Below are 72,089 nucleotides of genomic sequence, written 5' to 3'. Positions count from 1 at the left end.
GATTTGTTACGCTATACATAAATACCATCAAGCCAAATTCAAGAACAATAAATTTGGTACAGTCGAGTTCAGACAACAGACAACAGACAATAGGTGCAGGAGGAGGCCATTTGGCCCTTCGAGCCAGCACCGCCATTCATTGTGATCATGGCTGATCATCCACAATCAGTAACACGTGCCTTCTCCCCATACCCCTTGATTCCACTAGCCCCTAGAGCTCTATCTAACTCTCTTTTAAATTCATCCAGTAAATTGGCCTCCATTGCCTTCTGCGGCAGGGAATTCCACAAATTCACAACTCTCTGGGTGAAAAAGGTTTCTTCTCACCTCCGTTTTAAATGGCCTCCCCTTGATTCTTAGACTGTGTGGCCCCTGGTTCTGGACTCCCCCAACATTGGGAACATTTTTCCCGCATCTAGCTTGTCCAGTCCTTTTATAATTTTAAACGTCTCGATAAGATCCCCCTCTCATCCTTCTAAACTCCAGTGAATACAAGCCCAGTCTTTCCAATCTTTCCCCATATGACATGTTATGCTATACATAAACGCAATCAACACAAATTCAAGTACAATAATTTAGTACAGTCTAGTTTAGAGATACAATGTGGAAACAGGCTCTTTGGCCCATTGATTCCACGCCGACCAAGGATCGCCCGTACACTCGTTTAGTATTGTTTAGTTTGGAGATTCAGCGCGGAAACAGGCCTTTCGGCCCACCAAGTCTGCGCCGACCAGCGATCCCCGCACATTAGCATTATTCCATACACTGAGGACAATTTACAGTTTTTAGCGCAGTCAATTAACCTACCAGCCTGTACGTCTTTGGAGTGCGGGAGGAAACCGGAGCACCCGGAGAAAACCCACTTGATCACAGGGGGAACTTACAAACTCTGGACAGACGGCACCTGTGGTCAGGATTGTTGAACCCGGGTCTCTGGCGCTGTGAGGCTCAACTCTGCCACTGTGCTGCCCCACTGCAGGGGGGAGGGGAATGTAGAACGAGCGGGAGGATAAGGTGGGGACAAGGAGAATAGAGAGGGTGGATGGAAAAGGAAAAGGGGGGGACCCAGAGTAGGGAGGGGAGGTGGAGAAAGTGGAGGAGGGGAAAGGAACTGGGTCTTTTCTACAGGAACAGGTGGTGCAGCGGTAGAGTTGCTGCCTTACAGCGCCAGAGACCAGGGTTCAATCCTGGCTACGGGTGCTGTCTGTACAGAGTTTGCGTGTTCTTCCTTTGATGTGCATGGTTTTCTCCGGGTGCTCCGGTTTCCTTCAACGTACAAAGACGAACAGGTTTGTAGGTTAATCGGCTTCGGTAAAATTGCAAATTGTCTCCGTTGTATCCAGGATAGTGCTAGTGTGCGGAGTGATCGCTGATCGGCACGGACTCAGTGGTCCAAAGGGCAGGAGAATGGGGTTGAGAGGGAGAAATAGATCAGCCACGATTGAATGGTGGAGTAGACGATGGGCTGAATGTTCTCATTCTGCTCCTGTAACCTACGAAGGGTGTAAACATAGAAACATGGAAAAATAGCTGCAGCAGGAGGCCATTCGGCCCTAGGAGCCAGCACCGCCATTCAATCTGATAATGCCTGAGATCATCTAAAATCAGTACCCTGTTCCGGCTTTTTCCCCATATCCCCTGATTCCTTTATTCCTAAGAGCTAAATCTAACTCTCTCTTGAAAACATCCAGTGAATTGGCCTCCACTGCCTTCTGTGGCAGAGAATTCCACAGATTCACAATTCTCCGGGTTTGAAAAAGTTTTTCCTCATCTCAGTCCTAAATGGCTTATCCCTTATTCTTAAACTGTGTGACCCCTGGTTCTAGACGCCCCCAACATCGGAAACAATTTTCATAGAAAAATATGTGGAGGAGGAGGCCACGTGGCCCTTCGAGCCAGCACTGCCATCATGGCTGATCATCCACAATCATTAACCTGTGCCTGCCTTCTCCCCATATCCCTTGATTTGAAAATTGTTTCAGTTGAAAAAGGAGACAAAAAATTGTCACCGGGTTTGAAAAAGTTTTTCCTCATCTCAGTCCTAAATGGCCTCCCCTTTATTCTTAAACTGTGTGACCGCCTGGTTCTGGACTCCCCCAACGTGGGGAACATTTTTCCTGCATCTAGCCTGTCCAATCCCTTAAGAATGTTATCTGTTTCTATAAGATCCCCTCTCATCCTTCTAAATTCCAGTGAATACAAGCCCAGCCGACTTCGCCCCGTGACTGACTGCATCTTGTCTGCTTGTCAGCTCACCACAATGGAGTCATTAGGATCTGGGTTGGACTGAACATGAACAGAACAGCCCCCAGGTCTGTTCCATCTGTCAGCCTACATTACCCGGAAGAGAGAGAGGAGGAGGAGGAGGAGGAGAAGGCACGTGGCTCCCGTCTCATCTCAATTTATCCCATTAGCATCAACAGGCAATAAACGCAAACCTAATTTAGCAAACAAGGCTCCTTGAGTACTCTCATTAGCGAAGCCTTCACAAGCCAACCGCAGAGAGGATCAATCTGACCAAGGCAGTGTGTGATGGGGCGTCCTTGAATAAAAACATCATTTGCTGACTTGTTACAGTTGTTGATCCATCTTCGACCGTGGTGGGAAAATGATATATAAATGCAATTTACTAATGTGGGGAGTCATTGGATCTGTAATAACACCTTCCCTGACCTCAGAATGTTTCAACACGCTCCACAGCCATTCAAGTGCTTAAGTAGAATATGCTGTACTAATGTGCAGACAACATCTATATACTAAAACTCTTGTTTGTTTGTTTGTTCCTGGACTACAGCCAAAACGGTGCACGGTAGCACGACAAATATAGGCCCATCTTGCTCACCGTCGTCCCTTTGGTGCTCATGGAAGAAGTTTCATTGAAATCGGCGTTATATTTTTTTAATTATCCACATTTTAAAGTTTAAATCTTTCCTAGGGAGGGAAGGGGGTGGAGGAAGGGGGGAGGGAGGGGGAAGGAAAGGAGGGAGGGGAAGGGGTGTAGGGGAGGGGGAGGGAGCAGGGAGGGGGGAGAGGGAGAGTGGAGGAGAGGGTGCTGCACCAATGCAGGAGAGGTTAGGGCCCAACGAGTCCACGGTCTAGGACTATTGAAAACAGCAAAAGAACATAAACTAATTTAGTTTGCTTTAGGGATACAGCGTGGAAACAGGCCCTTCAGCCCACCGAGTCCGCACCAACCAACGATCCCCGCACATTAACACTATCCTACGCACACTAAGGACAATTTACTTTTTTTTTTAATACCAAGCCAATTAACCTACAAACCTGGAGGAAGGAACTGCAAATGCTGGTTTGAACTGATAGGCACAAAAAGTTGGAGTAACTCAGCGGCTCAGGCAGCATCACTGGAGAGAAGGCATGGGTGACGTTTGGGGTCAAATACAGGATGTCCCGGCTAATACGGGACAGTTGGCAACCCTACCTTTGGCCCAACTTTTCAGTTCAGTTTATTGTCATGTGTACCGAGGTACAATGAAAAGCTTTTGTTGCGTGCCAACCAGTCAGTGGAAAGACTGTACATGATTCACTGGAGTTTAAGGGCCGAATGGCCTCCTCCCGCACCTATTGTCTATTGTCAGTAAACTCTTAACGGGTTAATAGATTTCGGTAATGAAGTGGCGTCGCCCATTCCTCTCCTGGCGGGTGTGAGCCAACAGGACAGCGCGCTCACAGTCCGTCCTCCCCCCCCGCCAATGCGGTCTCCTGTGTACACGGCGCCAGACGCGGCAATAATCCACCCCGGACTCGTAAAACCAGACATGAAGGTGCCGGCCTCAGTTAAACCTTGAACACACATCGTACATTCAGGGATAAGGCACGGACAACGGCAACAGGGATAAAAGACTCTCGCAAGGAGAGGTCATAGGGTCACAAGTGATAGGAGCAGAATAGGGCGGTGCGGTGGCGCAGCGGTAGAGTTGCCGCCTCACAGCGAATGCAGCGCCGGAGACTCAGGTTCGATCCCGACTACGTGCGCCGTCTGTGCGGAGTTTGTACGTTCTCCCCGTGACTTGCGTGGGTTTTCTCCGAGATCTTCGGTTTCCTCCCGCACTCCAAAGACGTGCAGGTTTGTAGGTTAATTGGCTGGGCAAATGTAAAAATCGTCCCTAGTGGGGTGTAGGATAGTGTTAGTGTGAGGGGATCGCTGGGCGGCGCGGACCCGGTGGGCCGAAGGGCCTTGTTTCCACGCTGTATCTCTAAAAAATCTAAAATCTAAAATTAGGCCATTCGGCCCATCGAGTACCACTCCGCCATTCAATCACGGCTGGCTTATCTCTCCCTCCTTAACCCCATTCTCCTGCCTTCTCCCCGTAACCCCTGATGCCCCTGGTAATCAAGAATCTATCTATCTCTGCCGTTGACTTGGCCTCCATAGCCTTCTGTGGCAAAGAAATCCACAATTCACCGCCCTCTGACTGAAGAAATTCCTTCCTCATCTCCTCTGGAGATCAGATCGGCCAACAGCAACTGTGGGAGATTCCAGACTCGAGTTTCGAAGGATAAGAGGGGGTGGGGGGGCTCGTTCAAATGTGTACTTCAATGTACGGGTGTCAGGGGTTGTGGGGAGAAGGCAGGAGAATGGGGTTGAGAGGGAAAGATAGATCAGCCATGATTGAATGGAAGAGTAGACTTGATGGACCGAATGGCCTAATGCTGCTCCTATCACTTATGAAACTTATTGAATAGTGAAAGGCCTGGGCAATAGAGTGGATGTGGAGAGGATGTTTCCACTAGTGGGAGAGTCTAGGATTAGAGGGCACAGCCTTAGAATAAAAGGACGTACCTTTAGAAAGGAGACGAGGAGGAATTTCTTTAGTCAGACCGTTGTGACATCATCCATGTACCTGTCTAAATGTCTCTGAAATGTTGTTATTATACTTGCCTCAACTACCTCCTCTGGCAGTTGTTCCTTGTACCCACCATCCTCTGTGTAAAAATGTTTCTCCTCTGGTTTCTCTTAAATCTTTAATGTCTCACCTTAAAACTCCACCAATCAGCCAAAACATTATGACCACTGACAGGCGAAGTGAATAACATTGATTATCTTGTTACAATGGCGCCTGTCAAGGGGTGGGATATATTAGGCAGCAAGTGAACAGTCAGTTCTTGAAGTTGACGTGTTGGATGCAGGAGAAATGGGCAGGAGTAAAGACCTGAGCGACTTTGACAAGGGCCAAATTGTTAATGGCCAGACGACTGGGTCAGAGCATCTCTGAAACGGCAAGGCTTGTGGGGTGCTCCCGGTCAGCAGTGGTGAGTACCTACCGACAGTGGCCCGAGGAGGGACAAACCCACAAACCGGCAACAGACAGGGTGTTCGGCGCCCAAGGCTCATCGATGCGCGAGGGCAACGAAGGCTATCCCGTCTGGTCCGAACCAACAGAAGGTCGACTGTGGCACAAGTCACAGAAAATGTTAATGGTGGTCACGGGAGGAATGTGTCACAATACACAGTGCATCGCACCCTGCTGCGTATGGGGCTGCACACGGAGGACCTACAGCATATTAGGCAGGTGGTCATAATGTTTTGGCTGATCGGTGTATGTCCTCTAATTGTACAGTCTTTTACCCAGAGTATGAGAATCGAGAATTAGATTCACCCTATTCCCCTCAAGAATTTATGCACCTCACATCAGCCCTGCCCTTCAAGGAATAAAGTCCTGGCGCAACCTAAATAGTTTGGCGGCACGGTGGCGCAGCGGCAGAGTTGCTGCCTTACAGCACCAGAGACCCGGGTTGGATCCTGACTACGGGCGCTGTCCGTAAGGAGTTTGTACATACTCCCCATGACCTGCGTGGGTTTTCTCCAGGTGCTCCAGTTTCCTCTCACACTCCAAAGACGTACAGGTGTTTACGTTAATTGGCTTGGTAAAAATTGTCCCTAGTGTGTGTAGGATAGTATTAGGGCGCGAGGATCGCTGGTCGGTGCGGACTCGGTGGGCCGAAGGACTTGTTTCTGTGCTGTATCTGTCAACTAAACTACACTAAACTTCTCCCTATAGATCAGGCCCCCAAGTCCTAGCAATATCCTTGTAAACGTCAGGGGTTATGGGGAGAAGGCAGGAGAATGGGGTAAAGAGGGAGAGACAGATCAGCCATGATTGAATGGCGGAGTAGACTTGATGGGCCAAATGGCCTAATTCTGCTGTTATCACTTATGAACTTAAATCTACTCTGGCACCTACTAAAGCAGGGTGACCAGAACTGAATACCAAACTCCAAGTTATTGTACACAGTTTTGGTCTCCTAGTTTGAGAAAGGACATTCTTGCTATTGAGGGAGTGCAGCGTAGGTTCACCAGGTTAATTTCCGGGATGGCGGGACTGACATATGACGAAAGTTTGGGTCGACTAGGCTTATATTCACTGGAATTTAGGATGAGAAGGGATCTTATAGAAACATATAACATTATTAAGGGATTGGACAGGCTAGAGTTGTGAATTTGTGGAATTCTCTGCCACAGAAGGCAGTGGAGGCCAATTCACTGGATGGATTTAAATGATCTCTAGGGGCTAGCGGAATCAAGGGATATGGGGAGAAGGCAGGCACAGGTTACTGATTGTGGATGATCAGCCATGATCACAATAAATGGCAGTGCTGGCTCAAAGGGCCAAGTGGCCTCCTCCTACACATATTTTTCTATGAAAATTGTTCCCGATGTTGGGGGCGTCTAGAACCAGGAGTCACACAGTTTAAGAATAAGGGGTAAGCCATTTAGGACTGAGATGAGGAAAAACTTTTTCACCCAGAGAGGTGTGAATCTGTGGAATTCTCTGCCACAGAAGGCAGTGGAGGTGATTTCACTGCATGTTTTCAAGAGAGAGTTAGATTTAGCTGTTAGGGCTAACGGAATCAAGTGATATGGGGAGAAAGCAGGAACGAGGTGCTGGTTTTGGATGATCAGCCGTGATCATGTTGAATGGCGGTGCGTACAGGCTCGAAGGGCCGAATGGCCTCCTCCTGCACCTATTGTCTATGTTTCCATGTTTCTACGGGGGGCCTCACCAACGTCTTGCACATTACATGTCCCGCTGGTGTGGATAAGGGGTAGGGGGTTCGTTTCCACAGTTCAATCGCTGGTAGTTTTGATTTGTAAACTGTTAATTAAAGTGAAATTTATATGTAGCGGGGATGTGTCAGGTTTAGTACAAGGGTTATTGCTGCTCCCAGTCTCACAGGCGTTGCAAATTAATCCGAGCTCAGAAATTGAAGCTAATTCTTCATTCTGACGGGAGAGGTGAGAGGCTGAGATAATTTATACCCAGTCACTCCCCAAACAGGTTTCAATTAACAGCAACTCTCAACAGATTGGATTCATCTGGAGATGCCTGCCCTGGCAGTACACAACTTCAATGTCTTACGTGTACTGACCCAGGGGGGCTTGGTCTCACAATATCCCCTGTGTAACGAGACCGGGGAATGGTCCAGAGAAGGGGGTAGAGGCGGCATCTCAATGAAACGATGCACTATTTAGACCTCAGAGATACAGCGCGGAAACGGGCCCTTTGGCCCTCTAAGTCCACGCCGACCGGCACTATCCTGCACACACTAGGGACAATTTACACCAAGCCAATTAACCTACAAACCCGTACTTTGAGTTCGATAGAGCTCTAGGGGCTAGGACTGGACAAGCTAGATGCAGGAAAAATGTTCCCAATGTTGGGGGAGTCCAGAACCAGGGACATTTTTCCTGCATCAGGGGCCACACATAGTCTAAGAATAAAGGGGAGGCCATTTAAAACTGAGGTGAGAAAAAATGTTTTCACCCAGAGAGTTGTGAATTTGTGGAATTCTCTGCCGCAGAAGGCAGTGGAGGCCAATTCACTGGATGAATTTAAAAAAGAGAAGTTAGATAGAGCTCTAGGGGCTAGTGGAATCAAGGGATATGGGGAGAAGGCAGGCACGGGTTACTGGTTGTGGATGATCAGCCATGATCACAATGAATGGTGGTGCTAGCTCGAAGGGCCAAATGGCCTCCTGCACCTATTTTCGCTGTTTCTACGTGTTTGGAGTGTGGGAGGAGACCGGAGCACCCGCAGAAAACCCACACGATCACAGTGACAATTTACAATTTACAGAACCCAATTAAGTATAGCTTAGGTTAGCGACACAGTGCGGAAACAGGCCCTTCAGCCACCGAGTCCGTACTAACCAGCGATCGTCCGTACACTAGTTCTACATCATCTGAATTTCACATCCTACAGACAAGGGACAATTTGCAGAAGCCAATTAACCCACAAACCCGTACGTCTTTGGAGCGTGGGAGGAAACTGGAGCACCCGGAGAAACCCACGCAGGTCACAGGGAGAACGTACAAACTCCGTACGGACATCACCCGCAGTCAGGATCGAACCCGGGTCTCTGGCGCTGTGAGGCAGCAACTCTACCGCTGCGCCACCGTGCTGCCCTAAATTGTGCGCCACTCTTTGAAAAGAGAGAGCTAGATAGAGCTCTTAAGGATAGCGGAGTCAGGGGGTATGGGGAGAAGGCAGGAACGGGGTACTGATTGAGGATGATCAGCCATGATCACATTGATGGCGGTGCTGGCTCGAAGGGCCGAATGGCCTACTCCTGCACCTATTGTTTATTGTCTATTGAATGGGGTACTGATTGAGAATGATCAGCCATGATCACATTGAATGGCGGTGCTGGCTCGAAGGGCCGAATGGCCTCCTCCTGCACCTATTGTCTATTGTCTATTGAATGGGGTACTGATTGAGAATGATCAGCCATGATCACATTGAATGGCGGTGCTGGCTCGAAGGGCCGAATGGCCTCCTCCTGCAGCTATTGTCTATTGTCTAAAATAAAACACGAGTGATTTTAAACAGTTCTAGCAGACAAGACGTCAGTTCGAGGGATGGTGGATAAATATGGGAATATCAGATTTCACTGCAAACGTATAGAGTCATACAGCGTGGAAACAGGCCCATCGACCCAACTTGCCCACACTAGTCCCACCTGCCTGCGTTTGGTCCATATCAGACCAAACCTGTCCTATCCATGTACTTGTAGAAATGTTTCTTAAACGTTGCGATTGTCCCTGTCTCAACTACCTCCTCCGACATCTCGTTCCATACACTCTCCTGCGGTCCAAGAAATAAAGTCCTAGACTGCCCAACCTCTCCCCATAACTCAGGTCCTCGAGTCTTGGCAACGAGTCCTCCTCGTAAGTCTTCTCTGCACCCCTTCCAGCTTGACAACATCTTTCCTCTCTGTAGGAAGGAACTGCAAGTGCTGGTTTGCACTGAAGACAGACAAAAAAAATGCTGGAGTAACTCAGTGGGTCAGACAACATCTCTGGATAAAAGGAACAGGAAAGGAAACGTCACCTATTCTTTTTCTCCAGACATGCTGCCTGACTAGGGGAATGTCTAGGACTAGAGGTCCTAGCCTCAGAATTAAAGGACATTCTTTTAGGAAGGAGACGAGGAGGATGGTGAATCTGTGGAATTCTTTGCCACAGAAGGCTGTGGAGGCCAAGTCAGTGGATATTTTTAAGGCAGAGATAGATAGATTCTTGATTAGTACAGGTGTCAGAGGTTATGAGGAGAAGGCAGGAGAATGGGGTTAGGAGGGAAAGATAGATCAGCCATGATTGAATGGCGGAGTAGACTTGATGGGCCGAATGGCCTAATTCTGCTCCTATCTCTTGTGATCTTACGACCCGCTGAATTACTCAACCATTTTGCGTCTAACATCTTTCCTATAACAGGGAATAAGAGACCAGGGCAATTTTTTATTAATTGTATCTGAGCACTTTCAAACGGTCTGAATCTGGTCTCCAATTACTGAAGTGTTTATAGGACACCTGGTGGCTGTTTTATCCGTCTGTTACAGTGACACGCGATGAGGGAACACACTCTCCTTAATTACGATGGATTCATCAGTAGCCCTGACTGGAGGCTGTCACCAGCTTTGCCAGTGGCCCTGGTGAGTTCACGCAGTCAGGGACTGAACTAAATCGGCAGATTTTCAAAGGCCTAAGTACAGGGTGGCATGGTGTCACAGGGATAGAGTTGCTGCCTCACAGCGCCGGAGACCAGAACTCGATCCTGACTACTGGTGCTGTCTGTATGGAGTTTGTACGTTCTCCCCGTGACCTGCGTGGGTTTTCTCCGGGAAGCTCCAGTTTCCTCCCACACTCCAAAGACGTGCAGGTTCGTAGGTTGACACAAAATGCTGGAGTAACTCAGCGGGTCAGGCAGCATCTCTGGAGAGAAGGAATGGGTGACGTTTCAGACTGAAGAAGGGTCTCGACCCGAAACGTCACCCGCTCCTTCTCTCCAGAGATGCTGCCTGACCCGCTGAGTTACTCCAGCATTTTGGGACTACCTTCGATTAAAACCAGCATCTGCAGTTCTTTCCTACACAGGTTTGTGGGTTAATTGGCTTGGTAAAAATTGTAGATTGTTCCTAATGTGCGTAGGATGGTGTTAATGTGTGGGGATCGCTAGTCGGCGTGGACTCAGTGGGTCAAAGGGCCTGTTTCTGCTTTGTATCTCTAAACTAAACTAAACTAAACTAAATTAAACTACTTTTCCACACAGAGGGTGGTGGGTGTATGGAACAAGCTGCCAGAGGAGGCAGTTGAGGCTGGGACAATCCCATCGTTTAAGAAACAGTTGGACAGGTACATGGATAGGACAGGTTTGGAGGGTTATGGACTAAGTGCAGGCAAGTGGGACTAGGGTAGCTGGGACATTGTTGGCCGGTGTGGGTTAGTTGGGCCGAAGGGCCTGTTTCCACACTGTATCACTTTATGACTCTATAACTCTAAATTGAACTAAAGTAAACTAACAAGGACAAGGCATGGTGGCTCCTACCTGCGGTGTTTAGTGTAGAGACAAGGAGTACAAAGATAAGGCCTCTTTACAGGACAATAGACAATAGACAATAGGTGCAGGAGGAGGCCATTCGGCCCTTCGAGCCAGCACCGCCATTCAATGTGATCATGGCTGATCATTCTCAATCAGTACCCCATTCCTGCCTTCTCCCCATACCCCCTGACTCCGCTATCCTTAAGAGCTCTATCTAGCTCTCTCTTGAATGCCTCCACTGACTTCTGAGGCAGAGAATTCCACAGATTCACAACTCTCTGACTGAAAACGTTTTTCCTCATCTCCGTTCTAAATGGCCTACCCCTTATTCTTAAACTGTGGCCCCTGGTTCTGGACTCCCCCAACATTGGGAACATGTTTCCTGCCTCTAACGTGTCCAACCCCTTAATAATCCTATACGTTTTGATAAGGTCCCCTCTCATCCTTTTAAATTCCAGTGTATACAAGCCTAGTCGCTCCAGTCTGACTCCAGTCTGAAGAAGGGTCCCGACCCAAACCGTCACCTATCGCAACATGGTTTGGGAACAGCTCCATCCAAGACCGCAAGAAATTCCAGAGAGTTGTGGACGCGGTTGGGAGCTAAAACTAAAAAAACAAAAAAAACAAAAAAAACATAGTCAACGGAAACAGTCGGGCGGCACGGTGGCGCAGCGGTAGAGTTGCTGCCTTACAGCGAATGCAGCGCCGGAGACTCAGGTTCGATCCTGACTACGGGTGCTGTACTGTACGGAGTTTGTACGTTCTCCCCGTGACCTGCGTGGGTTTTCTCCGAGATCTTCGGTTTCCTCCCACACTTCAAAGACGTACAGGTTTGTAGGTTAATTGGCTGGGCAAATGTAAAAAAAAAAAAAATTGTCCCTAGTGGGTGTAGGATAGTGTTAATGTGCGGGGATCGCTGGGCGGCGCGGACCCAATGGGCCGAAGGGCCTGTTTCTGCGCTGTATCTCTAAATCTCTAAATCTAAAAATCTAAAAAACAAGATTACATCCCTGTTTTTGTACTCTAGTCCTCTTGAAATAAATGCTCCTGTTCCTTTTTGCCTGACAGTGTGCCAAGATGCACAGATTTACAAAGATTGGATTAGGCAGAAGAAGGTTCCCGACACATAAACGTTGCCTATCCATTCCTTCCACAGATGCTGCCCGGCCCACTGAGTTCCTCCAGCAACTTTGCATTCTCTGATTCCTAATCAGGACTCTTGCTCCATCTTGTGGCCAATCTCTGCAAAAAGCGATTGTGAAGAAAGTCAGAAACAAGGAACTCCTGATGTTGGTACATTATAAAAAAGTACTATACAATACAACACAATACAATATATCTTTATTGTCATTGTACAGGGGTACAACGAGATTGGGAATGCGCCTCCCATACGATGCAATAAATTAATTAGCTAATCAGTATAAATTTATACAACCCAGTGAAACAAAATTAGAAACAGTTTTAAAACAGAATAAAGTGCAAGTAGATCTTATCGAAACATATAAGATTATTAAGGGGTTGGACAAGTTAGAGGCAGGAAACATGCTCCCAATGTTGGGGGAGTCCAGAACAAGGGGCCATAGTTTAAGGATAAGGGGTAGGCCATTTAGAACTGAGATGAGGAAAAACGTTTTCAGTCAGAGAGTTGTGAATCTGTGGAATTCTCTGCCTCAGAAGGCAGTGGAGGCCAATTCTCTGAATGCATTCAAGAGAGAGCTAGATAGAGCTCTTAAGGATAGCGGAGTCAGGGGGTATGGGGAGAAGGCAGGATCGGGGTACTGCGTGGGTTTTCTCCGAGATCTTCGGTTTCCTCCCACACTTCAAAGACGTACAGGTTTGTAGGTTAATTGGCTGGGCAAATGTTAAAAAAAAAGAAATTGTCCCTAGTGGGTGTAGGATAGTGTTAATGTGCGGGGATCGCTGGGCGGCGCGGACCCAATGGGCCGAAGGGCCTGTTTCTGCGCTGTATCTCTAAATCTCTAAATCTAAAAAACAAGATTACATCCCTGTTTTTGTACTCTAGTCCTCTTGAAATAAATGCTCCTGTTCCTTTTTGCCTGACAGTGTGCCAAGATGCACAGATTTACAAAGATTGGATTAGGCAGAAGAAGGTTCCCGACACATAAACGTTGTCTGCCCATTCCTTCCACAGATGCTGCCCGGCCCACTGAGTTCCTCCAGCACTTTGCATTCTCTGATTCCTAATCAGGACTCTTGCTCCATCTTGTGGCCAATCTCTGCAAAAAGCGATTGAGAAGAAGGTTTGAAACAAGGAACTGCTGATGCTGGTACATTATAAAAAAGTACTATACAATACAACACAATACAATATATCTTTATTGTCATTGTACAGGCGTACAACGAGATTGGGAATGCGCCTCCCTTACGATGCAATAAATTAATTAGCTAATCAGTATAAATTTATACAACCCAGTGAAACAAAATTAGAAACAGTTTTAAAACAGTATAAAGTTCAAGTAGGTCTGTGCCGGTTCGCTGTGCGATGATGTGACCATCCGGCTCAGCAGGACCGGTTCCCAGCTATGGCCCTGGGGATGAAGCTGTTCCTGAGTCTGGAGGTGCGGGCGTAGAAGGCCTTGTATCGTCTGCCCGATGGTAGAATTTCGAACAGACTATTGCAGGGGTGTGAGGAGTCTTTGTGGATGCTGGTGGCTTTTCCGAGGCATCGTGTGTTGTAGATGCCCTCCAAGACTGGTAGCTGTGTTCCGATGGTCCTCTGAGCTCTGTGGACTACCCGCTGAAGAGCTCTCCTCTCTGCCTCAGTGCAGCTGAGATACCACACATGGATGCCATGTGTTAGGATGCTCTCTATGGTACAGCTGTAGAAGGTCGTCAGCAGCTGTTGGGGTAGACCAGACTTTTTCAGTGTTCTCAGGTAGAACAGTCATTGCTGTGCCTTCTTGACCAGCGCAGCAGTGTTATTGGACCATGTTAGGTCCTCCGTAATGTGAGTGCCCAGAAACTTGAAGCTGGACACTCTCTCCACACTGTCCCCATTGATAAAGATCTGGAGTAACACAGTGGGTCGGGCAGCATTTCTGGAGAACATGGATAGGTTATTTTTTGGTTTGGGACCCTCCTTCTGTTTGATTGCAGGGGGGTGAGAAAGCTGAAAGAGATGAGGGGCAGGGCAAATCATCAACATGGACATCAGAAAATAGGTGCAGGAGGAGGCCATTTGGCCCTTCGAGCCAGCACTTCCATTCATTGTTATCATGGCTGATCATTTACAATCAGCAACCCGTGCCTGCCTTCTCCCCATATCCCTTGATTCCGCTAGCCCCTAGAGCTCTATCTAACTCTCTCTTAAATCCATCCAGTGAATTGGCCTCCACTGCCCTCTGTGGCAGAGAATTCCACAAATTCACAACTCTCTGGGTGCAAAAGTTTTTTCTCACCTCAGTTTTGAATGGCCTCCCGTTTATTCTTAGATTGTGTGGCCCCTGGTTCTGGACTCGCCCAACATTGGAAACATTTTTCCTGCATCCCATCTTGTCCAGTCTTTCTATAATTTTATACGTTTCTATAAGACAGGCAGCTAATAGGATGGTAGACAACAAAGTGCTGGAGTAACTGAGCGGGTCAGATGGCATCTCTGGAGAAAAAGGATGGGTGACATTTGGTGTTGGGACCCAAGACGTGTCCTGACCAGAAACATCACATATAAGATTATTAAGGGGTTGGACACGTTAGAGGCAGGAAACATGTTCCCAATGTTGGGGGAGTCCAGAACCAGGGGCAACAGTTTAAGAATAAGGGAGAACGGAGGTGAGGAAAAACTTTTTCAGTCAGAGAGTTGTAAATCTGTGGAATTCTCTGCCTCAGAAGGCAGTGGAGGCCAATTCTCTGAATGCATTCAAGAGTGAGTTAGATAGAGCTCTTAAGGATAGCGGAGTCAGGGGGAGAAGGCAGGAACAGGGTACTGATTGAGAATGACCAGCCATGATCACATTGAATGGCGGTGCTGGCTCGAGGGCCGAATGGCCTACGCCTGCACCTATTGTTTATTGTCTATTGTCTATTATTTATTGTCACCCATCCTTTTTCTCCAGCGAAGCTGCCTGAACCGTTGAGTTACTCCAGCACTTTATGTCTATCTTTGGTATAAACCAGCGTCTGCTGTTCCATCCACACAGGTACCATTGATACTGGTGAGGTGGGCGGTGGGGGGGGGGGATGATAGCAGATCATTGAACTGAGAGGGAGAGATGAAAAGATAGAAGGTGTGAGACAAAAGGATTGATGAGTTGCGAATTGTGAAGCAAGAGGCAGGAGTGAAACACAGAAACATAGACAATAGGTGCAGGAGTAGGCCATTCGGCCCATTGAGCCAGCACCACCATTCAATATGTTCATGGCTAATCATTCAAAATCAGTACCCTTTTCCTGCTTTCTCCCCCAATCCTTTGATTCCGTTAGCCCTAAGATCCACTGTATATCTAACTCTCTCTTGAAAAAATCAAGTGAATTGGCCTCCACTGCATGCTTACTTTCAGTGACTGATGTACAAGGACACACAGATCTCGTTGCACCTCCGCTTTTCCTAATCTGACACCATTCAAATAATGTGTAGGAAAGAACTGCAGATGCTGGTTTAAATCGAAGGTAGACACAAAATGGTGGAGGAACTCAGCGGGACAGGCAGATACTCTGGAGAGAAGGAATGGGTAACGTTTCAGGTCACGACCCTTCTGCAGACATGAAACGTTACTCATTCTTTCTCTACATAGATGCTGCCTGTCCCGCTGAGTTATTCCAGCATTTTGTGTCTGTCTTCGGTGTAAACCAGCACCTGCAGTTCCTTCCTACATGTAATACCTTTTGTCCTGTATCTGTACACTGTGAATCGCTTGAATGTAATCATGTATAGTCTTTCGTTAGCTGGATAGCACATAAGAAAAAAGGCTTTTCACTGTACCTCAATACACATGACAATAGTAATAAATTAAACTAAACTAAACATAGCAACTTAGAAATATAGAAAATAGGTGCAGGAGGAGGCCATTCGGCCCTTTGAGCCAGCACCGCCATTCAATGTGATCATGGCTGATCATTCAAAATCAGTACCCAATTCCTGCTTTCTCCCCAAACCCCTTGGTTCCGTTAGCCCTAAGAGCTCTATCTAACTCTCTCTTGAAAACATCCAGTGAATTGACCTCCACTGCCTTCTGTGGCAGAGAATTCCACAGATTAACAATTCTCTGGGTGAAATTTGTTTTCCTCATCTCAGTCCTAAATGGCCTCCCCCTTAGTCTTAAACTGTGACCCCTTAGTCTTAAACCTTCTGCAGTTGTACAGGGCCCTAGTGAGACCGCACCTGGAGTACTGTGTGCAGTTTTGGTCTCCAAATTTGAGGAAGGATATTCTTGCTATTGCGGGCATAGGTTTACTAGGTTAATTCCCGGAATGGCGGGATTGTCGTATGTTGAAAGGCTGGAGCGATTGGGCTTGTATACACTGGAATTTAGAAGGATGAGGGGGGATCTTATTGAAACATATAAGATAATTAGGGGATTGGACACATTAGAGGCAGATAACATGTTCCCAATGTTGGGGGAGTCCAGAACAAGGGGCCACAGTTTAAGAATAAGGGGTAGGCCATTTAGAACGGAGATGAGGAAGAACTTTTTCAGTCAGAGAGTGGTGAAGGTGTGGAATTCTCTGCCTCAGAAGGCAGTGGAGGCCAGTTCGTTGGATGCTTTCAAGAGAGAGCTGGATAGAGCTCTTAAGGATAGCGGAGTGAGGGGGTATGGGGAGAAGGCAGGAACGGGGTACTGATTGAGAGTGATCAGCCATGATCGCATTGAATGGCGGTGCTGGCTTGAAGGGCTGAATGGCCTACTCCTGCACCTATTGTCTATTGTCTATTGTCTATTGTCTATTGACTGTCATATGTTGAAAGACTGGAGTGACTAGGCTTGTATACACTGGAATTTAGAAGGATGACTAAATTCCAGTGAATACAAGCCCAGTCGACCCATTCTTTCATCATATGTCAGTCCCGCCATCCCGTGAATTAACCTGTTGAACCTATGCTGCACTCCCTCAATAGCAAGGATGTTCTTCCTCAAATTAGGAGACCAAAACTGCACAAAACTGCAGCACGGTGGCATAGCGGTAGAGTTGCTGCCTTACAGCGAATGCAGTGCCAGAGACCCGGGTTTGATCCTGACTACGGGTGCTGTCTGTACGGTGTTTGTACGTTCTCCCCTTGACCTGCGTGGGTTTTCTCTAAGATCTTCGGTTTCCTCCCACACTCCAAAGACGTACAGGTATGTAGGTTAATTGGCTTGGTATATGTAAAAATTGTTCCTAGAAGGTGTAGGATAGTGTTAATATGAGGGGATCGCTGGTCGGCGCAGACCAGGTGGGCCGAAGGGCCTGTTTCCGCGCTGTATCTCTACACTAAAGAATACTCCAGGTGCGGTCTCACCAGAGCCCTGTACAACTGCAGTAGGCAGTACTAACCTTGGACCTGACCTTTCTGTCCTGGTCTCCTCACTGCCAGAGTGAGACCACACGTATTTAGACGATGGGTGTAGCAACTTCATGCCGATAATTATAGTTCAGAACAATAACCACGCCATCAAGACCAGATGTGCAACATTCTCAGACAAATGCATTAGTCTTATTCACTCCTTTTGCCCTCCAGCCTTACCAATTATTTTCTTTTAAGTGCTTTGCCAAATCCCTTATCGAAATTGGAGACACAAGAAAGTGCAGATGCTAGAATATTGTGCAGAATGCTAAGTGCTGGAGGAACTCAGCAGGTCGGGCAGTATCTATGGAGAACACGGATAGATTACTTTTCCAGGCGGTACATTCATCCGATTGATTGTAGGGGGAGGGGGGTAGGAAATTTGAGGGGCAAGACAAAGCTTGGCAGCAGGGCCGGATTAAGCCAGTGTGGGGCCTGTAGCTAGGGTTTGCCAACTTCCTCATTCCCAAATACGGAACAAGGTGACGACATCGCCCCGTGACCTCACCCAGCCAGCGGTCACGTGCTTCCGCTCCACCAGCGGCGGCCGCCCTGGCCGGGAGGCGGGTTGCTACGCAACCTCTGTTAAGCGGCGCCCGGACCTACACTGTCCGGAGGTTAGGGTTGCCAACTGTCCCATATTAGCCGGGACATCCTGTATTTTAGGCTAAATTGGTTTGTCCCTTACGGGACCGCCCTTGTCCCGTATAAGGCCCGGAGGCCGCTGAAGGCCCGGACGCCGTAGGCCCAGACAGTGTAGGTAGGAAAAAACTGCAGACGCTGGTTAAAATCTGTGCCTACCTTCCGGAGGTCGGATGGAACAGTGTAGGCCCAGGCGTCGCCTAACGGAGGTTGCGTGGCAACCAGCCTCCCGGCCCGCCATTGAAGGCACGGGAGCAGGTGGCCGCTGGCTGGGTGAGGTCACGTGGGGCTCGGGGCAGTGACGTCACCTTGTCCCGTATTTGGGAGTGCTATAGTTGGCAACCCCTAACGGACGTAGACACAAAATGCTAGAGTAACTCAGCGGGTCAGGCAGCATCTCGGGAGAGAGGGAACGGATGGATTTTCGGGTCAAGACCCTTCTTCAGGCTCATTTTATATATGTATATATATGTGTATATATATATTTATATCGCCCATCTTCTGCTGGACCTCCATGAGGCGGGCGGAGAGGAATTGGCCACGGCCGACGAGGGCGACAAAATTATCCACAAACGAGGACGAGGAAGGGGCGAGGATTCGGCTCCGAGGAATGGCGCTCGATCCAGGCTACGACTCCGTGAAGCAAGGCGGCGACGAGCCGGGCCCTCAATGCTCGGTGGAGGTGTGGATCCTGTTTGTGACCGGGGTCCACGAGGAAGCCACCGAGGAGGAAGGACATCCAGGACAAGTTTGCCGAGTACGGTGAGATCAAGAACCTGCACCTCAATCTGGACCGGCGCTACCGGCGCTACCGGCCGCCTCGAGGGCTGCGCTCCGGTGGAGTACGAGACCAAGGCCACGAGGAGGTGCAGGTGGCCATGGAGGGTTTGAACGGGCCGGAGCTGGCCGTGCAGCCCATCAGCATGGACTGGGGCTTCGTCAGGGCCCCCCCTAGGACCAATAGACAATGGACAATAGTTGCAGGAGGAGGCCATTCGGCCCTTCGAGCCAGCACCACCATTCAATATGATCATGGCTGATCATTCTCAATCAGTACCCCGTTCCTGCCTTCTCCCCATACCCCCTGACTCCGCTATCCTTAAGAGCTCTTTCTTGCTCTCTCTTGAATGAATCCAGAGAATTGGCCTCCACTGCCTTCTGAGGCACTGAATTCTCAATCAGTACCCCGTTCCTGCCCTCTCCCCATACCCCCTGACTCCGCTATCCTTAAGAGCTCTATCTAGCTCTCTCTTGAATGCATTCAGAGAATTGGCCTCCACTGCCTTCTGAGGCAGAGAGTTCCACATATTCACAAAAAAAAAAAAATCTTCGTCTCCGTTCTAAATGGCCTACCCCTTATTCTTAAACTGTGGCCCCTGGTTCTGAACTCCCCCAACATCGGGAACATGTTTCCTGCCTCTAACATGTCCAACCCCTTAATAATCTTGTATGTTTCGATAAGATCCCCTCTCATCCTTCTAAATTCCAGTGTATATAAGCCTGGCCGCTCCAGTCTTTCAACATACGACAGGGTACGAGACGCGCCCGCAGACCGCCGTTTAATCTCAGTCGGGACTGTCGTGGGGCTGTGGAGAGGGTTGGGGGGGGGGGAGGGTAAGATTGGCCTGTGCAAAACAAAACTCAGAAATAAAGTATTTTAGGTTTTTTTTAATCTTCAGTCTGAAGAAGCATTTATAGTGCGGGGCCCTCGAAAATGCGGGGCCCGTAGCAGATGCTACTTTTGCTACTACGTTAATCCCGCACTGCCTGGCAGATAATTGGTTGAAACAGGCAAGGGGGGGGGTCGATAGGCAGATGGCTGGACAAAGGCCAGAGATGAAATGACAGAAGGTGTGAGACAAAAGGATTGAAGAGTTGAACATTGTGAAGCTAGAGGAAGCAATGTAGGTGGAAGAGGAGGAGGAGGAGGGGAGAAATATGTACGAGACCAGGTGGGGCACAGGAAGCGAGGGGGGGTGGTATGTAGTTATATAAAATTGAGAGAATTCAATGTTCATACCGTTGGGTTGTAAGCTGCCCATACAGAATGTAGGTGCTGTTCCTCCAAGAGGTGGAGAGGCTGCAGGAGGAGCCGGAGCTGGCCGGACCTCCTTACGTGTGGGCCTCACTCTGGCAATGGAGGAGGCCCAGGACAGAAATGTCAGTGTGGGAATGGGAAGGGGTGTTAAAATGGTTAGCAACCGGGAGATCCAGCAAGCCTTGTGTCTGACCATTCTGTCCTGGACTTCTCCACTGCCAGAGCGAGACCAGAAACATTTCAAAGCATCTACAATGCCCAGGGCTGTCAAAACTGGATCTACAACATTCTGCATCAAATGCATCAGTCTCATTCCCTTCTTTTGCCCTGTAGCCTTGCAAATTCTTTTCTCTTCAGTGTTTTGCCAATTTCCTTGTAGAAATATCCTGCAGATGCTAGAATCATGAACAAAACACAAAGTGCTGGAGGAACTCAGCAGGTCAGGCAAAGGTAGGGTTGCTGCCTTACAGAGCCAGGGACCAGGGGTTCAATCATGGCTAAAGGTGCTGTCTGTACGGAGATTGTACTTTCTCCCCGTGACCTGCATGGGTTTTCTCCGGGTACCCTGGTATCCTCCCACACTCCGTAGTGTTGTATTGTATTGCGCACATATGCATTGCCCTAGTGTTGTATTGTATGCATTGTATAATACACATACTATTATGTGCATTGCCATAGTGTTGCGTTGGTGGCTCAGCCACCAAGCACGACATCCGGAGGCTGCAACGAATCGTTCGATCAGCTGAGAAGGTTGTTGGCCGCAACCTTCCCCCCATTGACGAACTGTACACTGCAAGGGCGAGGAAGCGAGCCGGCAAGATCATCTCTGACCCCTCTCAACCTGGCCACAAACTCTTTGAAGCACTTCCCACTGGAAGATAACTCCGGACTGTCAAAGCAGCCACAACCAGACATAAAAACAGCTTTTTTCCGCGAGTAGTTGACAATTAACAATAGGTGCAGGAGTAGGCCATTCGGCCCTTCGAGCCAGCACCACCATTCAATGTGATCATGGCTGATCATTCTCAATCAGTACCCCGTTCCTGCCTTCTCCCCATTTCCCTGACTCCGCTATCCTTAAGAGCTCTATTTAGATCTCTCTTGAATGCATTCAGAGAATTGGCTTCCACTAACTTCTGAGGCAGAGAATTCCACAGATTTACAACTCTCTGACTGAATTTTTTTTCCTCATCTCCGTTCTAAATGGCCTACCCCTTATTCTTAAACTGTGGCCCCTGGTTCTGGATTCCCCCAACATTGGGAACATGTTTCCTGCCTCTAATGTGTCCAACCCCATAATAATCTTATGTTTCGATAAGATCTCCTCTCATCCTTCTAAATTCCAGTGTAGACAAGCCTAGGACGTTTGGTTAAAGTTTCAAGCCCCACGCCTGTGGTTGCTAGCTGTGGATGGGTGAGCCATTTGTTCATCATTATTGTGTTCAGTTTTAGTTACCCAGCGATAGAAAATATAGCACTAAGCTAGAAAAATATGCGCAGAATGCTTACAAGTATGTTACCAGGACTTGAGGGACTGAGATCGGGAGCTCTACTCAATAACCAAAAGTCTGTAGTCTCTTTTTGCTCTGGTTTATTTCACTCACACGTTTAAACAGTAATGTTGTATTCTTAATGTTTTAATGTTTTATGCTTTATTCGTAATTGTTTACTGTATGTTCGTGTTGTTACTTGCGAGCGGAGTACCAAGGCACATTCCTTGTCTGTGTACATACTTGGCCCAAAAACTTATTAATTCATTAATTCATTCATTCATTGCATTTCTCTGCTGGGCGGGGGCTTCAATGTCGGGAGCCACGACCGCCCCGACGTGCAGCAACAGCGGCAGCAGCAGCGTGTTCGCCCGCCCCGGATCGGACTTATCATCGGCGGAGCCGGCCGTTTTCGGAGGCTGCGGGAGCGGCTGCGACGCGACGCGCCTTAGGCTCGGCCCGCTGTGGACCGTCCGGCGCGGCCTGCAACCACAACAGCCTGACTGCGGGCGAGGACAGCAGGAGAAGGGAAAGACATTGTGGCCTTCCATCACAGTGAGGAGAGGACTGGAGGAGACTCACTGTGATGGATGTTTCTTTGATGGATGTTTCTTTTTTTGTGTGTTTTTGGGGTTGGGTAATTTTAATGCCTATTTAATGCTTTTATTGTTGGACTGTGTTTTGGGGGTTTTGGGGTTGTGTAATTTGAATGCCTATTTAATGCTTTTATTGTTGGACTGTGGGTGACCGAATTTCGTCCAATATTGGATGACAAATAAAGCTATCTTGATCTTGATCTTGATTGCATTTGCACTGGATTGCATTGCATTTGCATTGCATTGCATTGAATTGCATTGCCATTGCATTGCATTTTCATTGCATTGTATTGCATTTGTATTGCATTGCAGTGCATTGCATTTGCATTACATTTGGGGGGTCGGTAGTGGTATGGCCCGACCCTTGGGAGCCGCCACAGCAATGCAATTGCATCGCATTTGCGATTGCATCGCTGTGGCGGCTCCCAAGGGTCGGGCCATACCACTACCGACCCCTCAGGCGCCGGTACACATACAACGTCAGCGGTGTCCCTGGAGCACCCGCTGGCCCGCGCTCCCGGGACCTGCCTCTCGCGAGATGTTGGGGGAGGGGAGGGGAGGGGGGGAAGGGAAGCGGCCGCCGCCGCCAATATCATCATCCGCGTCGTCGACGTCGGTCGATCGAAGCGAAGCGTCGCCGGGAAAGAGCCGCTGAGGTAAGTAAGTGAGCGAGTCCCCGCCGCTGCCGTTGGCGGCGTCAAACCGGGGGAACGACCGAGGGAAGCGGATAACGATTTTTTTTTTTTAAATGTGAGACGGTGGGGTTACATGACAAAGCTGAGTTTACCTGCCGGAGGGGTTGAGGGCCCCGAGAAACGCTGTCGCCTCGACAACGACGGCGATCGGACTACAACTCCCAGAGGGCACCGCGCTCAGCGCATGCGCATCCGTGTGCCGGCACCTGGAACACCATGCATGTGACGTGATGTGCAGCTTTAACCACAACGGTGCATCGGGTTGAAATGTGCAGGAGGGGGGGGGACTGACTGCAGGTTGAAATGTGCAGGAGGGGGGACTGACTGCAGGTTGAAATGTGCAGGAGGGGGGACTGACTGCAGGTTGAAATGTGCAGGAGGGGGGACTGACTGCAGGTTGAAATGTGCAGGAGGGGGGACTGACTGCAGGTTGAAATGTGCAGGAGGGGACTGACTGGAAATAACCTCCCACTCCACTGGAGTGACTTGTGTACGCCGGAGCACAGAAGGATAAGAGGGGTTCTCATTGAAACATGTAAGATTATTAAGGGATTGGACACGCTAGAGGCAGGAAACATGTTCCCAATGTTGGGGGAGTCCAGAACCAGGGGCCACAGTTTAAGAATAAGGGGTGGGCCATTTAGAACGGTGATGAGGAAAAACATTTTCTCTCAGAGAGTTGTAAATCTGTGGAATTCTCTGCCTCAGAAGGCAGTCGAGGCCAATTCTCTGGATACTTTCAAGAGAGAGCTAGATAGAGCTCTTAATGATAACGGAGTCAGGGGGTATGGGGAGAAGGCAGGAACGGGGTACTGATTGTGGATGATCAGCCATGATCACGGTGAATGGTGGTGCTGGCTCGAAGGGCTGAATGCCCTACTCCTGCACCTATTGTCTATTGACTGCAGGTTGAAATGTGCAGGAGGCAAGTGCAGGTTGAATGTGCAGGAGGGAACTGCAGGTGAAATTTGCAGGAGGGAACTGCAGATGCTAGTTTAAACCGAAGATAGACACATAGAAACGTAGAAAATAGGTGCAGGAGGAGGCCATTTGGCCCTTTGAGCCAGCACCGCCATTCGTTGTGATCATGGCTGATCATCCACAATCAGTAACCTGTGCCTGCCTTCTCCCCATATCCCTTAATTCCACTAGACCCTGGAGCTCTAACTCTTTTAAATTCATCCAGTGAATTGGCCTCCACTGCCTTCTGTGGCAGAGAATTCCGCAAATTCACAACTCCCCGAGTGAAAAGGTTTCTTCTCACCTCAGTTTTAAATGGCCTCCCCTTTATTCTTAGACTGTGTCCCCTGGTTCTGGACTCCACCAACATTGGGAACATTTTTCCTGCATCTAGCTTGTCTAGTCCTTTTTTAATTTTATACTTATTGGGTCGAGACCCTTCGAACTGCAGATGCTGGTTTACAGTGACGATAGACACAAAGTGTTGGAGTAACTCACCAGGACAGGCAGCATCTCTAGATCAAGAGTCTGAAGAAGGATCTTGACCTGAAACGTCATCTATTCCTATTCTCTAGAGATGCTGCCTGACCCACTGAGTTACTCCAACATTTTGTGTCTATAAACATAAATACAATGGTGCAACAGGTTAAGTGTTTCTCTGTTTACAAAAGATGGGTGTAACATGTAACCCCCCCACCCAATGATTTCTTGCATCTGCAAGGTTTTTAATCCATGAAAAAAATAAGGAAATACGCATGTGTAAGAAGGAACTGCAGATGCTGGTTTAAACCAAAGATAGACACAAAAAGCTGGAGTAACTCAGCAGGTCAGACAGCATCTCTGGAGTAAAGGAATAGATGACATTTCAGATCAAGACCCTTGTTCAGACTCCAGATCTCCAGAGATGCTGCCTGTCCCGCTGAGTCACTCCAGCATTTTGTGTCTACCATCAGTGTAAACCAGCAGCTGCAGTTCCTTCCGACACATTACCTGGTGCACAATTGTACTTACTGTTGCACATCCACGACATGTACATTGGTTCCAGGCGCCCGCGCATCTGTGCAAAATGCTGGACTAACTCAGCAGGTCAGGCAGCATCACTGGAGAAAAGGAATAAGTGATGTTTCGGCTCGGGACCCTTCTTCAGACTCGTCTGAAGACGTGGATATGCAATACAAAATACAACAGGACTGTGGATAGTTTGTGCAGGGAGTAACTACAGAAGCTGAAGACGGGTCTCGACCCAAAGCATCACGTATTCTTTTTCTCCGGAGATGCTGCCCGACCCGCTGAGAATACTCCAGCATTTTGTGTTTATCTTCGGTGTAAACCCGCATCTGCAGTTCATTCCTACACAAGACGTGAATATGCAATATAAAATGAAATGGTGCAACAGGTTAATTGTTTCTCTGCAAACGCTGCTCGTCTTGCTGAGTGTTTCTAACTTTCAATACTTATTTTTAAGATTTCCTGCTTCTGCAAGGTTTTTTCATCCATATAGAGTCATAGTCAAAGAGATTTACACCATGGAAACAGGCCCTTCGGCCCAACTTGCCCCCTCTGACCAACGTGTCCCATCTGCCTGCATTTGGCCAATATCCCTCTAAACCTTTTCTATCCATGTACCTGTCTTAAACATTGCGATTGTATCTGCCTCAACTACCTTCTCCAGCAGCTCGTTCCATACACCTACCACCCTTTGTGTGAAACAGTTACCCCTCAGGTTCCTGCTAAATCTTTCCCCCCTCACAAATCTGGTTCTTGATTCCCTTACTATGGGCAAGAGACTATGCGTCTATCCGATCTATTCGTCTCATAATTTTGTACACCTCTCCAAGATCACATCTCATCCTCCTGCACTCCAAGGAATAGACAATAGGTGCAGGAGTAGGCCATTCGGCCCTTCGAGCCAGTACCGCCATTCAATGTGATCATGGCTGAACATTCACAATCAGTACTCCGTTCCTGCCTTCTCCCCATACCCCCTGATTCCACTATCTTTAAGAGCGCTATCTAGCTCTTTCTTGAAAGCATCCAGAGAATTGGCCTCCACTGCCTTCTGAGGCAGAGAATTCCACAGATTTACAACTCTCTGACTGAAAAAGTAGTTTTTCCTCATCTCCGTTCTAAATGGCCTACCCATTATTCTTAAACTGTGGCCCCTGGTTCTGGACTCCCCCAACATTGGGAACATGTTTCCTGCCTCTAACGTGTCCAATCCCTTAATAATCTTATATGTTTCAATAAGATCCCCTCTCATCCTTCTAAATTCCAACATATACAAGCAAGCCTAGTCACTCCAGTCTTTCAACATACGACGTCTTGCCATTCCGGGAATGAACCTACACTACACGCCCTCAATAGCAAGAATATCCTTCCTCAAATTTGGAGACCAAAACTGCACACAGCAATCCAAGTGCGGTCTCACTAGGGCCCTGTACAACTGCAGAAGGACCTCTTCGCTCCTATACTCAACTCCTTTTGTCATAAAGGCCAACATGCCATTAGCTTTCTTCACTGCCTGCTGTACCTGCACGCTAGCTTTAAAGTGACTGATGAACAAAGACACCCAGATCTCTGTACTTCCCCATTTCTTAACTTGACACCATTCAGATCATAATCTGTCTTCCTGTTCTTATCACCACAGTGGATAACCTCTCATTTATCCACATTAAACTGCATCTGCCATGCATCTGCCCACTCACACAACCTGTCCAAGTCACCCTGCATCCTCATAGCATCCTCCTCACAGTTCACACTGCCACCCAGCTTTGTGTCATCTGCAAATTTGCTAATGTTACATTTAATCCCTTCATCTAAGTTATCTAGACAACCTGTTCAACCTGTCTCTAGCTCAGGCCCTCAAGTCCTGGCAACATCCTTGTAAAAACAAGTAGAAATAAGTAACTGCACTTTAACTCCCCCTCCCATTCCCAGTCTGACCTTTCTGTCATGGGCCTCCTCCAGTGCCATAGTGATGCCCGCCGGAAATTGGAGGAGCAGCACCTCATATTTCGCCTAGGCAGTTTGCAGCCCCGTGGTATGAACGTCGACTTCTCCAACTTCAGATAGCTCCTCTGTCCCTCCCTTCCCCTCCTCCTTCCCAGATCTCCCTCTATCTTCCTGTCTCCACCTATATCCTTCCTTTGTCCCGCCCCCCTGACATCAGTCTGAAGAAGGGTCTCGACCCGAAACGTCACCCATTCCTTCTCTCCCGAGATGCTGCCTGACCTGCTGAGTTACTCCAGCATTTTGTGAATAAATCGATAAGGAACTGCAGATGCTGGCTTACACAAAGGGACACAAAATGCTGGAGTAACTCAGTGGGTCTGGCAGCATCTCTAGAGAACATGGTCAGGGCCCTTCTTACGAAACATCACCTATCAATGTTCTCCAGATGTGCTACGTGATCCGCTGACTTACACCAGCATTTTGGGTATATTTTAAAATCCACATGTATTGTGCATGTGTAGATGTCTTCTTGCCCATTGGGGAAAGGGGAAGATCCACTTCAATGGTTGTTACAAAGAAGTGCAGATGCTGGAATCTAAAGCAAAACAAAGTGCTGGAGGAACTCGGCGGGTAAGGCAACATCTCTGGAGAACATGGTCAGATGATGTTTTGTGTCAGGATACTTCTCCAGACTGATAGTTAAAGCCCGATCTGACATCTGGAATTACCTGCCCTGACTGCCAAAGAACTTTCAATTACAGGATTGGACTCATAAGCCACCTGAGAGTTCATAAAAACTACGGAATGTAGACCATCATCCTCGAGGGATAGCCACGATGAGTTCAATGGCACCTTATTTTGACGTTCCTGAGTATAGTGGAATTCTTTGCTTTGCATACAATTTGGTAAAAATTTAACATGCTTTAGTAATTCATAGTACAAGAATGCAGCTTTTGTAGAATAGTAGACCACCAAGGCTGTGCACAAAGGATCGCCATGTTTCCAATGCCAGGTTATGCCCATCCAGTTTCTTCCAGTAAGAGTTGCAGGCCTGGGCTGACAATACTGGCAGTATTCTCCACCATTGTTCTGCACCTGTGCTACGACAGGCTGCGTCTGATCTGCGCGGTAGTCCAGTCTCGGTGTGGCCTCCAGAAGCGCCTGATCCAACCGATCCCCAGCCTGCTGCAGTGCCTCCAGCGGCCCACTTCACGGGCTCTTCATCTGCCTCCCTCTTACAATGTTATACTATCTACTCTCTACACTCCCATTGTGAATACAGGATCTTGACCCCAATTATCGCTGTGTGGCGGCTCCCAAGGGTCGGGCCATACTACTACCGACCCCTCGGCACGGGAATGGACCAGTCCCGGGAGGCGGTCCTGGACTCAGGTATATAAGGACAAGGTTTGGGCGCCAAGCCATTCCGGCAGACTAGACCCGTCTGAGACCCACGATACAATAAAATATACCTTCCCGAAATACCTGGCTCCTTGCCTTTATCGACGCGCTACATTGGTGACCTCGACGGTCCATTCATTAGGATGAACAGAAAAGCAGAATCCGACCGCCCGTCCGGCTCGCAGGCCGACCAGGCCCCAGCTGTCGACGCGGTAGGAATCAAGCTCCCGACCTTCTGGACCACCCGGGCTCGCGTTTGGTTTTACCAAGCGGAGGCCCAGTTCCAGCTGCAGGGCATCACAGTGGATAACACCCGGTTTTTCCACCTGGTGGGAGCCCTTGACCAGGACACGGCCGAAGAGGTAACGGAGTTCCTCCAGGACCCACCGGCCCACGATAAATATAAAGCCCTTAAGGAGCTGCTGCTCCAAACCTACGGGCTAACCCGAATGGAGCGGGCCGAAAGGCTCCTCCACATGCCAGGCCTCGGTGACCGGCGCCCATCTAGCCTCCTGAAGGAGATGGTCGCGCTGCTCGACGGGCACAGACCGTGCCTGATGTTTGAATATACGTACCTGCACCTGCTGCCGGCCGACATTCGCCTGCAGCTCACAGACGCCTCCTTTGAAGACACCCGGGCCCTCGGCAGGCGCGCGGACGTGCTGTGGGCGGCGCGCCGTGATGACGTCAGTGCGCTAAACGTCACTCGAGAAGCGCCCGATTTTCTCCGGTCGGGCGGGGGAGCTGTGGAAGGAGTGACAGCTACGTCCCGGAGGCCTGCGAGATCGCCCCCGGTGGCCATTGAGGGTCGTGCACCTGCAGTCCCACATCAGCAGGCTCCAGCCAGCACCAGCAAGAGGTACTGGTGTTATTACCACCAGCGCTGGGGTGCGGCAGCCCGACAATGCCGCCAGCCGTGCACGTTTCCGGGAAACGCCGGGGCCGGCTACCAATAGTCCCTGCGGCGGCCGGCCAGATTCACCGCCTCTTCGCCTGGGATCGGCGGTCCGGGAGCCGCTTCCTCGTGGATACCGGGGCGGAGCTGAGCGTCCTGCCCCCTTCGCCGCTGGACATTCGTTCTGGGAAGCAGGGGCCCATCCTCACCGCGGCAAATGGGAGCATTATTCAGACATATGGCGTCCGCACGGTCCACATCGTTTTCGGCGCCAGTCATTTTACGTGGCTGTTTACGATCGCCGACGTCTCCCAGCTGTTGCTCGGGGCCGACTTTCTGTGGGCTCATTCTCTCCTCGTGGACGTCAGGCAGCAGCGCTTGGTCCACTCCGCCACGATGGAGCCCATCGCGTTGCGGCTGAATGACCCCATTATACGCCCGCTGTCGTCCGTGGACTCCCATTTCGCTCGGGTGCTGGCGGACTTTCCGGATATTATGGCCCCGCAATTCCGGTCGTCGACCCCCAAGCATGGGGTGTACCATTATATCACAACTACCGGCCCACCCCTCCACGCACGAGCACGCCGACTCCCGCCTGAGAAACTACGCCTGGCACGACAGGAGTTCCGCACGATGGAGTCCTTGGGGATCGTCCGCCCTTCCAACAGCCCATGGGCATCTCCACTCCACATGGTCCCCAAGGCAAACGGGGGCTGGAGGCCTTGCGGGGATTATCGGCGGCTGAACGTCGCTACCGCCGAGGACCGATACCCCGTGCCCCACATCCAGGACTTCAACGCCCATTTGGCTGGGGCCACGATATTTTCAAAGGTGGATCTGGTGCGAGGTTACAACCAGATCCCGGTCCACCCGGAGGATGTACCCAAGACGGCAATCATCACGCCGTTCGGACTCTACGAGTTCGTACGGATGCCGTTCGGCCTCAAGAACGCCGCGCAGTCATTTCAGCGGTTAATGAACGGCGTGTGTCGCGGGCTGGATTTCCTATTTGTCTACCTTGACGACATGTTGGTAGCCAGCCGCTCGCGGCAGGAGCACTGTGCCCACCTCCGGCAGCTTTTCCAGCGGCTCAGCGAACACGGGTTGGCCATAAACCTCGCCAAGTGCCGCTTTGGCGTGGCCACAATCGACTTTCTCGGCCACCGTGTGTCCTCGCAAGGAGCGGTTCCCCTGCCGGACAAAGTAGACGCCATCCGCCGGTTTCCCCGTCCGTCCTCGGTGCGTGGCCTGCAGGAGTTCGTCGGCATGGTGGCATTTTATCACCGGTTCCTGCCATCCGCGGCCCACATCATGCGGCCGCTATACGAGCTGCTGGCGGGCAAGCGTAAGACCGTCGTGTGGACCGACGAGGCCGTAACAGCCTTTGACGGCGCGAAGGAGGCCCTGGCTCGGGCTGTGCTGCTTGTTCACCCACGGGAGGATGCCCCGACAGCCCTTACGGTGGACGCCTCAGAGTTGGCGGTTGGTGCCGTACTGGAGCAACTCACGGACGGGGGTTGGCGCCCCCTGGCCTTCTTCAGCCGGCACCTCGACAACGCCCGGAAGAAGTACAGCGCTTTCGACCGCGAGCTCCTCGCCCTGTACCTGGCCGTTCGTCACTTCCGCTATTTTCTGGAGGGCCGCCCGTTCACCGCTTACACGGACCACAAGCCGCTCACTTTCGCCCTGGCAAAGGTCTCCGACCCATGGTCCGCCCGACAGCAGCGCCAGTTGGCCTACATATCAGAATTCACCACCTCCATCCGCTTTATCGAGGGGAAGGAAAACCGGGTGGCCGACGCATTGTCTCGCCCCGCCATCAATGCCGTGTTAGAAGTGGCACCCGGCATTGATTATTCTGCCCTGGCGGAGGCCCAACTAACGGACGGGGAGATGCCCGCCTACCGGACTGCCATCTCTGGCCTCCGCCTTGAGGATGTTCCCCTCGGCCCCGGAGCGACGACGATACTTTGCGATGTGTCGGCAGGTCAGCCGCGCCCCATCGTCCCGGCCGCGTGGCGCAGGAAGGTGTTCGACGTGGTCCACGGGCTGGCTCACCCATCCATCCGGGCAACGATCTCATTGGTAGCTGCGCGGTTCATGAGGCATGGTCTGCGCAAGCAGGTTGGCCAATGGGCCCGCACCTGCATTCCGTGCCAGACGTCAAAAATTCAGCGCCACGTCCGGGCGCCACTCCAAGGGATCGGTCTACCCTGCCGCCGTTTCGACCACCTGCACGTGGACATTGTGGGCCCGCTCCCGCCGTCCCGGGGCATCACCCACCTCTTCACGGTGGTGGACCGCTTCACGCGGTGGCCGGAGGCCATACCACTGGCTGATACGTCTACAGCCACATGCGCTCGTGCGTTGGCCGCGCACTGGATTGCTCGCTTTGGTGTGCCGGTGGTCATTTCATCGGACCGGGGGCCACAGTTCACCTCCGAGCTGTGGTCGGCCATGGCCCACCTGTTGGGCGTGCGGCTGCACCACACCACGGCCTATCACCCGCAGGCAAACGGCTTGGTGGAGAGGTTCCACCGGCAGCTGAAGGCAGCGCTGAAGGCGCGACTCGCCGGCCCCGACTGGATGGACGAGCTACCATGGGTTTTGCTGGGCATCCGGACTGCCCCCAAGGAAGACCTGGCTTCATCCTCAGCGGAGCTCGTATACGGGTCACCGCTCACGGTGCCCGGGGAGTTCGTGCCCTCGTTGCCGGGGCGAGAGGAACCGCCCTCATCCACCCTACATCGCCTCCGAGAGCGAGTTGGCAAGCTCGCACCCGTGCCGACGTCCCGCCATGGGACATTCCGCCCTTACGTGCCATCGGCCCTCCAGGACTGCGCCTTTGTGTTCCTGCGCCGTGACGCCCACCAGGCGCCACTCCAGAGGCCGTATGAAGGCCCGTACCGGGTGCTGGAGCACGGACAGACAACCTTTGTTTTGGACATGGGGGGCCGGCCGGAGGCCGTGTCAATTGACCGCCTGAAGCCGGCCCACTTAGACATCGACCAACCGGTGCGGGTGGCCCAGCCTCGGCCACGAGGTCGCCCCCCTTTGCGGGTCCCACCGCCTGTCCCTCCAACTGTGCCTCCGCCGGCCCCTCTGTCGACCGATTACCGTACGCGGTCCGGTCGGGTTGTGCGACCACCAGTGCGTTTCGTGCCTCCGGATCTGGGGGGGGTACTGTGGCGGCTCCCAAGGGTCGGGCCATACTACTACCGACCCCTCGGCACGGGAATGGACCAGTCCCGGGAGGCGGTCCTGGACTCAGGTATATAAGGACAAGGTTTGGGCGCCAAGCCATTCCGGCAGACTAGACCCGTCTGAGACCCACGATACAATAAAATATACCTTCCCGAAATACCTGGCTCCTTGCCTTTATCGACGCGCTACAACTGACTCCTTTTCCCAATCTCCCCCCTCCCCAATAGATGCTGCCTAACTTGCTGAGTTCCACCAGCAGTTTGTTCAGGCTCAGGTTTTTTTTATTGTGTGTTGAGGTACAAATAGACAATAGGTGCAGGAGGAGGCCATTCGGCCCTTCGAGCCAGCACCGCCATTCAATGTGATCATGGCTGATCATTCTCAATCAGTACCCCGTTCCTGCCTTCTCCCCATACCCCCTGACTCCGCTATCCTTAAGAGCTCTATCTAGCTCTCTCTTGAATTCAGAAAAAGTTTTTCCTCATCTCAGTTCTAAATGGCCTACCCCTTATTCTTAAACTGTGGCCCCTTTTTCTGGACTCCCCCAACATTGGGAACATGTTTCCTGCCTCTAACGTGTCCAACCCCTTAATAATCTTATACGTTTCGATAAGATCCCCTCTCATCCTTCTAAATTCCAGTGTATACAAGCCTAGTCGCTCCAGTCTTTCATCATATGACAGTCCCGCCATTCCGGGAATTAACCTAGTAAACCCACGCTGCACGCCCTCAATAGCAAGAATATCCTTCCTCAAATTTGGAGACCAAAACTGCACACAGTACTCCAGGTGCGGTCTCACTAGGGCCCTGTACAACTGCAGAAGGACCTCTTTGCTCCTATACTCAACTCCCCTTGTAATGAAGGCCAACATTCCATTGGCTTTCTTCACTGTCTGCTGTACCTGCATGCTTCCTTTCAGTGACTGATGCACTAGGACACCCAGATCTCGTTGTACGTCCCCTTTTCCTAACTTGACACCATTCAGATAATACTCTGCCTTCCTATTATTACCACCAAAGTGGATAACCTCACACTTATTCACATTAAACTGCATCTGCCATGCATCCGCCCACTCACACAACCTGTCCAAGTCACCCTGCAACCTCATAGCATCTTCCTCACAGTTCACACTACCACCCAGCTTTGTATCATCTGCAAATTTGCTAATGGTACTTTTATTCCCTTCATCCAAGTCATTAATGTATATTGTAAATAGCTGCGGTCCCAGCACCGAGCCTTGCGGTACCCCACTAGTTACTGCCTGCCATTCTGAAAGGGACCCATTTATCCCCACTCTTTGCTTTCTGTCTATCAACCAATTTTCTATCCATGTCAGTACCCTACCTCCAATACTATGTGCTCTAATTTTGCCCACTAATCTATGTGGAACCTTGTCCAAGGCTTTCTGAGAGTCAAGGTACACCACATCCACAGGCTCTCCCCTGTCAATTTTCCTAGTTACATCCTCAAAGAATTCCAGAAGATTAGTCAAGCATGATTTCCCCTTCGTAAATCATGCTGACTCAGAACGATCCTGTTACTACTATCCAAATGCTCCGCAATTTCGTCTTTTATAATTGACTCCAGCATCTTCCCCACCACTGATGTCAGACTAACTGGTCTATAATTTCCCGTTTTCTCTCTCCCTCCTTTCTTAAAGCTACCCTCCAATCCACAGGAACTGATCCTGAATCTATAGAACATTGGAAAATGATCACTCTATAGAACATTGGAAAATAAAAGCTTTGTTTTGCGTGCTATCCAAACGGATCAGATAATGCCACACATAAATACAATCAAGTCAAAGTCAAGTACAATAGGTAGAGCAGAGAGGAAGATACAGAGTGCAGAATATAGTTCTCAACATTGTCAATACTTACTCTTTTAAATTTATTTTCTACTGTATAACAATGGTGTCAGATGATAGTAGATCCTTCTCTGGGAAAAGCCCTCAAAGAGTCGCCACGCTCTGGCGCCACTTCCATTCTCTTGTGTGTCTGGATCATGTTTGCTTGCTGGCAGTATTTCCACAGAGACTCCATGACAGTGCAGTCCCCATTGTCTGTCTCTTGACTTGAAACACAAATAGAATAGTGCCACACAGGAACAGGCACTTTGGTCCATGATGTTTGTGCTGAATATGAGGTCAAATTAAATTAATCCCATCTGTCTGCACGTGATGCATATCCTTCCATTCCCTGCATATCCATATGCCAAGCTCAAAGCCTCTTCAATGCCACCATTAAATCTGCCTCCACCACTATCGAAGCTGCCTCCACTATCGCTCCTGGTATACATCTTTTGTTATCCACGAGTTTTATCACCCTCTCACCTTGTATCAGCAGCACTGTGTAATTTCCTCCATCCTGTCAACCTTTTTCTCTCTGTCTGCCCCTTTTCTTAAAAACTTAAAACTTGTTTTATTATTGACGTCGCTGTTTTGAGGCATTCACTCCATTTTCTCAAAAAATGCTGTTGTCCAAACGTCTGCCTATCTAAAACCCACTCATCTTTATCCACCTATCACTCGCCGGGCTTTCTCTACTCCTCCTCTCTTCCAACTTTCTCCCCTCCCCAAACCCCCCCTTCACAATCCGTCTGAAGAAGGGTACCATCCCGAAACGTCGCCTATCCATGGGAGGTGTGATGTTGTCTGACCAGCTGAGCACTTTACAGCTTTTCTCATACCATTGTTCAGTAAGTTCATGCCTGACTGTTATAGCGCTGTACAACATGGAAATCGACCATTTGGCTCACATCATATTGGGCAACTCCCATTTGTCTGCTTTTGTCTATAGCCCTCTAACTCATTCCTGTCATATATCTGCAAAAATGTCTTTTAAAAGTCATAATTGTATCCCCTTCTAAAGATTCCTCTGGCAGCTCATTCCAGATATTGACTATCCTCTGATTTGGAAAAAGTTGCCCGAGGTCCCTCTTAAATCTCTCTCATCTCACCTTGAACCTATGCCCTCAAGGTTTAGAATCTTCTAAAAAAAAAAGACTGTGAGCGTTCACATTTCAAAGAAAGTGTACAAGAGGTCCAGTAAAATGTCCCAGCCTCTCGCTGTAACTGAGGTCCGCAAGTCCAGACAGCATCATCTGATCATCTACCTCAACTCCACATCCCACACTATCCCTGGGTTGCTTTTTTTAATAACTACAATCATTGTACAATTATATACAAATCAAAATCTTGAACATACGCATAAACATGAGCTGCACAATGGCGCAGCAGTAAAGTTGCTGTCTTGCAGCATCAGAGACCCGGGTTCAATCCACTACGAGTGCTGTCTGTACGGAGTTTGTACGTTCTCCCTGTGACTTTGTGGATTTTCACCGGGTGCTCTGGTTTCCTCCCACACTCCAAAGACATGTAAGTTTGTAGGTGAATTGGCTTCGGTAAAATTGCAAAATGTTCCTAGTGCTAGGGTGATCTCTGGTCAGCAAAGAGTCATTGGGCTAAAGGGCCATTTTCCAGTTTCTCTAAATCTACAGTCTAAACTGACCTTGCGTGGAAAATTCCAAAAGTGATAACTGACTGAGAAGCAAATTTCAACTTTTTGCAGTTGGTGGGGATTAGTGAACCTGCCAGGTGGGTTGGGTTGTGAAATGAACTATCTGCAGATTTTTTAATTTTTTACTCAACTTTAAAAATGATTCCTTCTCTTCTTTGGTTAGTGGCTAAAACGATGTCCCTTCAACCATGGGCCAAACCATCTGCATCTGCTCTCGTGGGATAATCACCATCGACAATAAGCGTTACTTCTTTATTCAAAATCTGGATGAAGGGTATGTGATCACTATTTTGTCTTGCCTCTTGCTTTGACGGAGTTAGTCTGCAATCCACGGAATATTTTAAATGTAAAATTATTTTAGTGATTAGAATAGAATTTCTTTATTGTCATTGTAGTGGTGCAGACAACAAAATTCAGGCGTACTGCCTGAAGAATGGGGCAGGGAGAGGAAGAAGTGACTGGGGTGCTCAAAAATACTGAGTTTGATGCAACTGAGTCAATCAAGGTTGTATTACAAGTGTTTGTCTTCGTATCAGGCAGAAAATTATTTATTAACCGCTGGTTGGGAAAAAAACACTGGTTGGGTCAAAATCCAGGTAAAAACAGTGACAGGATCTTTAGGTTTAGGTTTGTTATTGTTATGTGTACAGAGGTACACCGAAGGGCTTTGTTTTATGTGCTGGCCAATGAAATCAGATAAGGCGTATATGAATACAGTCAAACCAAACTCGAGTAACAATAGGTAGAGTTGTAGAGTGTGCAGAATATAGTTCTCAGCATTGTAACTCAACAGTTCCAGGGACAATGGCCAATGTTAACAATTGGTCAGAAGCCCAGCTTATGGAAGGGCCGTTCATAAGTTGGATCGCACAGAGGAAGAAGCAGTCCCTGACTATAGCAGTGCAAGTTTTCAAGCTTCTGTACCTTCTACCAGACAGGAGGGAGAGGAAGAAATGTTTGGGATGGGACGAGTCTTTGGGTATTTTGGCTGCTTTGCTGAGGCGGCATAAAGTGTAGAGGGAGTCAATGGTCATAAGGTCATGTGATAGTAGAATTAGGCCCATCAAGTCTACTCCGCCGTTCAATCATGGCTGATCTATCTCTCCCTCCTAACCCCATTCTCCTGCCTTCTCCCCATAACTTCTGACACATGTACTAATCAAGAATCTATCTATCTCTGCCTTAAAAATATCCACTGACTTGGCCTCCACGGCCTTCTGTGGCAAAGAATTCCACAGATTCACCACCCTCTGACTAAAGAAATTTATCCTCATTTCCTTCCGAAAAGAACATCCTTTAATTCTGAGGCTATGACCTCTAGTCCTAGACTCTCCCACTAGTGGAAACATCCTCTCCACATCAACTCTATCCAAGCCTTTCATTATTCTACATGTTTCAATGAGGTCCCCCCTCTTCTAAACACCAGCGAATACAGGCCCAATGCTGACAAACACTCATTATAAGTTAATCTACTCATTCCTGGGATCAATCTTGTAAACCTCCTCTGGACCCTCTCCAGAGCCAGATATGGTGCCCAAAATTGCTCACAATGCAGCCTAACCAGCGCCTTATAGAGCCTCAACATTACATCCCTGTTTTTGTATACAAGCCCTCTTGAATTAAATGCTAGCATGGAGTTAGCTTTCTTTACTACTGATCCGACTTGCAGATTAACCTTTAGGGAATCCTGCACCAGCACTCCCAAGTCCCTTTGCACCTCCAATCTCTGGATTCTTTTTGCATGTAGAAAATAGTCTACGCCTTTATTCCTACTACCCAAATGCGCGCCTCACACTTTGCTACATTATATTCCATCTGCCACTTCTCTGCCCACTCTCCCAACCTGTCCAAGTCCTTCTGCAGAAAGTAATGAGCGAAAGTCCTGCTTTCTCTACACTTCCTGCCCTTCCACCTATTCTCGTATCATCTGCATACTTGGCCACAATGCCTTCAATCCCCTCGTCCAAATCATTAATACACATTGATATATGGTGGGGAGTCTGTTGTGTGCGATGAATTCAGTTACTTGCACACTTTTCTGCAATCACACCTCATTACCACGCATTGCCTCAGCAAAATACCTAATACTGAGTCCTGTGAGGTGGGAGCGGGCATCCTTCAGCAGACAGCTTGAGTCACAAAAAGAACATTAACCATTTCTCTGCCATTGAGCCAGTTAGCGATGGAACTTGGCAGTATCCCATGGATGCGACGGATTTGTTTTAACTTATTCACCTGTTATGTGGTGGGGGGGGAGGGTTGGCTATAACTTTGTCAGTCATGTAGACCACATCAAATGCACAGCCCTGGTACCTGAGAATTTAGACAAGAAACAAATGTTATAAATACATGTGCTCCTCATCTTACGATGGGGTTGCGTTCTGAGAAACCCATCGGAAACCGAAAAAATCGTAAGTTGAAATGCATTTAATACACGTGATCACGTGGCCGGAAGCGAGCTGCCGTTTGTACCATCGCAAAGTCGAAATATCGCAAGTCAAAGAATCATAAGCCGGGGAGCACCTGTAAGAATTTTTGGAAGAATAGTGAAGCCAATAATTCTCCATTCTCCACACTCCTCCTACTAGAGATGTTGAGTTTTTCGTTTAAGCCATGGGAAAAGTGGTTGAAGATCAGACACTTGTGCTCTGGAAGGTTGGACCGTAAAGGCTGACACAGTGGTTGCTGTCTCTGTGTGTGGAGTTTGTACGTTCTCTTAGTGACTGCGTGGGTTTCGTCCCACATCCCAAAGATGTGTGGGGTTGCTAGTTGGAATTGGCCTCTGCAAAACTCTGTGAGGAATGTCTCAAAGAGAGGCATTTGCACACTTTTGTTTATTAATTTATGGGACGTGGGCATTACTGGTATCCACACCCTGCGTGTCTGTTCTGTTGCGTAGGATTTAAAGGCAAATAATGTTGCTTTGTAGTCTTGGAGTTTTGTTGTCCCTTTCTGCCCCAGGGGTTTCAGCTACGTGGATCTGGTGGAGAGCGTGCAGAGCGGCAAGTTCTACGCCTTGAAACGTATCATCTGCCATGACAAAGAGGACCGGAAGAACGCTCTTAACGAGGTGGAGATGCACCAACTGTTCAGCCATCCAAATATCCTGCCCCTGGAAGGGTACAGCATCTTGGACAAAAGTCCAAAGTGTGAAACTTGGCTGCTCCTGCCCTACATTCAGGTAGGTCCAGCTGTCCAGTTAGTTCATGTATTTATTGTCACATGTACAGAGATGCATTGGAATGCTTGTTCTGCGTGCTAGCCAGGGAAATAACACTCCGCATAAGTACTTTGGACCCTCCTCTGGAACAGCACGCTGTGAGTCGCCACATTCCGGCGCCCTCTTGCAACTTTTAAGTCTCCGAATAGTCCAATTTGGGCGCACGGTAAATACGCTATTTCGTATTTGCTTACTTTAAAGCCCAGTGTCCTGGCTGCACTGGATTGATGAAGTAGGGGTCACGATGCCATCAGCTCCTAGTCATTTAGCAGAGAATTCTAAGTGATAATGACTCTATATGGCCAGCGGGAAGCTGAGGGTTAGCTACATGAGTCATAGACTCTTACAGTGTGGAAACAGGCCCTTCGGCCCAACTTGCCCACAACTGCCAACATGTCCCATCCGTTGTTGTTCGTCCTTCGGGTTCGAAGATGACCATGACTTCACTTTCAGTTGGAGGATTGGTGACTGTGGGTCCGGAAGTGACTGGTGAGGCCAATCCGTGCCCGGAAGGCACGCCCACACGTAGGACACAAGTGGATGGGTGCTGCAATGGAAGTGGAAGTAGCCCGGGCCTTGCATTTCCTCTGGGCCTCTGCAGTGCGTCTGTTCTCCACTGCATGGGCTCCTGTGGTGAGCTTGCTATGCCAGGTTGGACAGTCCAGAGCAAGAGACTCCCAAGTGCTGAGGTTGATGTCCAAGTCTTTGAGGGACACTTTGAGGCACTAATCCCATCTACCTGTGTTTGGGCCATATCCCTCTAAACCTGACCTATCCATGTATCTGTCTAAATATTTCCTAAACGTTTCTCAATTCCCCTACTCCTGGGGAAGAGACTCTGTTTCTACCCGATCTATTCCCCTCATGATTTTTTAATGCACCTCTATAAGATCACCTCTCACCTTCCTGTGCTCTAAGGAACAGAGTCCTAGCCTGCTTATGAGTATGCATTGATGGTGTATACTATTGAATTATCACCTGCTCCATGTACCTTGGGTGATGGCATCAACACCTCTAGAGCTGAAGGTTGTGAGTTCAGTAATCCATTTGATGCATTAATTGAGACATCATCTTTTGAATAAAGCATGAAATTATGTCTCTTGTCTCTTCCCTTGTGGCTGTAAAGTATCCAACCATAGAATTCAAAGAAGTTCAGGAGAGTTATTCCTAGTTTCCTGCAGAAGTGAGGAACTACAGATGCTAGTTTACAAAAAAGGACACAAAGTGCTGAAGTAACTCAGTGGGTCAGGCAGCATGTCTGCAGAACATGGACAGGTGGTATTTCGGGTCGAGACCGTTCTACAAATGCCTTGACCCAAAACATCACCTATCTGTGTTCTCCAGAGAAGCTGCCTGACCCACTGAGTTACTTCAGCACTTTGTGTTCTCCCAGTTTCTGGCACAAGGTTTATCACTCAGTCACAGTGACTACACTTTTTTAAAATATTGGCTGTGAAAGGCACTGAAGAAATGTAGGTTTAATCTTTCACGACATATCAGAGAACTGGCATTGGAAATTGTTCCTGAAATATATCCAGACACTGGCAGTCCTGGTCTGCATGATTGGGCTGTAGATCTATTTCATATTTGCGGGATTTGAACATTTTATATCTCTGATTTTTATTTTTGTTTCCCCATGTAAATTTCCCCGGTGTGGGACGAATAAAGGAATATATTTATTATTGTTCTGATATTTGTGTAGTGACTGACCCAAACCACTTGGTGGAGCTATGCTGCTGTATTTGCACATAGTTCTCGACCAGGGTACTGTATAGAGGAATTAGAAATGCAAAATAAGATTGAAAAATAATCATCATTGATTTAAACTGCAAGAAACAACATTGTCAGCAAACTTACTGGAACAAGATGGGCTGCAATTCCTGACCCTACAATCAACTGCCTTGGCCCTTTGCGACTCAACAGCAGAGTATGCATGCCCAGTCTGGGAAAGATCAGCCCATGCTAAGAAGATTGATCCAGCCAACAATTCGACCTGCCGCCTTATCACTGGATGTCTTAGACCAACATCAACTAACAGCCTGTACATACTATCTGGCGTAGCGCCACCAGAGATTTGTCGCAGTGCAGCAAGCAGTAGAGAAGGCCATCGCCAGACCACCGATGTACGACATCCCCTGTTCGGCCATGAACCCGCAGAGAGTCGGCTCAAGTCCAGGAAAAGCTTCCTCAACGAGGTTGAACCAAATGCTGAAGGTACTAGAGTTGCATTATGGGAAGAGAGACTAGCCAATCTTCCATCAACGACATCCATGTCCATAAGTGCCAGAGAAGAACTTCCTCCTGGGGCCGAATCAAGCTGCGCTGAATGGAAATAGACAATAGACAATAGGTGCAGGAGTAGGCCATTTGGCCCTTCGAGCCAGCACCACCATTCAATGTGATCATGGCTGATCATTCTCAATCAGTACCCCGTTCCTGCCTTCTCCCCATACCCCCTGACTCCGCTATCCTTAATATAATAATAATAATAATAAACATTTATTTTTTATAGCGCTTTTCCAAATGCTCAAAGACGCTTTACAAAAACAGTCAAGACATAAAAACAAACAGACAAACTATCCTGACGGAGAAGCGGCGAACAAATAGCACCAGCGTCCTCTCACGTCAGGGTCCGGCAGTAGACAATAAAGAACACAAGACACACAATTACAATTTTTAACACAAACAGCCATCACAGTGATTGCTCCAAGCACACCCTCACTGTGATGGAAGGCAAAGAAAAGTCTTATCTCCTCCTCATTCTTCTCCCATGGTGCCACGAGGCGATCGAGGCTCCCGACTTTTGAAGCCCCCACCGGGCGATGGAAAGTCCCAGGGCCGAGCCGAGCAGGCCGATGAAGGTCCTGAGCCCCCATCGGGCGATGGAAAGTGCCGCGGCCAGGCCACGCAGGGCGATGAGGGGCCTGCGAGCGGGTCAATCAAACCTCGCGCTTCGGGGTGGTCGAAGCTGCTACGGCTGGAGCTCCCGAAAGCCGGTCGCCAGCCAGGGACCTGCGAACTCCCGATGTTGCGGTCTGCAGGGCCCACGGCCGAAGCCTCCGAGATGGTAAGTCCAGGCCCTGCGACCGGAGTCTTCAAGTTCGATCCCAGCTGGAGGCCGCCGACTCCACGGTGTTAGGCCGTAGCACGAACGGAGACACAACACAGTAAAGGTCGCATCTCCGTTGAGGAGGAGATTGGAAAAAAAGGTTTCCCCCACCCTCCCACCACCCCCCACATATACAGAGTTAAAAATAACTCAAAAGAAACATTTAAACGATGACAAAGACAAAAACAAAAAAAAGACAGAGAGACTGCCGGTGAGCCGCAGCTGCAGAACGCAGCCACGCCCCCTAGCTTAAGAGCTCTATCTAATTCTCTCTTGAATGCATTCAGAGAATTGGCCTCCACTGTCTTCTGAGGCAGAGAATTCCACAGATTTACAACTCTCTGACTGAAAAAGTTTTCCTCATCTCTGTTCTAAATGGCCTACCCCTTGTTCTTAAACTGTGGCCCCTGGTTCTGGACTCCCCCAACATTGGGAACATAAGAAATGCCTCAACAGACTGAGAGCTGGTACAGGTCGTTGTAAAGCCACTTTCAAGATGTGGGGTTATATAGACACTGAAGATGTCATCTGCATATGTGGCACTGAACCACAAACTATGGAGCACCTATTGGGATGTCCTCTATTGGAGAACGAATGCAAAGCTGAGGACCTCACAGAGAACAATGATATTGCTAAGAGTTGTGTTCACGTTTGGCTGAAACTCAATATCTAGCATGTGTGGACACGATAAGAAGAAGATTTAAACTAAACCAATTGTCTTTAGTTGTGTCACATACACTTTTCTGTGGCCATTTGCTCCATCCTTTCCCTGGTAATTCAAGTCAAGTATGTTAAGATAATTGTCAAATGCACAAGGATCGGAACAATGATATTCTTACTTGGGGAGAAGGAATCAGGCAGCATCTCGGGAGCATCTCGTTCTCTACTGCTTGCTGCCTGACCTGCTGAGTTACTCCAGCATTTTGTGAATAAATACCTTCGATTTGTACCAGCATCTGCAGTTATTTTCTTACACTCTTCTTACTTGGGGCAGCTTTACAGAATTTTAAACGTAAATGTACAATAAGCTGTTACTCTGGATATACGACATGGTTCAGTTTGGAGATATAGCACGGAAACAGGCCCACCGAGTCCATGCTGACCATCGATCACCAGTGCACACTACTTCTATGTTACTCCATTGTCTCATCCACTCCCTACACACTGGGGACAATTTACAGATGCCAAATAACCCACAAATCTGCACAGCTTTGTGGGGTGGGAGGAGACAGGAGGAAACCCACGTGGTCACATGGAGAGCATGCAAAGTCCACACAGGCAGCACCTGAGAACAGGATTGAACCCGGGTCTCTGGCGCCGTGAGGCAGTGGCTCTACCAGCATTGTTGGCCTATTTGATCATGGGATGAATGTCAGACCGTATAACATCCACCAGTTGCTAGTTTCTACCTCAATATTGTCAAAGCTCATCTGCAGCTGGAATCATCATTCATGCTTTTTATTATCTCCACTCTTCAACATCCCAAATCTCTCTGGCCATCCTTCCTCAGTACCACAAGGTCAACCACTTGGCCTGCCTGTGTTCTAAATAGTCTCAGTCACTCACATACCCACTATTGTACGTTGGCCTCCAGTGAAGCAAATCTTTAAATATAAGCATTGAGCCTTGTTTTTAATTCTTCCAAAGGCTTAATATCCTCCATGCTCCCACCTTTTGATCTCCAGCCTTATAATCCTCTTATCTATCAAATATCTGTATTGCTCAGTTTCAGATTTAATTTGTAAAAACAGTCCAGAAAGGGTGGATTATATATGGATGATGTTATTTGGATGAATAGAGTCAGACAGCATGGAAACGGCCTTCGACTTAACTTGCCCATGCTGACCAAGAACAAGGCCTTTTTGGACTTCCAAGGTCTCATTCAAGGGTTAAAGCCTTGTTCAAATGAAGGGATCTCCTGACAGCTGAACGCTTCACTGTGAAAGCCCTGCCCTGCTTTTACTTTCCAACATGCAACACCTCGTACTTACCTGTATTAAACACTATTGGCCATTCCTCAGCCCACTTGCCCAGCTGATGTTTGATATCCATTTTCACTATCTGCGATACCACTTACTTTGGTGTCATGATAAAATCAATAAATCCCATAATAAATAAAATCACAGCTTAGATTTATACTGTTTGTGATCATATCAACAGTGCAGCACAAAGCACTTCCTGTCCAATTAATTTATTTTGATGTATACAAGTGATAACTTGTAGAATGATTGAAAATATCCTTTGGTTGCTGTTGTAAACTCACTCTGGTATGGACTGTGCCACAACAGGCAGCTCACAGCTCAGTCTAATGTTTTGCTCTCAGTCTGAAGAAGGGTCTCGACCCAAAACGTCTCCCATTCTTTCTCTCCAGAGATGCTGCAGGACCCGCTGAGTTACTCCAGCATTTTGTGTCTACCTTCGATTTAAACCAGCATCTGCAGTACTTTCCTACACAAGGATATAACCATATAACCATATAACAATTACAGCACGGAAATAGGCCCGTTCGGCCCTACCAGTCCACGCCGACCACTTTCTCTGACCTAGTCTCATCTACCTGCTCTCAGACCATAACCCTCCAATCCCCTCCCATCCATATACCTATCCAATTTACTCTTAAATAATAAAATCGAGCCTGCCTCCACCACTTCCACCGGAAGCTCATTCCACACAGCCACCACCTTTGTTACGATGTTCTCAAAAGGCAGCCACAAATCTCCTCCAAACATCAATTCGTGATTTCTTATAATTGTTCTTTGAAGTTGTTTTTATATCTACCTGAGAGTGTGGTCAGGACCTTGGATCAATGCCTTATTCCATAGAGGAGATCTCCTGACAGCAGAATGCACCCTAGATTATGTGCTCAATTTGCTGGTGTGAAACTTAAATCCATGGCACTTGGACTGTGAAGCAAGAACGTTGCCAAGTGAACCGCAGCCAAGAAAGCTGCACTCAGGCATTCACTGAGATTGAAAGTTTAAAATCCAAGCATTGTTTTAATCTTTCCTCTTGTAGAATGGCTCACTTTGGAAAGTGCTTGAGAAGTTGAGAGATGCTAATAACTTCATGCCTGAAGAACAGATCCTGAACATCTTCCTGGGACTCTGCAAGGGACTGAAGACCATCCATGACAAGGGTTACGCGCACAGGTAAATCTTGTCCTTTAACTGTTTACGGTGAGAGGTTAAATATTCAGAGGGGACCCGAGGGACAGCCGCTTCATACAGAGGGTGATAAATCTATGGACTGAGCTTCCAGGGGAAGTGGTAGAGGTAAGTATAATTAAAGTTTAAAAGATATTTAGACAACAGATTCATGGATAGAATGATTTCGAGGGATGTGGACCAAACAAGACAAATGGGAAGGGGAAAATTGGACGAACATTACCTTATACAGGGCGGCGCAGCGATAGAGTTGCTGGCTTACAGCGAATGCAGCACCGGAGACCCGGGTTCGATCTTGACTACGGGTGCTGTCTGTACGGAGTTTGTACGTTCTCCCCGTGACCTGCGTGGGTTTTGTCCAAGATCTTCGGTTTCCTCCCACACTACAAAGGCTTGCTTGCAGGTATGTAGGTTAATTGACTTGGTAAACGTAAAAAGTGTCCCTAGTGGGTGTAGGATAGTGTTAATATGCGGGGATCGCTGGTCGGCACGAACCCGGTGGGCCAAAAGGGCCTGTTTCCGCGCTGTATCTCTAAACTCTATTTCCTACTAGTTCCACTGTTCGTATCCCTTTGTTATCGCCTCTTCCCCAGCTAATAATGGGTCATTACGGGCTCCAGGCTTCCTTGGTCATCTATTGTCAGCCCTGATTTGTTCTGGCCTTTTTTTTAATCTCCAGTCCCGTCCCCGACCCTTCTACAGTCTGAAGAAGGATCCTGACCCGAAAAATGTCACCCATCCTTTTTCTCCAGAGATGCTCTCTGACCCATTGAGTTGCTCCAGCACTTTGTGTCTATCTGCAGGCAAATGGGGCTACCTGAGGCAGCCAACTTGCTCAGCATGGACAAGGTAGGCCAAAGGCCTGATTCCGTGCTGCATAACTCTGTGACTATATAATTATTAGATGGGGATCATCGGGGGGATGTGAGTGAGTCATAACCTATCGGGTGCCACTGTCACATCTGGGTTGCATTCCTACTGAGATGATAACCTTTCTCTGGTGGATGTAAAATAAAATTTGAACAGGAGGAGGATGGGCGTTTTCCCCAGTTCCCTGGGCAACGCTGATCGCACAGTCAACCACATATTTTTTGGAAAGTAAATTTAATTCCATTCCTACAGCTTGGATAAAGCTGTGTGGAAATCGACTATCACCTTATAACAGAGAACTGTACAGCAAAGGACCGGGCCCTTTGGCACACGATGTTTGTGCCGAACATGATTAGTTTAGTTTAGAGATACAGCGCGGAAACAGGCCCTTTCAGCCCACCAGCTCCGTGCCGACCAGCGATCACCGCACATTAACACTGTCCTATACCCACTAAGGACAAATTTTACATTTACCAAGCCAATTAACCTGCATACCTGCACGCCTCTGGAGCGTGGGAGGAAACCGATGATCTCGGAGAAAACCCACGCAAGTGGGGAGAACGTACAAACTCTGTACAGACAGCACCTGTTGTCGGGATCGAACCCGGGTCCCTGGCTCTGCATTCGCTGTAAGGCAGCAACTCTACCACTACAAGACAAAGAGCTTATCAGCCTGTATGTGATCCATATCCCTCTATTCCCTGCACTACCATGTACCTATCTAAAAAACTCCTGAATACCACTATCGTATCTGCCTCCACCACCACCCATGGCAATGTGTTCCAGGCCCCTACAACTCCATATTTAAAAGAAACTTCCCCTGCACATCTCCATTAAACTTTCCCCCTCTCACCTTATAGCTATGCCCTCTAGTGAAATACGTTCTGACTGTCTACCCTATCTATGCCTCTCATCATTTTATATACTTCTATCGTCCAACTCCAAATCTCCAACGTTCCAGAGAAAACAATCCAAGTCATAAGGTCATAAGTGATGGGAGTAGAATTAGGCCATTCGGCCCATCAATACCAACCTCTACCATCAATACCAAAGTCTAGCCAACCTCACCCCGAGGCTGAAACCCTCTAATGCAGGCAGCATTCTCCTAAACCTGTGCATCCTCTCCACATCTTTCCTGAAATGGGGCGACCAAAACTGCAATATATGCGGCCTAACCAAATCACTACAGTGCCGCAATTATATTTAACATTGCATTCAGGTGGCACGGAGGTGCAGCCATTGATTTGTTGTCTTACAGCGCCAGAGAACTGGGTTTGATCCTGACCACGGGGGCTGTCTGTACGGAGTATGAACGTTTTCCCCGTGACCACGTGGGTTTTCTCCGGGTGCTCCGGTTTCCTCCCACACTCCAAAGACGTACATGTTTGTAGGTTAATTGGCTTGGTGGTAAATATAGATTTGGCCCTAGTGTGTTTAGGATAGTGTTAATGTGCAGGGATCGCTGGTCGGTGCGGACTTGGTGGGCCTAAGGGCCTGTTTCTGTGCTGTTTCTCTAAACTAAACTGAGTGGGTTTTCGGTTCGGTGGTTTGGTTTCCTCCCACACTCCAAAAATGTATAGGTTTGCGGGTTAATTTGGCTTGGGTAAATAAAAATTGTGGATTATCCCTAGTGTGTAGGATAGTGTCGTTTGTCAGGATCGCTGGATGGTGTGGACTCAGTGGGCCGAAGGGCCTGTTTCCGTGCTGTATCTTTAAATTTAAACTAAACTTAAAAACTTAAGCAGAGAGGGCATTTCAGATGTACTAAACAGATTGTAATGCATGAGGTCCTAAAATTGCAAAAGGGGAAGAAGGGTCATGACCCGAAACATCACCCATTCCTTCTCTCCAGAGATGCTGTCCGTCCCGCTGAGCTACTTCAGCTTTTTGTGTCAATCTTCAGTTTAAACCAGCGGCCTGCAACCACAACAACCTGACCGCGGGAGAGGACAGCAGGAGAAGGGAAAAGACATTGTGGCCTTCCATCACAGTGAGGAGAGGACTGGAGGAGACTCACTGTGATGGATGTTTTCTTGATGGATGTTTCTTTTGTGTGTTTTGGGGGTTGTGTAATTTTAATGCCTATTTTGATGCTTTTGTTGTTGGACTGTGGGTGACTGAATTTCGTCCAATTTGGATGACAATAAAGCTATCTTGAATCTTGAATCTGCAGCTCCTTCTTACACATCTAATCTTATATTGATCACCTCACCTCAGGGATGTGAAGCCCACCAACGTTCTCATCGATGACAATCAGCAGCCCATGCTAATGGATCTCGGATCGATGAATAAAGCAAAAATTGAAGTCAAAGGGTCACGGGAAGCCATGACAATCCAGGTAAGGGAACAGTGTTGTAGCAAATATTTTTTAATGATTTTGGCTGGTATCACAGGGTAATTGGTTGTTTTACATTGTACTGTAGAATCCAATTTTACTAAAAACAAATAGTTAACTATTAAAATCGTACAACACCAGAAGAGACTAGCATAGAACACAAAGTACTGGAGTAACAGTGGGTCAGGCAGCATCTTGTGGAGGATGTGAATAGGCAAAGTTGGAAGAAGACTCCCAACCTGAAACGCTGCTTATCCATGGTGTCAAGAAGCTAGCTGCCTGATCCTCTGAATTTCTCCAGCACTTTGTGTTCTACACAAGATTCCAGCATCTGGAGGTCATTGTGTCTCCATCAGAGGAGGCTAGTTGTCTCAGTTTATCTGTTCTGGTTCTTTGAAAGAGCCTGCAAATTAGTTCCGCCTCCCTGCTCTTTTTCCCCCATAGACATAAACCGTCTGCCGGAAATAGCGGGGGACCGGGGGTCTAATGAGATGGAGGAACTGAGGGAAATCCACGTTAGTCGGGAAGTGGTGTTAGGTAAATTAAATGGATTAAAGGCAGATAAATCCCCAGGGCCAGATAGGCTGCATCCCAGAGTGCTTAAGGAAGTAGCCTCAGAAATAGTGGATGCATTAGTGATAATTTTTCAAAACTCTTTAGATTCTGGAGTAGTTCCTGAGGACTGGAGGGTAGCTAATGTAACCCCACTTTTTAAAAAGGGAGGGAGAGAGAAAACGGGGAATTATAGACCAGTTAGTCTAACATCGGTAGTGGGGAAAATGCTAGAGTCAGTTATTAAAGATGTGATAGCATCACTTTTGGAAAGTGGTGAAATCATCGGACAAAGTCAGCATGGATTTACCAAAGGCAAATCATGTCTGACGAATCTTATAGAATTTTTCGAGGATGTAACTAGTAGAGTGGATAAGGGAGAACCAGTCGATGTGTTATATCTGGACTTTCAGAAGGCCTTCGACAAGGTCCCACATAGGAGATTGGTGTACAAACTTAAAGCACACGGTATTGAGGGTTCAGTGTTGAGGTGGATAGAAAATTGGTTGGCGGACAGGAAGCAAAGAGTAGGAATAAACGGGTCCTTTTCGGAATGGCAGACAGTGACTAGTGGGGTACCGCAAGGCTCAGTGCTGGGACCCCAGTTATTTACAGTGTATATTAATGATTTGGACGAGGGAATTGAATGCAACATCTCTAAGTTTGCGGATGACACGAAGCTGGGTGGCAGTGTTAGCTGCGAGGAGGATGCTAGGAGGCTGCAGAGTGACTTGGATAGATTAGGCAAGTGGGCAAATGCATGGCAGATGCAATGTAATGTGGATAAATGTGAGGTTATCCACTGGCGGCAAGAACAGGAAAGCAGAGTATTACCTGAATGGTGACCGATTGGGAGAAGGGGAGATGCAACGTGACCTGGGTGTCATGGTGCACCAGTCATTGAAAGCAAGCATGCAGGTGCAGCAGGCAGTGAAGAAAGCGAATGGTATGTTGGCATTCATAGCAAGAGGATTTGAATTTAGGAGCAGGGAGGTTCTGCTGCAGTTGTACAGGGCCTTGGTGAGACCGCACCTGGAGTATTGTGTGCAGTTTTGGTCTCCTAACCTGAGGAAAGACGTTCTTGCCTTAGAGGGAGTACAGAGAAGGTTCACCAGATTGATCCCTGGGATGGCGGGACTTTCATATGAGGAAAGACTGGATAGACTGGGCTTGTACTCGCTGGAATTTAGAAGACTGAGGGGGGATCTTATAGAAACATAAAATTCTTAAGGGGTTGGAGAGGCTAGATGCGGGAAGATTGTTCCCGATGTTGGGGGAGTTCAGAACCAGGGGTCACAGCTTAAGGATAAGGGGGAAGTCTTTTAGGACCGAGATGAGAAAACATTTCTTCACACAGAGAGTGGTGAGTCTGTGGAATTCTCTGCCACAGAAGGTAGTTGAGGCCAGTTCATTGGCTATATTTAAGAGGGAGTTAGATGTGGCCCTTGTGGCTAAAGGGATCAGGGGGTATGGAGAGAAGGCAGGTACAGGCTACTGAGCTGGATGATCAGCCATGATCATATTGAATGGCGGTGCAGGCTCGAAGGGCCGAATGGCCTACTCCTGCACCTATTTTCTATGTTTCTATGTATTCAATATGTTTCCTTTTCTCAGCACTTGTGCCCTATCTTAACTGGAGCAAAACAATAACATACCGTTCATTCATTTTTTTAATGTACTTTCATATCTCTCGTCTCCCTCTCCCCTGACTATCAGTCTGAAGAAAGGTCTCGATCCGAAATGTCACCTATTCCTTTTTTCCTGAGATGCTGCCTGATCCGCTGATTCATTCCAGCTTTTTGTGTCTTATCTTTGGTGTAAACCAGCATCTGCAGTTCCTCCCTACACAAAAGCAGAGCAATTTGTTTTCAAAACCATGAAGAATTTGCATTGGCTTAGCAGTATGCAAGAATTAAATTGCATCGCCTTCGAACAGCGGCTTCAGGTGTTTGTGGTTTCCTGTTCAATTATCAGCAGTCTGGACGGACCAAAGCCTGCACTGTGATACTAGGGCAACAGCACATTTCCATAACCCACAGTGACGAATCAAAACCTCTGAGATTTGAAGGCAGATGAGAACTCGGTCATCGGAGCTATTGTATATCTTAAAGGCCTGCAGCTCTAAAGCAGTGTTCGGAGAGCATCTGGGGACTAAACCTTGCTCTCAACTCTAGCAGAATTCTGCAAAATGTACGTGAAGTTGACAGATCTTTTTCATTTGATGGGAGGATAAGGAGAAGCATTTTGCTGTGAAGAACAAAGCAAGGTTCGCTTGGAAAATAACAGTGTAACCTGGACGGAGGCACTAAGGGGTCTAGGTAGAGAGATATTGAGAACCCACCACATCCATGCTGACCAACGATCACCCTGTGCACTAAAGCTAACACTAACAAAGGATGTGGGAGGAAACCAGCACACCCAGGGGACAACACTCAGTGAGCTCATGCAGATTCCACACAGACAGGTGTCAAGTGTTGCAAGACAGTGGCCCCACTGACCGTACCGCATGTGCTGTTTTTTTGAACAGCCTTGCTAAACTGTGTTGTGTGGCGCGTCGAAAAAGCTCGAAATAAAGGCGAGGAGCTGGGTATTTCGGGAGCGATGAGTTTAATACGTTCTCCAGACCAGTCGAGTCTGCCAGAGAGCGATCGCACCTAAAACCCCGTCCTTTCAGCAACACATTGGGGTGGCACAGTGGCAGAGTTGCTGCCTTACAACACCAGAGACCCTGGGTTCAATCCGAACTACCGCTGCTGTCTGTATGGAGTCTGGACATTCTCCATGACCGCGTGGGTTCTCTCCGGGTACTCCAGTTTCCTCCCACATTCCAAAGACGTGCAGGTTGGTGGGTTTATTGGCCCTCTGTCACTTGCCCCTAGTGTGTCAGTGAATCTTGGGGGCAATTATTGAGATTGTGAGAATGTGATTAGTATAATCGGTTTTGGGTGGTTGATGTGAACTCAGTGGACCTCAAAGAGCCTGTTTCCATGCTGAGCTACTTTATGATTCTGGAAGTTACTTTAAACTGTTATGATGTACAAGTACTGATCACCAGGGTGGCGCAGCGATAGAATTGCTGCTTTACAGCCTCGGAGACGCGAATTCGATCTTGACTACGTGTGCTGTCGATACAGAGTTTGCACGTTCTCCCAGTGGTCGCGTAGATCTTCTTCAGGCTCTCTGGTTTCCTCCCACATTCCAAATACTTGCAGGCTTGTAGGTTAATTGGCTTCTGTAAATTGTCCCGAGTGTGTGGGTGGGGTAGAACTAGTGTACGGGTGGTCACTGATCAGCACGGACATGGTGGGACGAAGGGCCTGTTTCCACGCTGTTTCTCTAAACATAAACATAATTCTAATCTCTATATAATAGAAGGATAGAAAGAACAAAGAAGGTGGTGCAGAAGGAATTTATAAGGAATCAGAAACACGCGTTTATCTCTTGTGGGCAGACAGGATGTTTCTATCCTGCATTAGAAAGGAAAGGGTGGGCTGAAGCCTGACACGATAGTGGCCTCAAACCTTTGGAATGAATTTGACAGGAATAAAACGTTGGGCATTTGATGGGCACCCTTATTAGTTTGAGGAAAACCCTTAATAGTCTGAGTCTCTTCCTATAAGCCATAGGAATAAAACGTTTGTAGAAGCAAGGAACTGCAGATGGTGGTTTACAAAAAAAAAAGACGCACAGTGCTGGAATAACTCAGTGGGTCAGGCAGCATCCCTGGAGAACGTGGATAGATAATGCTTCAGGTCGGGAGGGAACAGGGAGTCTGAGGAAGGGTCCCGACCCGAAACGTCACCTATCCATGATCTCCAGGGATGCTGCCTGACCAGCTGAGTTATTATGTGTCTTTTTTTCTAGGTTTTGTAATACCAAAATTAGGGCCTTTAGCACCAATTAGAGCGATTAACATAAATCTAGGAAAAATATTCTTCACCTAAGAGCACAAACTCCCTCCCTCGCATGATGGTTCTATTAATGATGCGTTTAACAGATGAGGGGGAAAAGAAGATTGAGATCTGTGACAGGGCATGATAAACAGGGTTGGGTATAAACACGAGACTACTTGATCAAGTACGCTGTTTTTTTGCGAACTAGTCCATTTAACTCAATGTTCAAGAGAGTCAAGTGTGTTTTATAGTCATGTCTCGAAACGGAACAATGAAATTCTTATTTGCATTAGCACAACAGATTTGTAAACATAGTACTCTGTAAAACCCATAATAAACAACAAAAAAAGTTATATACACACACACACACACACACACACACACACGCGTTTATATAGTTCGGAGGCTATTTGGAGGTTGTAGTGCCTAATGACCTGATGATTGTAGGGAAAAACCTACTCCTGAACCTGGACGTTACAGTTTTCAGGCTCCAGAGCTGCAGTGCAACAGAAGGATCTGGGAATAACTGTGCATTGTTCCCTGAAGGTGGAATCTGTAAGGGGTTTCTGCGCCGAGCTTTCGCCCGACCTAAGGTCCCCGTGCCTTGCTCTGATCCCTTGACCAGGCCGTGCACACTGGTTCCCTGTGAGTGGTTTGACCCACTCACCCCTTACGGTTCTAGACACTGGGCTTAGGTGCAGGAGCTCTTATAGTGCAGAAAAAATTTAACCAGACCAGATTTCAAAACCAGGGTTTAAATGAAAAGGCTTTTATTCAGCACTTGGGACTATTGTCCATGAATATATTTATACAGTTCTATAAGACATATCTATAATACACATACCGAATACATGAATACCTTTGATTTATTAATCACAAAACGCACAGTTCACAAGACATATACCCGAATACCCTTTTCGCTGAAAACTTAAAAACACACAGTTCCACGAGACATATATCCGAATACCTTCTTCGCTGAATTCTTGAAACACACAGTTCCACAAAACATATACACGAATACCCTTTTACTTATGAATTCTTAAACACAGTTGTGCAAGACACATACACGACTGTAAGATGGGGAACGTACGACGCATCGCAACCTTGACCAACACATATTTTAATACACACCCAACGTTTATTCACAACCACCCTCCCCTCTACACTAAACTATGTCCAGGATATGTAGGATTTGGAGTGCATGCTCACCATGGGGCTATTACTGGGGTTACTGGCTGTTCGTTTTGCAGTATTTCTTCTCGAGTTGCGTGCCTGTTCCTCTCTCTTGCATCCGTTCTTCTTTCCGACTTTCTTCTTGACTTCAGTTGACTTCGAACCCGGTTTTCTCTGCGCTTCTTGACTGTGTCCGTCTTAAACTTCTTGACTTGCCTGCATGCGTTCCCTGCAGGTTTTCTTCTCGAGTTGACTTAACTTTTTCACCCAAAAGTAGTGGCCAGTTATACTGTTTCTGACCCGTCCTATCTCCCGCCAGATCTTGGAATCTCTTTGTTCAAAAAGATATGTATGAGGTTTTCTTCTGATCTGCGCTTATGTTCGGGGATACCGGGGATGGCCAGACGGTGTAAATTGGGATTTCATTGTGAGGTGATGGGTGTTAACTGGTTTCCCATCACCTACCAGGTAGTTTTCTATGGGCTATTGTGCCCCCTCACTGAGATGAACTGTTTAGGTCGGCTTGGGGCATTGTGAGTATGCTGATGTCAGCGCCCCAGTGTCTGGACTCCGACCTGGTTTCGTAGGTTTCTGCATGGCCAATACCCATCCTTTGTTCTGGCCGTAGCTTTGCAGAAACCTAGAGACTGGGATGTAAGGTTTTTACCTTTTGTGGCTGGTCACGAGGTCCTGCGGCCATTTTAGGACCCACGGATTGTGACATCCTTTGTTAATCTGACCGCAGCCTTTCTCCGCTATCAGCCCCAGTCTCTTGTTTAAAATGTCCAAACTGCAGCTCTTTGGTATTGTGTTGCTTTCCAAATGAGGGAAAACTTCTCAAATCTTACAAATCTCATGTGGATAGGGTGATGAAGAAGGCGTTTGGTATGCTTGCCTTTATAAATCAGAGCATCGAATATAGAAGTTGGGATGTAATGTTAAAATTGTACAGGGCATTGGTGAGGCCGAATCTGGAGTATGGTGTGCAGTTCTGGTCGCCAAATTATAGGAAGGATGTCGACAAAATGGAGAGGGTACAGAGGAGATTTACTAGAATGTTGCCTGGGTTTCAGCACTTAAGCTACAGGGAGAGGTTGAACAGGTTGGGTCTTTACTCTTTGGAGCGTAGAAGGTTGAGGGGGGACTCCATATCATATCATATCATCATATCATATATATACAGCGCGGAAACAGGCCTTTTCGGCCCACCAAGTCCGCGCCGCCCAGCGATCCCCGCACATTAACACTATCCTACACCCACTAGGGACAATTTTTTACATTTACCCAGTCAATTAACCTACATACCTGTACGTCTTTGGAGTGTGGGAGGAAACCGAAGATCTCGGAGAAAACCCACGCAGGTCACGGGGAGAACGTACAAACTCCTTACAGTGCAGCACCCGTAGTCAGGATCGAACCTGAGTCTCCGGCGCTGCATTCGCTGTAAAGCAGCAACTCTACCGCTGCGCTACCGTGCCGCCCTTGATAGAGGTTTTGATAGAGGTTTTAAAAAATTTAAGAGGGACGGACAGAGTTGACGTGGGTAGGCTTTTCCCCTTGAGAGTGGGGAAGATTCCAACAAGGGGACATAACTTCAGAATTGAGGGACAAAAGTTTAGGGGTAACATGAGGGGTAACTTCTTTACTCAGAGGGTGGTGGCTGTATGGAATGGGCTTCCGGTGGAAGTGGTGAAGGCAGGCTCGATTTTATTATTTAAGAGTAAATTGGATAGGTATATGGATGAGAGGGGATTGGAGGGTTATGGTCTGAGAGCAGGTAGATGAGACTAGGTCAGAGAGAGTGGTCGGCGTGGACTGGTAGGGCCGAACGGGCCTGTTTCCGTGCTGTAGTTGTTATATGGTCATATGGTTATATGCCACCTTCACAATGGCAGGAGTGAAATGAGAGCGTGGCCAGGGTGGTGTGTTGACATTTAGTTGTTCTCTTCCAGGACTGGGCAGCACAGCGATGTACCATATCCTACCGAGCCCCTGAGCTCTTTACTGTGGAAAGTCACTGCATTATAGATGAGCGCACTGACATATGGGTATGTATTCAAATTGTTCCTACACATTGAACACCTTCACTTGTCAATCCAGTCACAGTAACTGTTCATTTTTGTGCCTGCTCTTTGCAAGAGCAACCCAACTCAGACTCAGGCACCCACCACCCTCTATGTAAAAAGAAACTTGTCCCTCACATCTCCACTAAACTTTCCCCTTCTCATCTTATAGCTATGCCCTCTGGTGTTGGATATTTCTACCCTATCTATGTCTCTCATTTTATAGTTGAGCTTATAGGACTTGGTATTACAATCCCTACTGTAATCAGCACCTTCTTAATCTCTTTAGTGAGGGTAGGGGTAAATACATCTATACATCTAAGGGTTATATACATCTATCAGGTCTCACCTCAACCTCTGGTCTTCCAGAGAAAACAATCCATGTCCATCCAACCCCTCCCTATAGCTAATACCTGCTAATTCAGGCAGCATTCTGGTAAACCTCCTCTGCACCCTCTCCAAATCTCCCACATCTTTGCTGTAATGGGGCGACCAGAACTGCACGCAATACTCCAAACGCGGCCTAACCAAAGTCCTATCGAGCTGCATCATGACTTCCTGACTCTTGTACTCAATGCCCCGAGCAATGAATGGGCGGGAGAAATTAATTTATAGAGAAATTAAAGGAAAATGAAAAGCAGAGACTTCACAGGTTTGCTTCAAGAGACTTTATTGCATGATATCATGGAGAGATGGCGGCAGTTAACTGCTCACCAGTTCTCTGATTCCACAGCAGAATTAGCTTAAGGATAGCGGAGTCAGGGGGTATGGGGAGAAGGCAGGAACGGGGTACTGATGGAGAATGATTGGCCATGATCACATTGAATGGCGGTGCTGGCTCGAAGGGCCGAATGGCCTCCTCCTGCACCTATTGTCTATTGTCTATTGACAGTTCTACTGTGCAGTAAACAACTTGTTTTTTGTTAGATGCTACTCTACGAAAATATTCTATCAACTACATGGGTACCAATTATTTCATTGGTCATAACATACTTTTTGTTTATGTTAATCTTATTCAACAACAAATGGTCAATACAAGTCAAACACAATACAAGGGCATCTTGACATTATTCTATCTCGTGTTTCAGGCGGTCCGCGCCACCATCCCCTCCCCGAGCAAATCACAAGCCCCACAAACCCCATTTCTATGCCACAAGCAGTAGGGGACAAGGGTGGTCTACCGTAACCTCTCGTAACGAAAACAAGCTCCGGTATCACTTCTGCTATATCATGTTTACATTTACCGTCCTCCCTTCAACACATTCCCAGACAAGAGGTACCACGTCTAATCTCACTTTGCCGATTCCAATGAACCTCTTCTGCACCTGGTCAACGAGAGATGCCAATTGTCACATCCAAGCACCCTTTCGTTACCTTGTTCAATTCCAATCAAAATTAAGTAAGGAAGGATATTAATTTTTCTTCCACAGAAGGCAAGAATACCATATGCTTTCTTTACCACCCGATCTACTTGTGTTGCTATCTTTAGTGAGCTATGAACTATGGACTATTTGGAGAGAAATCGCAGAAAGGTACCATTTGGGCCTTTCATTCAATCCCTTTGAAAGCTCTGATTGACACTATTTTCATCACCCTTGTTGAGCAACATTTCCAGATCATAACTCACATTTCACTCACTACAATGACGTTTGGCCATCATTTTGAATCAATGTCATCCGATCCTCAAAGCATCTGCTCATGGGAACAGCTGTTGCATTTTAAATTTTTTCTGACCCTCTCCATTATTTTCGTATCTTTCGTTGTGTGGTAACCAGAATTGAGCATCAATGTTCTAGTTGTAGCCTGAACATTCAAGCTAATTGGCCTCTGTGCACCGATTCTAAATACAAAGGTCAGTATCCGATATTCGTTACCAATTGCTCTCTCAACATTATGTCTTAAAACTTCCAAAGATGTGTATGTAAATATATTTAGTTCCCTATCTGAACACTCTTTAGAATTGTACTGTTCAGCTTATATAATTCTTCGAATTCTTGATCCACATCCTTGTAAGTTACTGTATTTCAAGTAACTGTAATTCGCTACCCTGTAATTTTTAAATGCAATGTGCTTCAGCCTCTATCCCCTTGTGGGCAATGAATTCCAAAACCCACCACTCTGACTAAATATATTTCTCAGTAACTTTTCCCACTTAGACAAGACATAGGAGCAGAATTAGGCCATTCAGTCCATTGAGTTTACTCTGCCATTCAATCATGGCCGATCTATTTTCCCATTCTCCTGCCGTCTCCCCATGTAGGGGTTTAGTTCCCTTTGCTCCACTTCGGGCCCAACTGCCCGAGTGATTCTCTCCCTTGTCGGTGGGTCAAACGGCCACCCCGGCCACCACTCCACTCGAGCGGTTCCCAAGAGAGAATACAAAAGGGAGAGTGGGCGTTTCGAGGCGCCCGGATTCCCCTGGGTTCTAGACCTCGGAATTATGGTGGGATATGATAAAAGGTTAACTTGACCAGAGCGTTCTGATGAGAGAAAACAGAAACCCAGACGGACTCAAAGCGAGTCTAAAATTTACAGGCTTTATTAAACAAATGGAAAATCGAATCTCACCAATACTACATAATACGTGACTAAACTTATGCTTTAAACTAAGACTATGGAAAGAAAATTATCGGGCATGTCGTAAAAAAACTTACTTTACACAATTTAATTACAAATACACCCCCCCCGCTCCTTCTTCTCTCAACCTCTATCCTATTTCGGGAACTTCACCAGGTCATCTGGGGTACTTACAGCTAGATCGATGCAGGGTCAGGAGCCGTCCAACAGAGCAGCCGGAAACCAAGAAGGGGCCTCTTCTCTTGCTTGCCTGCTCCCTTTTTCTACCCGAGAGTTTCTCCCTTGAAAACTCCCAGGTGATCCCCTGGACAAAAGGGTCTTTCGATGATTGCCAGTTTATCTAGCATGAACAATAGGCTTCCAATGATAATGGGTTTTTGCTGATGTCACGATGCATCGGCCTAATCGTTATTCCATCACCTGGATGGGCTCCCATTGTCCCGATGGATGGGCCATTTACGATGGTGATTGTCTTACTGCTGGGCTATTCACACCCCCCCCCCCCCCCCCTGCTGGGCTCGGTTCCTTCCTTTGTCTTTCCAATGTAATCTCGTTATCTCTGTCCCGGCCTTTCCTGTTCTCACCACTCGCATAGTCATGTGGCTGCCCAGGCCCACAGACAGGCCCATAGTCATGTGGCTGCCCAGGCCCATAGTCATGTGGCTGCCCAGGCCCACAGACAGGCCCATAGTCATGTGGCTGCCCAGGCCCACAGACAGGCCCATAGTCATGTGGCTGCCCAGGCCCACAGACAGGCCCATAGTCATGTGGCTGCCCAGGCCCACAGACAGGCCCATAGTCATGTGGCTGCCCAGGCCCACAGACAGGCCCATAGTCATGTGGCTGCCCAGGCCCACAGACAGGCTTTGAACTTGTTCTTCCTTTGTGATCCCTTGGGGTTTTTTTTGTTGTGTTTTTGCAGCCAGCATGTCCGTTTTTAAAAATGTCCAGGTCCTTCTCCCCGAGTTCTTCCATAATCTTGGAGGATTTGCCCCAATAACTTACACCCATAACCTTTGACGCCCTTACTAATCAAGAACCTGTCAATCTCCACATTAAAAATACCCAATGACTTGGCTGCCAAATGAATTCCGCAGATTCACCACCCTCTGGCTAAAGACATTCCTCCTCATCTCCATTTTGATGGTTTTAGCCCCATTCACTAATCTTAGAAGTGAACTCTCAAGTCAAGTCAAGTTTATTTGTCACATACATATACAAGATGTGCAGTGAAATGAAAGTGGCAACGCCTGCGGATTGTGCTAAACTACAAAACAGAATAGAAAAAAAAATTAACACAAAAAAAAAATTAATACAGTAAATTAAATTAGTCCCTGGTGATAAGAGAGTTAACAGTCCTGATGGCCTGTGGGAAGAAACTCCGTCTCGTCCTCTCTGTTTTCACAGCGTGGCAGCGGAGGCGTTTGCCTGATCGTAGCAGCTGGAACAGTCCGTTGCTGGGGTGGTAGGGGTCCCCCATAATGTTGCTGGCTCTGGATCTGCACCTCCTGATGTATAGGTCCTGCAGGGGGGCGAGCGTAGTTCCCATAGTGCGTTCAGCCTCACAAAAGAAATGTCTCTTGTTCACAATTACATTTCCTTTATATTTAAGTTATATTTTGCAGCCTCTTCATCCACTCCAAGATCATTCTATAATTTGTGTGTATTCTGAAGCTGTTAAATTTACTATCCCTGATTAGAATGAAGGTGTTATAATTCCCCGGCTCTCGTACCTGGAGACTGCGCTGCTGTAGGTGGCAGCTGTTGGTTTTATGCACACTAGTTGGAAATCTGGCCTGTTGCTTTTAATTTTGCAAATGTAGTCCTCTTATCATGAAACTTTGCCGCAGTTTCAGTCAAGTGGCATGGTGGTGCAGCGGTAGAGTTGCTGCCTTACAGTGCCAGGGACCCGGATTTGATCCTGACTATAGGTGCTGCCTGTACAGAGTTTGTTCGCTCTCCCTGTGACTGCGTAGGTTTTCTCCGGTTTCCTCCCACGTTTCAAAGACGTACAGGTTTGCAGGTTTATTTGGCTTTGGTAAAATTGTAAATTGTCCCTAGAGTGTAGGATAAGTGGTCGTGTGCAGGGTTCACTGGTCGGTGTGGATCAAAGGGCCTGTTTCTGCCCTGTATCTCTAAACCAAACTAAAAAAAGTGCTGATGAGTGACTCAATGGGTCAGCCAGTATCTCTAGAGGACATGGATAGGTGACGTTTCAGGTCGGGACCTTTCTGCAGACTTCGGACTTTTGTAAACCTGCATCTGCAGTTCCTTGTGTCTTCAGTCAGGTTCCGTGTGCTATTGCTCACGGGGACTGGTGTTTGAATAGAAACTGGGTGTTTAGATTATGTTTGATGTGCGGGTTCTCCCCAGCTTGCGAACGCTTGACTTATGTACAGCCCGTACATTGGAACCAATGTTAGGGAGGCCGGCAGGATGGATTTGTCATCTACTTCGGGGCTGCAGGAATCTGCAGGTGTCGGGGAGGTTATGGGGAGAAGGCAGGAGAATGGGGTGAGAGGGAAGAATAGGTCAGCCATGATCGAATGGCGGAGTAGACTTGATGGGCCAAATGGCCTAATTCTGCCCCCATCACTTATCTTCTGGGATCTCGGTTGGCGGCTGCATTTCCAATCTGAACTACCTGGGTCACAAATGATTCTTGGGAACAGAACCCTGTTGTAATCTGGAGTAGATGCAGGAAAAATGATCCCAATGTTGGGGGACTCCAGAACCAGGGGCCACAGTCTACGAATAAAGGGGAGGCCATTTAAAACTGAGGTGAGAAGAAACGTTTTCACCCAGAGAGCTGTGAATTTGTGGAATTCTCTGCCACAGAAGGCAGTGGAGGCCAATTCACTGGATGAATTTAAAAGAGAGTTAGGTGGAGCTCTAGGGGCTAGTGGAATCAAGGGATATGGGGAGAAGGCAGGCAAGGGTTACTGATTGTGGATGATCAGCCATGATCACAGTGAATGGCAGTGCTGGCTCGAAGGGCTAAATGGCCTCCTCCTGCACCTATTTTCTATGTTTCTATGTAAGACCAGTAGAGTGGTTGCAATGTGTTCTGATACCAGAACTGCTTCACTGTGAACTCAGTGTCACACTAGTTCCTGAGCTGAAGGAATACTGAACCTAAGCAGGCTCGGGGTTTCAAATTGCATGCACGGATGCATCCAACCCTCACTGATAGCCAAAAGTCCAGGCCAGGATTTATTTTTGTAAAGTCTATGAAAGGCAGAAGGTTATATATCCCTTCCACAGTATCAAGTGCAAAATATCAGTGTATTTAAAGTAAAGTCTGATCTCCATTCTCTCCCCTTAGTGAATACGTCTCCCACGATCTAGTGGCTCTCCAAAATAACTAGCGTTATCAAAATGTTTGCGCGATCTTTTTCCATCTTCATCTTTCATTGTAATATAGAACAGGAATAGGCCCTTCGGCCCATGACATCTCTGCAAAACATGATGCCAAATTAAACTAATCCCTTCAGTCTGCACGTGATCCATATCTCTCCATTCCCAACATATCAATGTATCTATTTAAAAGCCTCTTAAATAATATCTGCTTCCACCACCCCTGGCACCCACCACTCTCTGTGTAAATTACTTGTCCTGCACAGCTCCATTAAGCTTTCCCCCTCACTCCTTTCGTGATATTCTCTATTGTTAAGACATTTCCACCTTGGGAAACGGGTTGTGCCTGCCCTATCTATGCCTCTCATAATTTTATATGTTTCTATCAGTTCTCTTCAGCTTCCTATGCTCCAGAGAAAACAATCCAAATTAGTCCAATTTCCCTTAACAGCTAATATCCTCAAATCCACTCAGCATCCTGGTCAACCTCTTCTGCACCTTCTCCAGATCCGCCGCATCTTTCCTGTAATAAGGTGCCCAGAACACCATGATAAAACTCCATATGCGGCCTAACGGAGATTTATATAGCATCAGGTGCCAAGCCCCTGTTAGTGATTGAGCTGTTGATGACGCCCAAGTTTGATTCATTTCCAGTCCCTGGGATGTGTGCTGTACGCAATGATGTTCTTGGAAGGACCGTACGATGGCATCTTCCAGAAAGGGGATTGTGTCGCTTTGGCTGTGCAGAACCCAATAACCATTCCAGAAAACTGCAGGTAACTGAAGCTGCAATCTCTCTCACTCTTTCAATGCTTGTGAAGGGGGAAGATTGTTCATCTTAAACAGTTTGGAAGTGACAAACTTTGAATCGGCCTTCTCTCTTGTGTACCATCCATCTGCCCTGAATGCTGGTCATAGAGTCATAGAATCATACAGCGTGGAAACAGGCCCTTCTGCCCAACTTGCCCTCACTGGTCAACATGTCCCAGCTACACTAGTCCCACCTGCCTGCATTTGGCCCATATCCCGCTAAACCTGTCCTAACCATGTACCTGTCTAATTGTTTCTTAAACGTTGATATAGTCTCTGTCTCCACTACCTCCTCTGACAGCTTGTTCCATACACCCACCACCCTCTGTGTGGAAAAAGTTACCCCTCCGATTCCTATTAAATCTTTTCCCCTTCACCTTAAACCTATGTCCTCTGATCCTCGATTCCCCTACTGCAAGAGACTCTGTGCGTCTACCCGATCTATTCCTCTCATGATTTTATACATCTCCATAAGATTACCCCTCATCCTCCTGCGCTCCAAGGAATAGAGTCCCAGTCGACTCAACCTCTCCCGATAGCTCAGACCTCTCGAGTCCTGGCAACATCCTCGTAAATCTTCTCTGTCGCCTTTCCAGCTTGAAATCTTCTCTGTTCACTTTCTAGCTTGAACTGATGACGTGGACTAACAGGTGTCAGGATTCATGGCGATTTATTTGCAAATGTTCACCTTCCTGGAAGCTTGGGATATTGGGTATCAAGCTCGTGGCGTATAACGTGAGCTGGGCAGATTGAGACAGCAATCCCCACGGCCTGACACTTCAAAAGCCAATTAATAATTCACGTTATCGGAATAATGTTTTTTTAATTCCCGTCTCTGCCATTCCAAGGTTGTCACTTGCATTTCATTGGATATTATGGGAAGAGTATCTGTGCAGTAAATGCAGAATAAACGTGATAAGTTCTTTTGCCGACTTGGGTTGGTGTGTAAAGACAGACTTGATGTCAGTTTAAAGCGGAGGCAAAAATATTACAGTCACCCCATATCCGCTGATGATTCATCTCTCAGGTATTGAACTTGCTGAACTCCAGAAACTGGAGTGTGAAAATGGTCTGACGCTCTAAGGGAACAGCACAGGATCTCAGGGCTGCTGGAGGGGCCTCTATCAGGGGCTGAGGAGTTCAGGCGCGACTCCTTTGCTGCTGAAGTGGATGCGAAAGTTTCTACCACCATCGTCTCAAAGAATAGCACAAAGGAGAGGCAAATATCTTGACCGGTCTTTGTACAAAGCAGGCGATATTTTTAAAACACTAATGTTTTCAAAAATGTATTAATTGGCAGCACGTGGAGATTAGGATAGTACTCGTTGTCCTCTGAACTGGCTTAAAATGCCAATTTGAGAGCATTTGTAGTCAACAAGTTCGGTGACTCTGCGTAAGGATAAGGATAGACACAAAATGCTGGAGTAACTCAGCGGGACAGGCAGCATCTCAGGAGAGAAGGAATGGGTGACGTTTCGGGTCGGGACCCTTCTTCAGACGACCCGAGTCGACCCGAAACGTCACCCATTCCTTCTCTCCAGAGATGCTGCCTGTCCCGCTGAGTTACTCCAGCATTTTATGTCTATCTTCGATCATACCCCCTGATCCCTTTAGCCACAAGGGCCACATCTGACTCCCTCTTAAATATAGCCAGTGAACTGCATCTGCAGTTCCTTCCTACACAGTCAGGGTAAGGATTGCAGGTTTCCTTTCCTAAAGATATTAGGATTACAAATTTTACAAAGGTTTAAAGAGATTTGGTTAACAAAAAAATAATTGCAATGTTTAAGAAACATTTGGACGGGTACATGGATAGGATTGGTTTAGAGGTCAAACGTTGCAAGTGGACTAGTGTAGATGGGACATGTTGGTTGGTGTGGGCAGGTGGGACTAGTGTAGATGGGACATGTTGGTTGGTGTGGGCAGGTGGGACTAGTGTAGATGGGACATGTTGGTTGGTGTGGGTACGTTGGGTGAGGAACCTGTTCCCAGGCTCTGACGCTCAATATCAAAATGTTTTATTAGTTTGTTTGTTTCTTTGTGCTAAGACAAGTCAATGCAAAAGTGACTATCCAGTCCTGCAAATTAATCCATTGCTTAAAACAAAATAAATGTTCTGCATTTGGGATGAGCTGACAGAGGTCTTTAAAGTTGTTAACGTGGCAGGTTTTTTGTGTATGTTCTAATTTGCGTCCCTAAGGAGAAGCTTCCGTGTCCAATGAGAGTGGTTAGAATTAACCAATCTGTACCTTTTTGTTCCCACTTCCAAGAGTTAGCCTGACTGTCAGAAGATGAACAGGAACAACATGTCCTTTTAGAGTCGTAGTGTTTTACAGCGTGGAAACAGACCCTTCGGCTCAACTTGCCCACGCCGGCCAACATGTCCCATCTACCATAGTCCCACTTGCCTGCGTTTGCCCCATATCCCTCTAAACCTGTCCTGTCCATGTACGTGTCTAAATGTTTCATAAACGTTGTGATAGTACCTGCAACTACCTTCTCTGGCAGCTCATTCCATACACCCACCACCCTTCGTGTGAAAAAGTTACCCCTCAGATTCCAAATCTTTCCCCCCCCCCCCCCCCCCCCCCCGGCACCTTAAACCTATGTCCCCTGGTTCTCGATTCCCCGTACTCTGGGCAAGGGACTCACTGCGTCTTCCCGATCCCATGATTTTATAGACCTTAATAAGCCCACCCCTCATCCTCTTCCATTTTATTCTATAGAGATTCAGTAAGATGTTGAAGAAAGGAATAGGAGATGTTTGGTAGGAGCAACAGGATAGAAGAATGGTGCAGTGCAGTGTAAACACAGATAAACTCATTGAGCTATATGGCCTGTTTCTATGCTGCAAAAAGAGTCGTACAGCGTAAAAGCAGGCCCTTCACCCCAACTTGCCTACACCGATCTCCATGCCCCATCTACACTAGTCCCATCTGCCCACATTGGGCCTATATCCTGAACCTTTCCTATCCAAGTACCTGTCTAAATATTTCTTAATAATTCAATGTTGAGGATGTTTTTGTGTATGTCAGCACATTGAATTTGCCTCTGAATCTTGTTCTTGTCCAGGTACACACAGTCCCTGCAACATCTGCTCACCTCTATGATGGTTGTTAACCTCCAAGAGAGACCTAACATTTCCTGGGTGTTGAACCAGACTGAGCAACTGCAGCCCGCGGGATCTGTCCAGGAGACCAAAATTATCTGATCTTGGCCGTGCAAACCTGGAGGGGCTCCATCTGCTGCAGGAGGCGCTCTGAATTTATCATCTATCAGACTTGCACCATTTCCACACGGGGGTAAAGCGCAGAACAGCCTACCTTCAGCTTATCTGTCAGCCGGGCAGGACCCTGTGAGTTCCCACACCATCTTCCACTCAACGTCTTTTCGATTTTCGATGGGGAATCGAGTGGATGAAATCGCACATTCTTCTCCACTTTCCTTCAGGAATCGGCTGCTTATTTTGTTCCGTCACTTCCTCTCGTCTCTTCATCGTAGCCGCTAAATCGCTCGGTAGCTGCTATGATTCCTCGCAAATGTTATGCGCACGGCGTCTTGGTAGAGAAATGGCCTCGTCGTACGTGAAAGACTTGAACCTTTTTTTTTCATTTTAGTCACGATGTTGGAGAATGCAGTTCTGCCTCTCGACCCATTTCCGTCAGCGTTTACCAGCTATGAAGTTATCGCAACTGGAGTGCACTGATCCCGACTGTGCTCTCAGGGGATAAGTGAAAGAGTGGCCTTGCAATGCTAAACTCTGCACAACTAGTGCAAATAGGACACAATTTATAAAGGTAGACTTCAACAGCATGTTCTGGTTTAAGGTTGGCATCAGAGAACTAACTGAATAAGGATTATTCTTCAATGACAAGTGTGGAAACCTCTCAGCTATCTTTTGCACTTTAGACTTGCAAACTCCATCGGTCTTGCATATAGGGGGTAGAGGTTGGTTGTAATTGGGTTATGTGTTTACTTTGGGACCCTAAGGGTCATGGCAACCATCTCTCTAATATTTTGTAAGTCTTTTTTTTTAATTTGATAAGGTCTTTTTTTAGCCCCCTATCTTTCACCCCAAAGACCTTCCCCACTTCCACAACACTACTAAGTTCTGAACTTGAAATCAGCGCAGTGATTCTGGTTTCAGAATGAGCTGGTGTGAGTCCATCCATGGCTCAGCAAACTGCGAGGAAGCCTTGCCTAGGATCGCTCCAAACAGGAAAGGAAAGCAGATAGTTCGGAGACGAACCAGGGGCAGCTCAGTGGCACAGCGGTAGAGCTGATGCCTTACAGCGATGCAGTGCCAGAGACCCAGGTTCAATCCCGACTACGGGTGCTGTCTGTACGGAGTTTGTACGTTCTCCCCATGACCGCATGGGTTTCCTGAGATCTTCGATTTCCTCCCACACTCCAAAGACATCCAGGTTTGTAGGTTAATTGGCTTGGTATATGTGTAAATTGTCCCTAATGCGGTGTTAATGTATAGTGATCGCCAGTCGGTGCGGACTCGGATGACCGAAGGGCCTGTTTCCGCGCTGCATCTTTTTCCTCAACGCTGCATCACCCTTTCAGGAAATACCACCTCCAGCTCTGTTCACCCCTTTCTACGAGAGCATCTTTCGACCTACCCCTGCCACTTCACAAGCATTTATTCCATGTCTGTTCAAGATGAAGAGCCTCGTCTTTTGGGAATGTCCAGTTGCCCGTTTGCCACCTGCGATTGAGTCATTTCCATAAACAGAAGTGCGAAAGCTTTTAGTCAGAATATTTCTGCAGAAAGCTTTCAGTTCCTTGTTGGAACTTGAATGTGCATAGGCCTCTTAGTAGTTAACATATTTCTTCCTTCCGCATTGCACGCCACCTCTGAACCTTGAGTAATTCTAAGCAACAGTGTATTGAACGCTAGAAAATAGCAGGAGTGGGCCACCTGTTTTACTATTCACAATAACTATGGCTGATCTGCCCCAAACTTCAATGCCTTTTTTCCATGCCAATTCCACATTACCCTCAATTCCCTGGTCTTTCAAAAATTTAAATACCTCTTATTTTTAAATACCTTTCAAATATCTTTTGAAAAAACTTTTAAAAGGGCGGCACGGTGGTGGAGCAGTAGGGTTGCTGCCTTACAGCACCAGATGTTCGGGTTTAATCCTGACTACGGGAGCCGTCAGTACCGAGTTTGTGCGTACTCCTCGTGGCCTGCGTGGATTTTCTCTGGGAGCTCCAATTTCCTCCCATATTCCAAACACGTGCAGGTTTGTAGGTTAATTGACTTTGGTAAAATTGTAAATTGTCCCTAGTGTGTGTGTGTGTAGGATAGTGTTGGTGTGCGGGGATCGCCGCTAGGCGCCGACTCGGTGGGCCGAGGGGCCTGTTTCTGCGCTGCATCTCTAAACTGAACTAAATATGATGAAAAGGATTGAGATGCAAAGCATGTTTATCAGTGCCGATGTTAAAAAAGGTGAGCAGCATGGTGCTGTGACCCAACAGAGGCCTGCATAGTTGATTAGTCTTTCTATTTTGGTTCATTTGGAGGATCTAGAATATGGAGAGGAAGAGACATTTATCTTATTTTGTTTTTATCATGGAGTGACATCCTTTCTGGAGGACTGGTGATTACTTGCTACCTTTAATTAATTATTGGAAGAAATGTGAATGTTTAGTTTTTAACGTGGAGCAGGCGGATAGAGGTACAAAATACTGCCGACAACAATTCCCAATTCAGCTTAAAAATGCAGTGTAAATTTAAAGAAGGAAAACCTTAGGACTTTTATGTAAACAAAGACTGTACAATGGCTGTTGCAATGGTGCTATGGAAGCTAAAGTCCATGGAATTAGTGTATGTAGTGAATAGGAACTGTAGCATTTACTGTGTGGGCTTTTCCATAATGTTTCAATTCTGACCTCGGTTGCTGTCTATGTGGAGTTTGCACGTTCTCCCTGTGATCCTATCCCAAAGACATGGGGGTCTCCAGGTGAATTGGCTTCTGGATGGGAATGTGGGATAACACAGAACTAGTGCGAGCGAGTGATTGCTGGATGGCGTGGACTCGGTGGGCCAAAGGGCCTGTTTCCATGCTGTATCTCTAAAATTAAATCTATTATAGAGCAATAAAGCAGAGAAGGAAGCCATTCACCTTTGCAACCCCACTTTGAAAGAGCCTTGTAATTAGTCCCTGTCCCCGTCGAAACAGGTTCGGTTAACTCGGTAAAATGTCACACAATATCAGAAGCAGGGAGTATTTTGTACAGTCACCAATATTGCTGCATCATTCAGCAAGATCGTTGGCAAATCTGCAGCTCTGCATTTTCTTGCCAGAACCCAATATCCCTTGGTTCACTGTGTCTAGAAATGTATCGATCGCAACCTTGGAGGTACTCAACAACTACTCTGGAGTAGAGAATTCCGATAGTTTTCAAACGCCTGCCCAAAAAAACAGGGTTAGGGGGAGAGAGCGTAGACCATTCAGGTTTCTTTTCACGTTTCAACCTTCTGCATTGGCATTGCTGGCATCACTTCAGACCAAAGAAAAATGCTGACCGTTTCAATATTACATCACCAGTGCAATTATTTATGCATATCCTTTCAGAAATCAACCGAAATACAATCGAGTAAATCTTTTTCTACTTGTATGCTGTCTGTGGGATTTTTGCTCGACACAAAACGGGCAACATTTGTCTGTACACCAAATCATTGCTGAAAAATCATAGGGATATTGTAAGAAGCAATATAGTGTCACTGCCTTCATTTGTTGGCACTAACTCATTATAAATTACTAGGTCAATTGTATTTGATCTGATTCCATTGTTATAGCCTCGTCAGTTGTTAAAGTCACTTTATTTTCGATGTCGTAATTCCTCACGAGCCGCATTGTAGGAATTTGGTCGCTTTCTGAATTTAAACTCCCCATTGATGCCTTGTCCTAATTTTTCTATAATATCGTGTGTGTGTAATCGATGTGTTCTGTCTGCTATCCAGTTATTTGCATGTCTTTTAAGATAAAATAATCTGAAATTGTTTGTTGAATACTTTGTGCTGTTTTGACTCCTATGTCTGTTCTGGTTAAAGTTGCAAAGCTGGTTAGTGGTGTACAGATGCCTACTGCAATTGTCAAGTGGTAGACATAAAATGCTGGAGTAACTTAGCGGGTCAGGCAGCATCTCGGGAGAGAAGGAATGGGTCGAGACGCTGAAGAAGGGTCTCGAGTCGTAACGTCGCCCATTCCTTCTCTCCCGAGATGCTGCCCGAGATCCAGCATTTTGTGTCTACCTTCGATTTAAACCAGCATCTGCAGTTTTTTTTCCTGCAATTATCAAGTGTCACTTTCTCCTTACCTATTACGTCATTGTGACAAAAATATTCACTGTGCTTGTTTTCCCTGCATTTGTACACTGGCATTACAGGGAAGTTAAGGTGTGTGCTTTTGCCTCGGTTTGAGGAGTGAAAGGCTGATTGAGTTTGAGTTTAGTTGAGTTTAGCTTCTTGTCGCGCGCACCGACGTACAGTGAAAAGCTTTTGTTGTGTGCTAACCAGTTAGCGGAAAAACAATGCATGATTACAATCAAGCCGTTCACACTGTACAAATAAAATACATGAGGGAATAATATTTAGTGCAAGATCTGCTGTTGGAGTAGTGATTTAAAGGTGTGGAGCGATTGTAATGCGTGATTGCAGATCTACGTGTGTGACCAGCACACACAGAGTCGCCTGGTTTGGCCGCCATCTTGGATTGGACAAGAGCCCTGATGCTTATCACGTTTGAGTTCACTGATGTCTCTTACATTGGAAATACCATATTATTATTATTATGGAAGGTATCACAAAATGCTGGAGTAACTCAGCAGGTCAGGCAGCATCTAGGAGAGTTTGAAGAAGGGTCTCGACATGAAACATCACCCATTCCTTCTCTCCTAGATGCTGCCTGACCTGCTGAGTTACTCCAGCATTTTGTGATACCTTCGATTTGTACCAGCATCTGCAGTTATTTTCCTACACATATTATTATTATTAGTTAACCTGTTTTATAGAGTTGAATGGCACTTGACAATGTCTTTCAGTCCCACAGGGGACTTTGGGCCGGCACAGTGGCAGAGTTGCTGCCTTACAGCGCCAGAGACCCGAGTTTGATCCTGACTATGGGTGTTGTCTGTACGGAGTTTGTATGTTCTTCCCGTGACGGCGTGGGTTTTCTCCGGGTTCTCTGGTTTCCTCCCACACTCCAAAACGTTACGAGTTTGTAGGTTAATTGGCTACGATAAAAAATGTAAATTGTCCCTAGTGTGTGCTAGTGTAACAGGGATCGCTAGTCGGCATAGACTTAGTGAGCCAAAGGGTCTGTTTCCGCGCTGTATCTCTAAACTAAACTGAACTAAAGATGCGTACTAATAATCAATAATAATAATAATAATAATATTCATTTATTGTCATTGCAACGAGTACAACGAAATTAAAAAACAGCCAATCCTGACGGTGCGTACAAACATATATGCAATAAATGCAAAAACAAATAAATACATAAATACAATTAAATTAAGTACAAGATTTTTTAACGGTGTTGCCTAGTGCACAGGTAGTGTTCAGTTCTCGTATGGCCCTGGGGTAAAAACTGTTCTTAAGTCTGTTTGCACCCATCTACATGAATCTCTTTGTTTATATGCTCATCAACTCTCCCCAAACACCCATCCAGCCTCACTGGAGGCAGTTTACAGCCGCCAATCAATGAACCAACTTTGGGACATGGAAGCAAACTGGAATCCCACACAGTCACGGAGAAGAGCTCTACGTAGGCAGTTTCGGGTCAGGATTGAATCCTGGTCCCTGGAGTTGTAAGGTGCAGCGTAAGTAGATGTATGTAGAAACAAGGGACCATAGATGCTGGTTTACCATAAGGACACAAAGTGCTAGAGTAACTCAGCGGGTCAGGCAGCACCTCTGGAGAACATGGATAGACAACATTTTGGGTTAGGTCTGAAGAAGCACCCTGATCTGAAACATCTATCCATGTTCTCCAGATATGCTGCTTGACCCACTGAGTTACTCCAGCACTTTGTGTCCTTATGGTAAACCAGCATTTTTCGTTTTTTAAATTGATCTATCTTAGGTTTTCACACAACCTTTTGGATTTGGCTAGATGTAATGTTAGAAATATCTTACAATAGATCTTTACTGAGGTCAACCCTCCCATTAATAGTTTTTAATCACTTTTTGATTTTTGTTTTCCTCGTTGCTGGAATAGA

The 72,089-nt window shown here is 47.4% G+C and overlaps 1 protein-coding gene and 1 pseudogene across 1 annotated transcript; both read left to right on the top strand.

Moving 5' to 3' along the window:
* The first annotated feature begins 18,438 nt into the window (after positions 1–18,438).
* LOC144596136 (RNA-binding protein 8A pseudogene) lies at positions 18,439–20,350 on the top strand (annotated as a pseudogene).
* A 2,305-nt stretch (positions 20,351–22,655) lies between these two features.
* On the top strand, positions 22,656–69,870 carry stk16 (serine/threonine kinase 16). Its single transcript, XM_078403275.1, has 8 exons — positions 22,656–22,759; positions 35,893–36,003; positions 38,691–38,910; positions 45,074–45,207; positions 48,310–48,430; positions 55,998–56,093; positions 62,697–62,818; positions 65,925–69,870. The coding sequence occupies exons 2-8, from the start codon at positions 35,918–35,920 to the stop codon at positions 66,061–66,063; spliced, it is 918 nt and encodes a 305-aa protein (XP_078259401.1). The 5' UTR covers positions 22,656–22,759; positions 35,893–35,917; the 3' UTR covers positions 66,064–69,870.
* The last annotated feature ends 2,219 nt before the right edge of the window (positions 69,871–72,089 follow it).

The sequence above is a fragment of the Rhinoraja longicauda genome, chromosome 8, assembly GCF_053455715.1.
Source record: "Rhinoraja longicauda isolate Sanriku21f chromosome 8, sRhiLon1.1, whole genome shotgun sequence".
Taxonomy (NCBI): Eukaryota; Metazoa; Chordata; class Chondrichthyes; order Rajiformes; family Arhynchobatidae; genus Rhinoraja; species Rhinoraja longicauda.
This window is presented reverse-complemented; position numbering and strand designations above follow the sequence as displayed.

Bases quoted from the DNA above. Each gene is read 5' to 3' on its own strand.
- stk16 (XM_078403275.1), top strand. From the start codon at position 35,918: ATGGGCCAAACCATCTGCATCTGCTCTCGTGGGATAATCACCATCGAC. The intron at 36,004-38,690 runs GTATGTGATCAC...TTTCTGCCCCAG, and splicing joins ATTCAAAATCTGGATGAAGG to GGGTTTCAGCTACGTGGATC. The intron at 38,911-45,073 runs GTAGGTCCAGCT...TTCCTCTTGTAG, and splicing joins TGCTCCTGCCCTACATTCAG to AATGGCTCACTTTGGAAAGT.